The 68273-nt window shown below is 39.7% G+C and overlaps 10 protein-coding genes across 24 annotated transcripts in view; 3 read left to right on the top strand and 7 right to left on the bottom strand.

Moving 5' to 3' along the window:
• Nucleotides 1-723, top strand: part of LOC133713478 (uncharacterized) — a 4050-nt gene extending 3327 nt beyond the window's left edge. Inside the window, exon 8 of the mRNA XM_062139516.1 lies at nt 428-723. The gene's annotated coding sequence lies outside the window, so the exon portion shown is untranslated. The remainder of the gene's footprint in view (nt 1-427) is intronic.
• A 13160-nt stretch (nt 724-13883) lies between these two features.
• On the top strand, nt 13884-15764 carry LOC133716069 (probable mannitol dehydrogenase). Its single transcript, XM_062142806.1, has 5 exons — nt 13884-14076; nt 14199-14312; nt 14432-14945; nt 15040-15193; nt 15281-15764. Exons 1-5 carry the CDS (start codon nt 13997-13999, stop codon nt 15484-15486), a joined length of 1068 nt encoding a protein of 355 aa, XP_061998790.1. The 5' UTR covers nt 13884-13996; the 3' UTR covers nt 15487-15764.
• Nucleotides 15765-25205: 9441 nt separating this feature from the next.
• Nucleotides 25206-27257, bottom strand: LOC133715183 (elongation factor 1-delta 1-like). Of its 2 annotated transcripts, XM_062141576.1 has the most exons (7): nt 27185-27257; nt 26549-26785; nt 26357-26450; nt 26050-26173; nt 25818-25931; nt 25530-25691; nt 25206-25375 (listed from the first exon to the last, which is right to left on the bottom strand). In XM_062141576.1, coding segments are annotated over exons 2-7 (699 nt in total). In that variant the 5' UTR covers nt 26752-26785; nt 27185-27257; the 3' UTR covers nt 25206-25373. The 2 variants fall into 2 exon arrangements, with proteins under 2 accessions (XP_061997560.1, XP_061997559.1); XM_062141575.1 differs by lacking the exon at nt 25206-25375 and having other exon boundaries at nt 25519-25691.
• A 138-nt stretch (nt 27258-27395) lies between these two features.
• On the top strand, nt 27396-29425 carry LOC133715832 (UPF0235 protein At5g63440). Of its 2 annotated transcripts, none has more exons than XM_062142491.1 (7): nt 27396-27579; nt 27670-27784; nt 28015-28168; nt 28443-28539; nt 28855-28943; nt 29040-29108; nt 29186-29425. In XM_062142491.1, the coding sequence occupies exons 1-7, from the start codon at nt 27465-27467 to the stop codon at nt 29243-29245; spliced, it is 699 nt and encodes a 232-aa protein (XP_061998475.1). In that variant the 5' UTR covers nt 27396-27464; the 3' UTR covers nt 29246-29425. The 2 variants fall into 2 exon arrangements, with proteins under 2 accessions (XP_061998475.1, XP_061998476.1); XM_062142492.1 differs by having other exon boundaries at nt 27441-27579; nt 27678-27784.
• A 342-nt stretch (nt 29426-29767) lies between these two features.
• On the bottom strand, nt 29768-32045 carry LOC133715337 (cytochrome P450 705A12-like). The gene is made up of 3 exons (XM_062141807.1): nt 31271-32045; nt 30855-31194; nt 29768-30497 (listed from the first exon to the last, which is right to left on the bottom strand). The coding sequence occupies exons 1-3, from the start codon at nt 31822-31824 to the stop codon at nt 29847-29849; spliced, it is 1545 nt and encodes a 514-aa protein (XP_061997791.1). The 5' UTR covers nt 31825-32045; the 3' UTR covers nt 29768-29846.
• A 333-nt stretch (nt 32046-32378) lies between these two features.
• LOC133718112 (protein LIM1) lies at nt 32379-33684 on the bottom strand. Its single transcript, XM_062144920.1, has one exon. The coding sequence runs from the start codon at nt 33158-33160 to the stop codon at nt 32843-32845; it is 318 nt and encodes a 105-aa protein (XP_062000904.1). The 5' UTR covers nt 33161-33684; the 3' UTR covers nt 32379-32842.
• A 133-nt stretch (nt 33685-33817) lies between these two features.
• On the bottom strand, nt 33818-36454 carry LOC133718111 (uncharacterized). The gene is made up of 7 exons (XM_062144919.1): nt 36095-36454; nt 35845-36018; nt 35650-35742; nt 35501-35569; nt 34771-34977; nt 34399-34524; nt 33818-34248 (listed from the first exon to the last, which is right to left on the bottom strand). Exons 1-7 carry the CDS (start codon nt 36335-36337, stop codon nt 34093-34095), a joined length of 1068 nt encoding a protein of 355 aa, XP_062000903.1. The 5' UTR covers nt 36338-36454; the 3' UTR covers nt 33818-34092.
• Nucleotides 36455-37054: 600 nt separating this feature from the next.
• On the bottom strand, nt 37055-44086 carry LOC133717566 (chaperone protein dnaJ GFA2, mitochondrial). The gene is made up of 18 exons (XM_062144289.1): nt 43854-44086; nt 43654-43765; nt 43376-43441; nt 43078-43163; nt 42477-42560; nt 42362-42400; nt 41648-41731; nt 41071-41115; nt 40897-40984; nt 40717-40781; nt 40550-40624; nt 39717-39789; nt 39112-39203; nt 38952-39023; nt 38629-38685; nt 38443-38491; nt 37671-37737; nt 37055-37562 (listed from the first exon to the last, which is right to left on the bottom strand). The coding sequence occupies exons 1-18, from the start codon at nt 43911-43913 to the stop codon at nt 37469-37471; spliced, it is 1308 nt and encodes a 435-aa protein (XP_062000273.1). The 5' UTR covers nt 43914-44086; the 3' UTR covers nt 37055-37468.
• A 6805-nt stretch (nt 44087-50891) lies between these two features.
• Nucleotides 50892-67143, bottom strand: LOC133715312 (disease resistance protein RPV1-like). 13 transcript variants are annotated; one of them, XR_009849025.1, is made up of 12 exons: nt 67047-67143; nt 65362-65472; nt 64752-65247; nt 63534-64647; nt 63120-63419; nt 61879-63037; nt 53683-53837; nt 52942-53206; nt 52484-52616; nt 52215-52326; nt 51875-52065; nt 50892-51732 (listed from the first exon to the last, which is right to left on the bottom strand). XR_009849025.1 is itself a non-coding variant. In XM_062141761.1 (7 exons), the coding sequence occupies exons 2-6, from the start codon at nt 65237-65239 to the stop codon at nt 53710-53712; spliced, it is 3189 nt and encodes a 1062-aa protein (XP_061997745.1). In that variant the 5' UTR covers nt 65240-65247; nt 65362-65662; the 3' UTR covers nt 53213-53512; nt 53683-53709. The 13 variants fall into 13 exon arrangements, 2 of the variants coding, with proteins under 2 accessions (XP_061997745.1, XP_061997746.1); XR_009849028.1 differs by lacking the exon at nt 67047-67143 and having other exon boundaries at nt 50892-51505; nt 51582-51732; nt 65362-65659; XR_009849024.1 differs by lacking the exon at nt 67047-67143 and having other exon boundaries at nt 50892-51484; nt 51582-51732; nt 65362-65659.
• LOC133714487 (G-type lectin S-receptor-like serine/threonine-protein kinase At4g27290) lies at nt 51276-53107 on the bottom strand. The gene is made up of 4 exons (XM_062140608.1): nt 52942-53107; nt 52558-52616; nt 51875-52065; nt 51276-51732 (listed from the first exon to the last, which is right to left on the bottom strand). The coding sequence occupies exons 1-4, from the start codon at nt 53105-53107 to the stop codon at nt 51276-51278; spliced, it is 873 nt and encodes a 290-aa protein (XP_061996592.1).
• Nucleotides 67144-68273: the final 1130 nt, after the last annotated feature.

Genomic DNA, 68273 nt, shown 5'->3' with positions numbered 1-68273 from the left:
TGCCATTGAGATTGGAAAGCTTCAGTCATCTATATCAGGTTAGGTGCTAGGTCAGTGTCTACTTAATATTCCATGGGAATAAGCGAGCATGTGTATGTTTCTGTCACTATAAATCGTGGGTGGACATTTTGAACTCCGTCAAGCACTAGCATGCTTGGCTTTCAGGTCTAAATCTCAGAGGCAGTACCTGGTTATTATAAAGGATTTTGTGATGTTTAACCTATTCTACCATGTGGTTATTAAGTGGAATGTTTTCCCTCATGTTATTCATACAATAAAAATGTTATTCAAATCAATTAGATATCCCAAAGGCGCGTCTACTGGATTGGATTAGTAGCTTTGATTGGATTTATTCTTCTGTTGAATTTTTCACCTTGGCACTTCTGTTGTTTTCCATGTTTGTATTACAATATACTCTCTTTTGCAGGCTTCTCTGGTGCAAAGTTGGAAGATCTTCAAGAATTTTTAGACAATATGAAAACAATGTCAACCATCCATATGATTTCCTCAGTCTTGCAGCGCACCTAATTCGCACCTTTTTGTGGTAGATGAAGTGACTGCAGTAATTGTGAACAGAACTGCAATAGAAATTGCTAGGCTAGACTTGTAGTAGGTTAATTGGGGTTTTATTTTGCCTATTTTATGTACTGTCAAGGATAATGATTTTGGACAGAATACTCCAATATTCAAATTACTTTTGTCAAATATGGATTGCATTTTATAGCAGCAGCAGCTACATATTTTGTGGACATCTTCCTTATCTAAAGAACATGATGTTTATACATAAAGTTTAAAAAGAAAAAAAGAAATTAAAAAGGAAAAACAAAAAATAAAAAAAAAGAAATTAAAATGGAAAAAGGAAAAAATAAAAATAAAAAAAGGAAAATTGAAATTAAAAAGGCAAAAGAAAAAAAGGAAAAAAATAAATTAAAAAGGAAAAAAAAAGAAAAAAGAAATAACTGAGGGGTATATTGGACATTTCACCCAAGGCCAATTCCTAATTTCCTGCAGAAAGGACCTATTAGACGGAAATTGAGACCTCAGGGACTTTTCAGATTAAATTGGAATGTCAGGGACTGAAACGATGAGAGAGGCATAGTACAGGGACTAAACAGACTTTAGCCCAAGTTTAAATTAGTTATAACCATAAAAACAGATGACTATTACTGCCAATACATCAGTTTCAAAATGAAAATCGATGTCCCATTAACCATAAGAGATCGAATTACTATGTTGGAACCGATGTGCCACAAACTAGTGCACATCGTGTTTTAGATAGAGATCGATGTCCAGTATAAGTATTGTCATCGATGAAGACCAGAAAACCGATGTGTGAAACAATATCAGTCATCGTTTTTAAATGAATAATGATGTTAAAATGCATAGTTGTGCTGTAGGATATATATTTCTTTAAGCATTAAAGGCAGTAAGATGAGGGTTTGACAATATATAAACATACAAGTTTGTTATCATTTAAACGTATTTACATCGATTTATAATGAGAACCGATGTGTATAATGATACTAGACATCGGCTAAAAACCGATGTCTGGATTTTCCGGACCTTTCTCATCACCCACTAAGACATCGGTCAGGATTCTTTTTCTCATCGGTTTTTGGCCGATGTCTGAGGGCATTTTTCTAGTAGTGCAAAATTCAGTTTTTAAATAGAGTGTGATAGCTAGGATGAGAACAATGATTGTTGTGATATCAACATTGATCATGCTTGTGCAAACCAATTTAACCAAAATGGCCAGACCGATAAATCGTCTCCACTCTCTCAATGTTTCTAACATTATTGTTCCCTCTACGTCTTCCAAGTCTAGTACTACTGCGTCTCTTCCCCATCATCCCCCTCCATTTATCAAACCTCCTTTGATGTTGCTATGATGATTGTATGGATCTGTGCGTCTATGATTATGGCTATCAGCTATCTCAACCTACGAGATTGTGATATATATTGTTCAGAAAATTGCACTACTTCTGACCACCAGCACTAGAACCAGTTTCATTCAACCGCCACAGGTTTTTATAAGGGTCTTTGACCCAAAACACCAAAATGAACCAAAATTGTCCCACTTACCCCAACAACAAATTTTAATTCCCTCTAACCCAATTTAAAGTAATAAATTACATTTGCTTCCATCATCATCGATCTATCTCTCCTCTCTCACCGGCGGCTCCTTTCTCTCTCTCTCTCTCTCTCTCTCTCTCTAAACCTAACAGAACCCCAAAGCCTTTCACACTCTGTTGATACCTAAATTTCCACAAGTTCAAATTTAACGAGTGACAAGCAAAGGGGACGAGTCATCAACCTCGTGACCTAATTAGGCCTTCAAGCAAGCCCACTTCATGTCAAAAGGAGGCCCTCTAGTTAGCAAGAGATATGACAAGCCCGAACATTCAAATGACTAACATGCATTTTTAAAGAAGCTGACACACTTATTTACCGTGCGATACATGTAGACCCAAGCTACGTTTTGGGGCTTATACGGAAGGGTGTTGTGTGGAAGGTAACAGATTCTGTGAGGCCTGTTGTTAAGATAAGGCCCATCAACAATTTTGGGTTTGGGGGCCAAAATTCATGCTTGAGGGGTTAAAATCTTAACAAAGGCTAGTAGAGAGATGAAAGCAGGCCCAACAAAACTCAAAGCCCATTACAACAATCTCTAGCCCAAGCCCGTTGAAACCATCTTCTTCCCCAAACCAGAATGTCGTTCTATCAAAATTGCTGCTGGGATTAGTGCTTCACCATTTCTGGCAAGAACCCAGAATCTATGGAGAAGCTTTCTGATTCATATACCCAGCAATCCCGTTTCAATTTCCAATAGCCCTCAAACTTTGTGATCACAATTTACAATAGCAGAAAATAAAGGATTAGAATCCCTCAAAGATCACAGCAGCACATAATTTGGGATCTTCACCGCCCTATGCCTATACCACCGACCTTCACCCTCATAGTCAGAACCAGCTTTCACCCTTTTGGTTTCATGGAGAAAACAAAAGTTGAGAGCTTTAGGATTATACCACCAAAACTAAGAATACCACTTCAAAACCCCCGATTCTTAGCACGAATCTTCCCCGCCTATCTCCACTATAAAAAGCGAGTTCATTGCCATTGGAAACCAGACCACAACAACCCAAAAACATCAAGCAAGAGATCAAGCTTCATCTCTGAATCCCTAACCATCAATTCCCCCAATCTACCCAAAACCCAGAACCATGCCATTGCTGGAACTCTCTCTGCTAAACTCCCAGGCATCTAGCTCCCACACCATATCTAACTATAAGCTCTGTTCCCGTGAAACTAACTCCAATCACTGCTGTTATCATCTAATCCAATCGATGTTGTTATCATCTAATCCAATCGCTGTTGTTATTATCTAATCCAATCACTGCTGTTATTTTCTAGCTGGTCACAACGAAGTTGTTCTCAGGTTCAACCTTTGATCAATTTTGGGCCTAGTCTCGCTTAATCAAGAGGGCTCTGCTGCAAAAGATCCAAAATACAAAATTGCCCTCACACACTCTCCTCTCAAAAATTCAAAACTTCCAAAACCAGATTTTCGTTACAGAATGAAATTCCGATCGAAACGAGCGATGCAAAGCCTCGAAACGGCACCGCCTCACCTGAAGACGAAGAAGCTCTGGTCGAAGCTACCTCGCCTGCGCAAACTCAGATCTCTCCGATTCTCCACTTGTCTTAGAAACCGAAACCGAATGCTCGTTGCAGTGAGGCCTCTAGTTTCTCCGTGAACTCTCTCTCTCTCTCTTCCCTGTGAAGGACTGGGCTCGGCCATTGGAGGGGATTGGTTCTGGTACTGATGCTGGTGTTGGTCCCATGAACTGAGGGTTTCGATGGAGGTGATGCAACACTTGCCAATTGAGGTTGCTGTGGTCGGCCATGACGTCCTCCATCTTCGTTGCCAATTGAGGTCCCCAGTTCTGCACACACACACACACACACACACACACACACACACACACACACACACTCTCTCTCTCTCTCTCTCTCTCTCTCTCTCTCTCTCTCTCTCTCTCTCTCTATCCCCCCGATCTATACAGTTTTATTTGAGATTTGATATCCGGTTACAGCTTACATTCGATACGATGGTTGTGAGAAATGTTGTTAGTTCAGATGCAATAATTACCTGGTATATTGATGTTGGGGAGTACTTGGTGGCATAGAAGCTTTTTATGTACGTAGTTGCTTGTGGACGGGGTTGAGTTTGACACTGTTTCGAACTTGGTTGTGATTCAAGCTAGTGCAAAAATTGGATCTATTGAATTGGCTAGGCAAATTCATCAAAACATCCAGCTCTTCACGTCTCACAGTGAAGGGAGAAGATGTGTGGGTGCCTAGAGCATTTTCTGGGTGCCCAAATTATTATTATTATTATTATTCGGTAAAATATGGGCAGAAGGCCCAGAAAGAAAGAAAAAAAGTTCTATTTGGGGGGGGGGGGGGGCGGGCAATAGATGTTTTGAATATTTGATGTCCTCATATTTTTCCTTAATCAAAGTTTTATTTGTCTAATTTTACGGAGATTAGTTCCTATTCCGGCGACCAAAAGTTCTATTGGGGGGCAATACAGGCTTATTCAGGGGGACAATAAACCTCTCCGGCCTCATATGAGATCTACAACAACCTTTTCTGAGACTTCCGGCGAGGTTTCATAAACCTCTGCTGCCCTCCAATAAACGTCTATTGGGGGTAATAGAGGTTTATTGCCCCTCTATATAGACGTCTATTTGGGAGCAATAAATCTTTCCGACTACCTATGAGATCTCCGACGACCTCTTTGGGGACCTCCGGCGAGGTTTTCAGAGAAGTCCGGTGGGCGGCGACCAGTGATCGGATTCGGGCGAAAGTTTGATGTCCTCATTTTTGAATATTTGATGTCCTCATTTTTTTCCTTAATCAAAGTTTTATTTGTCTAATTTTACGGAGATTAGTTCCTATTCCGGTGACCAAAAGTTCTATTGGGGGGCAATACAAGCTTATTCAGGGGGACAATAAACCTCTCCGGCCTCATATGAGATCTACAACAACCTTTTTTTAGACTTCCGGCGAGGTTTCATAAACCTCTGTTGCCCTCCAATAAACGTCTATTGGGGGTAATAGAGGTTTATTTCCCCTCTATATAGACGTCTATTTGGGAGCAATAAATCTTTCTGACTACCTATGAGATCTCCGACGACCTCCGGCGAGGTTTTCAGAGAAGTCTGGTGGGCGGCGACCGGTGATCGGATTCGGGCGAAAGTTGGTGGGAATCAGGCGAGCGGTGACCGGAATCCGATGGCCTGTGACGGAGCTCCGGCGAAGTCTCCTATGGTTTCTCTCTCTCTCACTCTAAGTACCAAAGGGGTGAGGGTAAAATAGTCTAAAAAATAAACAAAACAAAAAAAATTAATGGGGTATTAGGGAAGACTTCCTTAAAGTGTTTTGAGTAAGGGGGAATTAAAAAAACTTAATGGGGTAAGTGGGAAAAAAATCTCTAGAAATGGGGTAAATGGACAAAATCCCTTTTTATAATTGCAAACAATGAGAAAGAGGAGACAATTTATCGGTCTGGCCAAAACTGTAATATACTAGCGTTTGTGTTAGAAATGAAATACTTTTGTAATAAGCATATATAATATATACCCAAGCCAGTAATATATAACAGTATAAAGTCAGGAAGAAATCAAGGATGTAATTGAAAATGATAAAGTTATAACAAACTGAATTTTAGTTTAATATTTCAAATTGAAATAGATACTAAGATTAAGGAAGACACACAGAGCCAGAAAATATCTCTCTCCCTTTGAGAGAAACCCTAACTCGGCGGCGACCAAAGTGCAAACCTCTCGTCCGGCGGTGGCCCTGGCATCTCAGCTGGCCTTGGCCTCGCCGATGTCACGTGGTTCTGCTACCGAACGGGGACTGAATGAGTATGTTCTGGTAGTCCTTTGTGATTGGGTTGCTCAAGATTTCTGGCAAGTGAAGTTTGGTTTCGAGTTTCTGGCAGGAAATGTCTGAGAGGTGGTCAATCTCATGTTGATGGAGGCTTGGATTGACGGCTCGATTCGAAATCAGTGGCGGCATCGATCGGGGACAGTGAAATCGAGGCGGGTTCGTGGTGATGCGGCTTGTGGCAGCGTGGTTCGTCGGGTATTCGGTCGTGGCGAACTCAGAGCGGCGAGAACATGTCAGAGTAGGCATAGGGGCGGAGCTGCACTGGAAGGTTTGGCGGTCTGGAGGTGGAGGCTGGATTTGGGCCAAGCTAGGCCTGCTGGACCTTGAGTGGGCCTTCTTCTTTGGCTACTTTGGACTGCATAATTTTGGGCTAGGGTTTTTTGCCCTAGGCCCATCTTTATGTTTTTAGTTTTAGTCTAATTACAATAATCTCCTTGTATTAGGAAGCTAAGCATTTGTGCGCTATTTTTCTCTAGTGCCTCTGGAGTAGTACCAAATGAGGATTCCCGCTATGTCTAAGTACATGAATATCTAATGATTAGGTCTATTTCCATGTACCACTATCTTATTGTATGTCTGTCACTCTGTTGATGGCAGCGAAAGGGTATGTAACGGCATTTTCTAGCTTTAATTATATGAATATATTGGCACCCGGATTTGAGTTAAAAAAAAAAATTAAGGAAGATACTTAATTTAACTTTCTACAATCAGAAGGGCATATTAGATATATTAAAAAAAATAAGAAAAACTATTAATTATAGACCTACACTCTGATGAAAAATTTGTTTATGTGGAGTCGGTGTAAACGGAAAGAAAAATATGTATTTTATCCCAATAAAAATTCAAAATTTTGAGTTTATATCTTTTTTTTTTCTTCAATTACATCTAATTTTTTATTCGAGATACAACATTTTATTTTATTTATCAAGAAATAAATATTGTTAATAAAAAAAATAAATAGAAAATTACACACAAGTGATCTTTTGAAACTTTAATTAGTGATAATGCCACTTAATTTTTTTTATACACATAAGGCCACTTGTTTCCACAAATTAATTCATTCCTGACAATTTTACCCTCCCACTTAAGAAACCCAATTAATTCCCATAGGTCTACGCCCTTTACCTCTCTCTCTCTCTCTCTCTCTCTCTCCTCGACCACATAATTTCACGCCTTTGGTCTCCGCCTCCTATTCCGGAGACCACCGGCACGACGCTCCCCCCTCTGATTCCGGCGACCACCGCTTCCGATCTGGTGAGATTCCAATCGATCCAAGCTTGCAAAACCTCGAAACGGCGTCGTCCTACTTGTGTCTGACCTGCGACTCGAAGATTCATGGTGCCAACAAGCTCGCGTCGCTCCACCAGTGTGTGTAGATGTTCAAGGTTTGCGAGCAAGCTTCGGTCGCCGTCACTAACAAGGCCGACATCGCTGTCCTCTGAATTTGGTGTTGGAGTGCTTCCGGATCTCATTCTCGGTGTAGATCCGATCGCTGTCGGCGTTTCTCGGTGTTTCGCCATCGACATTCCTAGCGTTCTCGTGCTCCCATGCCTTACCGTCATTGCTCTCACCTCGATTCAGACACCTGCAATTTCAGCTCGCCTCCGACGGCGGCCACTGAACCGGTCTCAATCCATGGCTGTGATTACGTTTTTTCTTGGAGCTCTGGCAATGGGAGCTGCCGTGGAGGCTAGGGTTTCGGCAGGGAAGGCTCGATTGAGTCGTTGATGTTGCGCATGGAGAGGATGACTGTCGATCAGGCGAAGGCGGGCCCACTCGAAAGGGACATTCACTTGGTAAAGTTTCCTTCTCTCTCAAGCTCAATTTCACTTTTCGAGTTGAAATTAGTGGTGATTGTTGACTGAGAAGCTTCGGATACCATCGTTTTTTACTCTTACTTCGTCTTATAGCTTTGGTAGTTTTCCAGTGCTGCTTAGTTTTGTTTGAGTTTGGACTAGAGTTGTATTGATGAAATAGCAAGGTTTTAAAAATCGCTAGGGCGCCTAGCGCCTACGGGGCCTAGGCGGCGCCTAGGCAGTTTCTATTTTTTAATTTAATTTAATTTTTATTACATATAATTACGTAAATAAAATAATAAGATCTTCAACTATTAATCTATTAGTCTATTAAAGCCTATTGCATCAGTGCCATCTAATCAAATAATCAACATGTTGAATTATATATTTATTGAACTAACATAAGGATGTCTTTGGGTTAATTCATTCAACATAGCCCTCTTTATATTTAATTTCTTTTTTGACAAATAGTATAGAAACAAAGTCTAGTGGGCTAGAAGAAACAACGGGTCAGTGACCAAACCCATGGAACAATTAAGGAAAAAGTGGAAAACATATCAAACCTATCTCAGCCTTCTTTTCTCCTTCTCCTCTCATCATCCACCTCCGACCCCAAGTCCCCAACAGAACAGCTGTCCCCCCACACCCTTATATGATTCCACCATTTCTTCATCTCAATGATTTCAAGCTAGGTTTCCCAGGTATTGATTTTGAAAGTTTTGTGATGGATGTTTGATTATATGATTGAAATTAAATCAAGATGATGTTTGGAGGAAGTGAGGGACAGATTGAAGTCGTTGAGGAGAGAGAGAATGAAGGATCAGAGTTGAGGAGAGAGAGAGTGATGGTGAGAGGACCAATTTTTAGAACACTGTGAAATAGGTGAGTTAGATATGTTAAAATAGCTTATGCTGGCATTAGTGTTCTCAATAAGTTAAAATTATAGTAGATTATTGAACAACGAGCTTCGAATATTATCATTTTTATAGCTTAAGCTGCATTGATGAAATAGGTTACTCAAATTTGCTTCACATGACTTATCTTCATATATAAGCAAGTAATTGCACTCTTAATAGCATTTCCTCGACAAGTTGTATGGTTTCAGTGTGCCTTATTGGATTCTGGTAGTGAATTTTTTGGGAGCCCTCTATACACCTAGGAGATAACTCAGGTGTTTCTGTCTACATTTCTGTATGACATTTATGGCTGCATGGTTCGTTTCTACGCTGCTTCCTTCTGCTATGTGTACATGGTTGTGTGTGTGTGTGAAGAGATAAGGAAAGAAAAAAAGTAAAAGAAAGTTCAATGAATGGAAAAAAAAAATTGATAGCATAAGACTGCAACCACTTTGCAGCCAATGGAGTGATTGACTAATATCTAGTGAACTTGGGTGAAGTTGCTTGATGGCCGGAATAAAATTAAACTCGATGAACAGCTGTGTACATATCCATAAATGGAAAGGCTTCACATATGATCAAATGAAACTTAGTTTTCTTTTGTTTGTGTCTTTGTGATTTCGTATCTCTAGCATTTCTTGGTTGAGATTTTTTTTGCACTATCAACATGGACAAACATGGACAATCAGCATATGATGTTGTGCAATAAATTTCTTTGTCAGCAACTTTTTATTACTGGTCAAGTAGCTTTGTACATGTGTCATAGTAGGTTTATGTACCTATATCAGTAGTGTTTGGACCCAAAATGAACATTTTGGCCTGACAAGGCGTGTCTTGGAGAAATTGAGTCAATGTCAGTGGCTCAAGCTATATATTGTCGACAAGCTCGAAATATATATTTAGAGGCTAAATAAAGCCTACTATGGAAGTATGACAAGTCAACTTTAGCATATTTTCCTACTTCGGCTAGAAAAAACCGAGCTAGACAAGGAAGGAGGGGTGGCAGACTAACCAAATGAAATCGAAATGTGCTGAAACTTTCCAGATCCATTCTAGACAGCCCAAGGATCATTTCTTATGAAGAGTGCAAGAGCTTTTTTTGAGTGGAAGGCCTTCAAACAATCAGCCCAATTTTCTACAGAAGCAAAACTGGAAAACTGGACCTGTAAGAGGTCCAGCAGCATTTTCGGCCCAACCACATGGAAGAAAGCTCTGAAATTTGGTCAGCATGATCTAGATTCATAGTGGAACATTTTTTATGAAGACATCATGGCCAGAATCTGAATTTCTGATGGAGATATACATGAAGGAATAAAGGAGCCGAAAGTGCTTCCTTATCTCCCAAATTCATCATTCCTATTAGTGCTCCACCTCCATCTCCACCTCCCTTATCTCCCAAATTCATCATTCCTATTAGTGCTCCACCTACACCTCCACCTCCCTTATCTCCAATTAGTGCTCCACTTTCATTTGTTTAATGCCAAAGTAGTTGGCATGGTAGCCTATAAATAGAGGTTACATTGAAACACAATTCACACATTCACATTCAACAACAACATCTCTAAGATGATCTAAGTTCTCTCTAGAGCAAACCTCTCTAAGAGCAACTCCTCTCCCTCTCCTTCTCTTTCTCTTAGCGGTGTTCACACTCCTAGTCCTAGTATTCTCAAAAGCCGACTTTCAGTGCCACTAAACCCTCTGTCAACGTACTTCGGTCCTAGTCTCCTCGGGAGCCGACGGTAGTGCCGCGACCACAACGGTTACAGAACCAGCCAAGCAAGGGTAACGCCCTAGCAACCCAGCCAAGCTAAAGTCACGCTTTAGCAAGATCTCAACATTTCCCGGTGATGTCGCTCTGCTCGATCTACAATATTGAGTATCAATTGTGTTAACAAGAAGAAACTTCAACAAAGTCCTCACCACGAGGCAGAAAGAATCCCACGACGAGGTTGGTGCTCTCCTCGTCTACAATCGCTTGAAAAGAAGTCAGGTCAAGGGACATCCCCGACGACCGCACCCGAACGGTGCTGGCACGCCAGCGCAGAAAAGAGACTGTTGACCAGCTGCAACAAAATTGGAGCCAAACAAGTAGCTTTTTAGATTACTTGTTTTTGATGATCTAGTTAATAAAGAGTACCACATTTACAGTGCAGCTGCACGCTGCTGATTTTAGTTTGCATTTCAAATATTAATATTTTGTTGTATCTTTGTTCTTGAATTCTTTCCCTTTGCATTTGTAGTTCCAGATTATGAAAATCATGTCAATTTGGGTAGTGAAGGCTCCATTGACCAAGAGGTCATTCGGTCAACTAAGAAATGTTGCAATGAAGTCTAGTGTTGAAGGTGGCAAAAAAGGCCTAAGGTTAGCGTAGAGTGGTAGAGCTTGACAAGAAGAAACATCAATGGTGGCCATTTGAAATATGACACTAGCATTACCACATTGACAGTAGCTTTCTACAACTATTGTAATAGATTTTCACAACTATGGTTGTGGCATTTTACAACTATGAAAGTAGCTTTTTACATAATTATATCATTATTGGACTCTGCATACTTTTTATATCATTGAATTTGTTTTATTTTTCCGATTGCAGTAGCTTTTTTATTTTAGCTGTATCATTTACATTTCCATAACTTTGTTAGTCTCTAAGAATAGTTTTCTCATTCTCTGGGAGTAGCTTTTTTTTTCTGCTTGTTATTGCTTTTGGCGTTGTTGAGAGTAACTTTTGATGATGGTTAGAGTAGCTTTTGTTACTGGTGTTGGTGACAGTACTGTTTGTTGCTGGTGAGAGTAGGTTTTGGTGTTAGGGATGATAACTTTTGTTTGGTATGGATAGTAGCTTTTGGTTTTGGAGAGCGTAGCTTTTGTTAGTGACAATAATTTTTGCTGCTGGTGACAGTAGTTTTTGTGACATCGTTGGAAATCTCACCAACGTAGCTTTTGTTACAGGTGATAGTAGCTTTTGTGACCTCGTCGGAAATCTCACCATAGTAGCTTTTGTTGCTAGTGACAGTAGCTTTTATTGCTAGTGATAGTAGCTTTTGTGACCTCGCCGGAGGTTGCCGAAAATCTCATCAAAATAGCTTTTGTTGCTAGCCACAGTAGTTTTTTATGTTAGTGATAGTAGCTTTTGTAGTCGCCGGAGTTCGAGAGAAGTTGGCCGGAGGTCGGCCGGAAGTTGACCGGAGACGCGCGCGGAGTTGGCCGGAGGTCCTCGCCGGAGAGAAGAGAGAGAATGTTTGTTGACTTTTTATTCTAGTGGCATTTATGTAAATATGTTGGTTTTTATATCCAAAATATAATACTCTTTTTAATCTAAGGTTGTGTTTGTTTCATAGGACTATGATACCCAACCTTAATTTCTATAGGAGTCCAGGACTACCATAACTTGGCTTAAGCTAGATTAGTACTGACTCACGTTTGGTGTTGCGTGGGACCAAGGAGCAGACCAGCATGGTGTCCCCAAATGATGCCTCCAAGTAGCTGCCGTGTTCTCTCTCTCTCTCTCTCTCTCTCTCTCTCTCTCTCTCAAATGACTTTTACATTGCCAGAAATAGAATTCCACAGAAATCAAACAACTTGAGCAATAGAATTCCCAACACATTTCTCACTGCTCCTCCCTAGCTTCTACTGATCTTAGTAGAAACAACTTGGTTGGCAAAATTCCGAAGCAATCGGAGGCAATTTCTGGTGTATAGCGACAAACACCCAACCGGAGGTCAATTTCTGGTGTTTAGCCACAAACACCCAACCTGAAAACACCTCAAATCAAACAAGGTAACAGGGAAGAAGCCATCCAATTTCTCTCTCAAATTGGGTCCTTTTGATCTAGATTTTAAGGGCATCTTTGTTGGGTTTTAGGCATCTGGTAATCACCTCTAAGTTAAAGTTGGAATCTTTATTGGGATTGCAGTAGCTTTGTTTAGGATTTTGAATTGAAATGGCTTTTGTGATGCAAGAGATTGGCTTTTGTGAGGACCAATCTTCTGGTTTTGATCTCATCTGCTCCTATGATTACCCAAGGTTGCAAGTCTGCTTCTTTGTCTACTCTTGAGAGTTTCCACAGAGAAATAAGGAATCCATGAGAAGAAGAGAAGAAATTGAAAACCCAAACGATCTAGACGGGGCTGATAAAATGCATGTAAGGAGCTGAAAATGACGACGCGAGGCTGAAGCGAAGAATGGGCTTCCACAGTCCGATGCGTTTTGGTGTCACTCTGGAAGAAGGGGTTGAGTGTGTTTTTGGGACTCCAGAGTCTCATTTAATAGTGTCCCGAGTGATGCCAAACACGGGATAAGTCTTGTTATATGAGATAAGCCTGTCCTATCCCATCCAGTCCGGTGTAACAAACATCCCCTAATGGTCTTATGAGGGAAAAAAATTAATTAGTGGCTTTATAACTAAAAAAATATTCAAAGATGCACTTATATATAATTAACCCAACAATAAACTCAAGAACATACATATATATATATATATATATATATATATAAATTCACTAAACTTCTCCCGACTAATCACGTGAGAATGGGTGGGATACCCGATCTCTAGGCATGAGAAAAGTTGAAAAACATGAGTTAAACTCAGCAGCCAAGCTGGACCAGCCTCACAGTGGTGATAAACTGGTCTTTCAACTAATTAATGCAATGAGGAAATCACATTAATTCTTCAATAATTAAAATCCGAAAAGTGAGGCATTTGAAGACTAAGAAGCTTTAATTGCCAACGGAGAGAACCCTCCTTGTACTAGTTTGGACAAATGTCCGACTAAAGCACCATTATGGTCACCAAAACTGATTGCGATATTGGGTGGACTAGGAGGTCGTTGTTCTATCACATCAGTTCAGTGAGCTTGTTCAATACACTTTTCATTAATTATTTAATTATGCATGCATGCATGTATGTGGCCTTGGGAGTTGGGATGGACGATTTGCTCTTGGTCGGGATCATCAGGTGGCTGTGATGCTAGCCTAATTGGGTCTTGTCTCCGGGGTTACTAATAAGAGCAGCAAAAAAAGATAAAGTGACAAAACCGTCCTTTCCGTTCCTTATGAACAGTCAGGAACAGTGCACTCTGTTGACCGCTGACGTCAGTTTAATCTCTTGAATTTTTTATTTGCTCACTCATTACGTCATCATCTCTTCGTTGGACATTCTATTTTCCTCACCCAGTACGTCACCCCAGCCCAAACCTAAAATCTCCTCCCTCTATATGTATCATTTAACTGCATTGAAGTTAGCTCATACTTCCATATCTGTCTGTCTCTCTCACCTTTTACTACGAACTGCATTAAGCTTCAACACCAAAACCATCAATTAAGAATCTGCAACAAAGAAAATAGTGATGTCTAACCCCAGGAAGGCATTTGGATGGGCTGCAAGAGATTCATCTGGTGTTCTCTCTCCCTTCAGTTTCTCCAGAAGGTAGATTATTGCCAACTAGTACAACACTTCTCTGTTCTTCCTCTTCAGATTAATTAAACCATATATAGTACATGTTTAATTGTTTTATAGTACGTTCTAAAGTTCAACCAATTTGATTGCAGGGAATCCGGAGAGAGAGACGTGACATTCAAAGTGTTGTACTGTGGGATTTGCCATTCGGACCTTCACATGGTCAAGAATGAATGGGGCTTATCTACCTATCCTCTGGTTCCCGGGTACGTTCGACCTTTTCCTACACACTCTTTACTAGTATAACTAGTAAAGTTGTTTACCATTTTATTAATGCTTGAAACCCTCTTCAGTAATCTAATATGAACACTATTTGGCAATGCAGGCATGAGATTGTCGGTGAAGTGACGGAAGTAGGGAGCAATGTACAAAAATTCAAAATTGGAGACAAAGTCGGTGCTGGAGGCATAGTGGGAGCTTGCCGATCTTGTGATAGTTGTACCGACCATCTTGAGAACTACTGCCCCAAACTAATACTCACGTACAGTGCCAAGTACTATGACGGAACCACCACCTATGGCGGTTACTCTGACATTATGGTTGCAGATGAACACTTCGTAGTCCGTATCCCGGACAACCTACCCCTTGATTGTGCTGCTCCTCTCCTATGTGCCGGAATCACAACCTACAGCCCGTTGAGATATTTTGGACTTGACAAGCCTGGCATGCATGTGGGCGTGGTTGGCCTAGGTGGTTTAGGCCACGTCGCAGTGAAGTTTGCCAAGGCAATGGGAGTGAAGGTTACAGTGATCAGTACGTCCCCTAATAAGAAGGAGGAAGCAATTAAACACCTAGGAGCTGATTCGTTTTTGGTTAGTCGTGACCAAGACCAAATGCAGGTAATTATTTGAACAAGTTACACCTTTTACGTCTTTTAAGTGGATTATTCAATGAACAAGTTACTTAATGTTTGTTTCATTGATTAATTTGTAGGCTGCCATTGGTACCATGGATGGGATCATTGACACAGTTTCTGCACAACATCCTCTCTTGCCTTTGATTGGTTTGTTGAAGTCTCATGGAAAGCTTGTTATGGTTGGTGCACCAGAAAAGCCTCTTGAGCTTCCGGTTTTTCCTTTACTCATGGGTAAGCATGTAACTACGAGTAGTTGGCTTTACCTGTTATCTTTTGGATTGTAGGGTTATTAACAGAGCTTAATGTTCGATTTAACAGGAAGGAAGACGGTAGCTAGTAGCGGCGGTGGAGGTATGAAGGAGACACAAGAGATGATCGATTTTGCAGCCAAGCACAACATAACAGCAGACATCGAGGTTATCCCAATTGACTACTTGAACACTGCCATGGAGCGCCTTGCCAAAGCAGACGTCAGATACCGTTTTGTTATTGACATTGGAAACACACTGAAGGCTAGCTCTTAAATTCTCCAACCCAGACTGTATCACCGAAGCCCAGACTGATCTGGTGTCATAATCATTGTTGTTCTTTCTCCAGAGCATTTTTAGTTGTTTGCAACATTCATTCGATCTTTTTCTTCTTTTAAAGTCTCTTATCCTCATCACATTATAAGCAGAATGTAATGTGATGATTCAAAATAAGTGATTACATGAATAATGTACTGCATATCAAATTTGAATAATGTTACTGCCTTGTTTTGTAATGTTGTTTTGCTATATAATCACTTCAAAGTGTTTTGCTATATCTCTAATCCCTACTGCTAATGCAAATTCATCAAAAACCAAAATTAAGAACTGAAATTAAAACTAATATCTGGTACAAACAGAAATGAAGTTATCTGCATTAAATTTGTACTGCATTAACAACTCAAAAGGTAGCAGAACTAGTGGCATATCGGTACGTGTACTGACAGAGATGTAACAGAATTAAAGGGCCTCTAAGGATGACTGAATGAATGGGTCGGTAATGTAGTTGCATATTTGCACATTCGTATCAAGTAACCTAGCAGAAATGATAACCTTTGTACTAACGTCATGTACATAAAAGGAAAGACAGCAAACTTGATTCAATCAGTGTTTGATTTGGGTGAAGCAAACTTTTGCACTACCTGTGTGTTAATCTGCGCTACTTTCTGCACATTAAGAAGGCCAACCATGTCCTGGTAACCAGTAAGGAGGGTTGCCAATTCCTCATTTGAATCAATCATTCGCTATAGGTTAGTATTGGCCGAAGAAAAAGAAAAAAGAACAAAAAAAGGGTAAGAATGCAAAGAACAATGTGAGAGCTTATATAAACCTGGAATTGCTTTAACTGACAGCAAGGTGTCTGCCATGTGCTGCCATTGTTGTGAAATTTTAATTAAAACTCGCAAGCGCACGAATCGTCGTTAGTATAATGTGCAAGTACGAGATCGTTCCAACTGAGCATTGATAATCAATTTAAATCATAACCTAATTAATCCAAACACAAAAACACATAAACAATCAAACTAAAGAAGATATGGTTTTAAGGTTTTCGACTAAACAAATAATGTAAAAATTAAAGAAAGAAAGAAAGAAACAAATAATGATAAAACCTAGGGTTTCAGAATCAACCACTAACAATCCTATTTATGTTTCAATGCAATTAACAGATTCTTTTGTTTCTCTAGATGATAATTCATGTATCTAAGTCCTTCTCAGGTACTCTAGACCATAGTTTTCCTTGAGTGTATGATGCTCTCACTCTCGGGTAAAGATCTTATATCCTAACTATGCAGTTTATCCTTCTCAGGTATAAATTTAACATGCAAGACTCATTACGCTTAGAAAACAAGGGAATCAAGCAAACCATTAGTCTTTCTCAAGTAATAATGTAATTTAATTACTACACTTAATCACAAGAAGCTAATCAAATTATATTGCATCTCTGCTTCAAATTTGTCTTCCAATTACTATATGCAAAGCCCTAAGGTGATCAATCAAAGAATTTAAACATAAAGCATCAATTCAAATAGTGATTAAGCATTCATCATAAAGAAACTATAAATCCATCAATAAAACATCAAAGTACATAAACAATCTGTTAGGAATTTGACCTAAAATTCCTCTTGCGGAAGCAGACAAGTGCAAAACAATATAGATAAACGATCGAGAAAACAAACACGAACTTGTTAACGAGGTTCAGCAAAGAACTTTGCCTACGTCCCCGGGCTGCTTGGGTTTCACTATAGAAGAAGAAGAATACAAGAACAAGAATACAAGAATCTCTCACAAGAAGTTCTCACCAACTCTCAAGACCTCACTTGCTCTCTCTGTTTAATGCTTCAAAGACTTGATCTACTACTACAACCTATGCCCCTATTTATAGATATCTAACTAGACCCTATAAGACATTGGAAACCTATTCCCAATAGACATAGAAACCATTACCAAGTAGGATTATGTAAGCAGGTAGGAAACAATCAAAACTCCTCTTTGATCAAGGATTAACAAATCCTTATCCTATGTGGAATCGGATCCACACACCCAACAATCTTCCACTTGGAGCCGATTACGCTAGTAGCTAACATTCTTCAATACTCTTCCATCATAGCCAACACAAAACCCATTATCACAGCCAACATCTCCTTCTTCAAACTTGGAGACCAACTGAAGCTAAGCACAGCTTCAGTTTACTTATTGACACAGACTTAGTCAACATATCAGCAGGATTCTCACTTCCTTGAATCTTCACCAATTGCAGCACTTCATTCTCCACGAGTTCTCGTATGTAGTGATACTTCATAGGAATGTGTTTAGTCCTTGAATGAAAAGCAGGGTTCTTTGCCAAGTGAATTGCACTTTGACTATCACTGTACAATGCACAATTCTCTTGCTTTTTACCCAATTCCTCCAACAGACCCTTTAGCCACACCATCTCCTTACCAGCCTCTGAGACTGCTACATACTCGGACTCCGTTGTAGACAGGGCCACTTGCCCTTGCAAATTTGAGACCCAAGAAACTGCAGCACCACCCACAGTGTACACATAACCAGTAGTACTCCGACAAGTATCATGATCTCCTGCCAAGTCTGCATCAACATATCCTTGTAGTTCAGCACTACCTCTCTTGAAACAAAGAGACATATCAGTAGTACCCCGAAGATACCTCATGATCCACTTCACAGCCTCCCAATGTTGCTTTCCTGGATTACTCGTGTACCTACTCACAACTCCAACTGCATGAGCAATATCGGGTCTAGTACACACCATAGCATACATTAGGCATCCAACTGCCGATGCATAAGGTACATTCTTCATATATTCTTTCTCTTTTTCGCTCTTGGGTGATTGTTCATTGGACAATTTAAAGTGAGCCGCCAACGGTGTTCCTACAGCCTTTGATTCATCCATATTGAATCGCTTAAGCACCTTCTCAACATACTCCGCTTGTGAAAGCTTCAAAGTACCAGCCACTTTATCACGGATAATCTTTATACCTAAGATTTTCTTCGCCTCACCCAAATCCTTCATCGCGAACTGGTTTGACATCTCTTTCTTCAACTTCTCAATCTCATTGAAGTCTTCCCCAGCTATCAACATATCATCAACATATAGTAAAAGAATGATATAAGATTTGTCAAACCTTTTGAAGTAACAACAGTGATCGGATTGACATCTTGTGTAGCCACTCCCACACATGAAAGCATCAAACTTCTTATACCACTGTCTTGGGGCTTGTTTCAAGCCATAAAGGCTCTTTTGCAGTTTGCATACCAAGTCCTCCTTACCAGGTGCTATAAAACCTTGTGGTTGCTTCATGTATATGACCTCCTTCAAATCACCATGAAGAAAAGCAGTCTTGACGTCTAGCTGCTCCAAATACAGACCTTCAGCTTCCACTAAACCAAGCACCACCCGGATTGTGGTATGTTTCATAACCGGCGAAAAGATCTCATCAAAATCAATTCCCTCCCTTTGCTGAAAACCTTTCACAACCAACCTTGCCTTGTAACGTTTGCTCCCATCAACTTCTTGCTTAATTTTGTAAATCGACTTGTTATGCAATGCTTTCTTACCTGTTGGTAACTTAGCTAACTCCCAAGTATTGTTGGACATGAGAGAGTCCATCTCATCTTGCATGGCACCCTTCCACTTAGCAGAATCTTTATGTTGCATTGCCTCATCATAACTCACGGGTTCACCACAGTCAGTTAACAGCAAATAGTTAGCACAAGGCGAGTATTTATCAGCTGGTATTCCTTTAGTACTTCTTGACGATACTCTTGGCACAAAAGGAGGTGTCTCTGGCTCATCACTAGGAACTTGTTCTTCAGGTTGTGCAACCTTAGGAGCTTCTTGTTGTTGTCGTTCCTCCCCATGATTTTCCTTAGACACATCTTCATTGGACAATTCTTCCAACCTTGCAAACTGCCGATCTTTTCTTATAGGACTTTTAGGCTCTGCTGCTTGCCTATTCTTGTACATCACTTCTTCATTAAAGATGACATTCCTGCTCCTTACAACTTTCTTATTCTGCATATCCCAAAACCTATAGCCAAGCTCGTCACCGCCATAGCCTATGAATATGCACTTTTGAGACTTGGGATCCAACTTGCTTCTCGCACCGGACTCAATGTGAACATATGCCACGCAACCAAACACTCTTAAATGCGATAGGCCTATCTCTTTTCCACTCCATATTTCCTCAGGTAGGAGATGATTCAATGGTACTGATGCTCCACGGTTAATTAAATAAGCAGCAGTATTAACCGCATCAGCCCAAAACATGTCTGGCAATCCTACGTGTATCCTCATACTCCTTGCGCGCTCATTCAGAGTCCTATTCATGCGTTCAGCCACTCCATTCTGCTGTGGAGTTCCGGGAATTGTCTTCTCCATCCTAATCCCATTCTTTGCACAATACTCTTTGAAATCATTACCACAGTATTCACCTCCATTATCCGACCTCAGACATTTGATCTTCGACCCGGTCTCATTCTCTACGATCGCCTTCCACTTCTTGAAAGTATCAAATACTTCCCATTTATTTTTCAAGAAATAAACCCATACTTTCCTTGTGGAGTCATCAATATAAGTCACATAGTACTTTGAGCCACCTAACGAAAGCTCCGGTGCAGGTCCCCACACGTCAGTATGAACCAACTCTAGTTTTGTATCTTTTGGTGCCTTGCCACCCTTTGAGAAACTAACAACCTTTTGCTTCCCAAATATGCAGTCTTCACAAAGCCCAATTTTCACTGAGTTAACACCATGTAGTTTACCCTTCGACTGAAGTACACCCATACCTTTCTCACTGATGTGCCCAAGTCTACGATGCCATAAGTATGCATCTTCATTTTTCTCAACGATCGCAGTGCCTTCATTGTTCTCAACAATAGCAACAATATTCAAGGTCGTATAAAGTGTTCCTGTCTTGATTCCACGAGCTAACACCATAGCTCCTTTACACACCTTCCACGTACCTTTCTCAAAGGTAGTGCGACATCCTTCATCATCCAACTGACCCACAGAGATCAAATTCCTCTTCAACCGCGGTATGTGTCTAACATTGGTCAAGGTCCATGTTCCACCATTTGTCAGCAAAATCTTCACATCACCCCTTCCCACAATCTCCAAGGCTCCACCATCAGCAAGAAACACTTTGCCAAAATTACCACGTCGGTAATTCACCATGAGCTCTTGTTGTGAAGTTGAGTGAAATGACGCTCCAGAGTCTACGATCCATGACTCCAATGGTGCTTCAGTAACGCTTAGTACAAGTGCATCTGAATCAAACTCAGTTGTGTTTGCCATCTTCATTGTCTCCTTCCACTGGTTACAGTCTCTCTTGACATGTCCAGATTTCTCACAATGCCAAGACTCATCGGACCACTTTCCTGACTTGGACACGCTTCGGCTTTTTCCAGGTGCCCTAGACTTGGACCTTCCACGATTGTTGTTTGAGTTCTTGTTGAACGTTCTACCTCTATTTTCTATAGAGAGTGCAGAACTTGAAGGATCTTCAAGGTTATTTTGTCTTCGCGTCTCTTCATTCAGAAGAATGTCACGCACATCATTAAACTTCAGCTTCTTCGTAGTCCCAGCTCCACTACAAATCGAGTTCACAGTCACATCCCAATCCGAAGGCATGGAAGTCAACAACACCAAAGCTTTGATGTGTTCGTCGAATTTAACATCCACCGATGCTAGTTGCTCGATAATATCACCAACTATCCCAACTTGCTGGCGAACAGATATACTCTTACCCATCTTCAAAGTGAACAGCCGCCTCATCAAGTACAACTGTTGAACGGCATTTGGCTTCTCATACATGTTGGACAAACTATCCATCATCCCCTTCAACGTAGTCTCCTTGATAACAAATCGCCGTACATCATTTGAAAGCGATAGTCGAACGGCTCCAAGGGCCATCCTATCCATCTCGACAAATTCTTCCTCCTTCATATCTTTTGGGAGCTTGCCCTCTAAAGTCTTAGCAAGCTTCTTCATATTTAAGTAGTCCTCGATTTGTGACCTCCATAGGCTAAAGTCATTACCGTCGAACTTATCAACCCTTTTCTCAACGTCTTCTATGCTCATTGTTTCCACTCTAGAGTCTAAGCTCTGATACCACTTTGTTAGGAATTTGACCTAAAATTCCTCTTGCGGAAGCAGACAAGTGCAAAACAATATAGATAAACGATCGATAAAACAAACACGAACTTGTTAACGAGGTTCAGCAAAGAACTTTGCCTACGTCCCCGGGCTGCTTGGGTTTCACTATAGAAGAAGAAGAATACAAGAATTTCTCACAAGAAGTTCTCACCAACTCTCAAGACCTCACTTGCTCTCTCTGTTTAATGCTTCAAAGACTTGATCTACTACTACAACCTATGCCCCTATTTATAGATATCTAACTAGACCCTATAAGACATTGGAAACCTATTCCCAATAGACATAGAAACCATTACCAAGTAGGATTACGTAAGCAGGTAGGAAACAATCAAAACTCCTTTTTGATCAAGGATTAACAAATCCTTATCCTATGTGGAATCGGATCCACACACCCAACACAATCATGATAGGGCATCATCCTAACCCTAGAAAAGGTTTAACAAAAAATAACTAAGAAAAACATAGGGAAAACATAAAAAGAATGGAAAGGAAAAGAAAGGAAAGATGGATGAGTCGTCTCTGCTCCTTAGGCGTCTACATTGTGCTCTCAAGACTCATCTACATGTAAAATTTGTGTTCCCTTATATAGATAGGGAAGATTTCTGCTCATCTTTGGCTTCATGTTTCCTTGTAAAACTTGGGTTTAGATTCATTTCTTCATTTGGAATGGGGAAACCTTGAAATATCTCTTGTAGAAGTAGGAATAAGTTCATCATTGAATCCTCATCTGAATTAACTTCCTTGAAACATTAGGATTGATGATCTTGTGCCACGGAACTTGAGTTCTCCACGAATGGTTGTAAATTCCAGAGCAGATTTCCTGTCCGACCTATCTTCTCTCAAATAATCGTAACTTTCTTTAGAAGCATTGAAATCAAGATCCGTAAAATTCTACAAAAAGTAGACATCCGTAGCTTTCCAATGATACAAGGCTCATTGTCTGATTCAATCTGAGCATTTCCCAGTAATTTGGCGAAGTTGGATGTTCTGCACAGGTAGATTCCCAGTCTCAGATTGCACATTGTCTTTTCAATCCTAGTTAGCTTATTTTAGCTTCTTTTCTTCTTTCTACGAAACAAACCTACAAAAACACTAAAACATGTAAATAAATCATAAATAAGGAGAACTAAACATAAAAACCAAGATTAAGAGGCATAGAAATATAGGATAATATGAGCACATCAGCCATCTTATAGAGGAGGATGATGAAAGAAGACTAGACGGAAATGTCACAATAGCAACTGCATTTGAAGATCGTAGCATGCTTTTTAGAGATCTAAGGAAGGAAAGCATGTCCCATTCCTGTAATGCAACAGTATCAACTATATTATGCTTGATTCAGTAATACAATATATTGATTTGAGTAAGGAAAAGACATACACAAGTACACAACCCATATGAATCACCAAAACAGCAGAGAAAAGAATAAGAGGCAGCTGCAAAGCAAAGACTCAGAATAACAGTTGAAGACCAACTAACAATTGCTACTCACCAGGCTGAAATATCCACATTGTGGAGCACAGAATGATTGAATGGCAATACGACCAACACAATAAATGTTGCTGTCACTTTTGCAGAATAGTCAGAAGAAGGTTAAAAACATGATAGCATACACAAAAATAAAATTAAAGGATAAACAAAAATAACCCTAACCATTAAAACATTGCCACCTAAAGTTCTTCTTAAGCAAGGATTAATAACATTGCCACCTAATATTTCTGCAGATTAAACATAATCAAATCAAACTGTTATACATTGCACAAAAAATACACATAAAATAACAATATTTCCAATACTTTATTAGTTAGAAGATTACTGTCAAGGTCTGGAATCCCAGATAACACAAACATTGTCCCATTGGGTCCATGCTTGAGTCCTGGGATTTGAGGTGAGCTTGCACCCGAAAAAACTGCGAGAGAAGCTACTCGTCCTGGTCTTGGTCGCAGCCATGGCTGCCAAAACACTCCCCAAACTCTCAATCAATGCTTCCAACCAAAGCCTGGAGCTCTTTCCTGATTAACAAATTCCCTGCAGTTAATTTGCAGTTGACAAAATTTACAATTGCCCTCATCCAATAACACAAGTAATAGCCAAAGAGCAAAAACTTGAAGCTCAAAACCACACACAGAGAGACCATTTTCCAATACAAAAGCCGCAGACTTTAACCTTTAGTAACTCAGAACTTGTAACCTAGAGTCTGTGTCGCTCTATGGGTTCAGTGCTACTTTGGGGTTTTGTTGCGTCGTTCGGCCAGCTCCGGCCGTTTCCCGAAATAAAACAGCCAGAAACACACACACAGTTGAGATTTTGCAACGGAGCCCATGTCATTCAGGCCCAAGTCCATTTGACGTTTTTGTAATTGAACCTGAGGTGCAGGTTGGGTCTGGGTCTGGATTTCAGTCTGGGCCTAATCTTGGGCCTACCATTTGGTTGAATGGTGGGCTTGTGAATCTTGGGCCTAGGTTTGGTTCCTGATATCTATATTCTTGGGCCCCTCCTGCCCCCAAGGAATTGGCCCATATGGAATTGGTTGAGGGTTGCTTTTGGTCCGGTGCTTTTGTTGTTGGGCCTATAATTTTTTTCTTTTATTTAATTACTGCATCTCCTGCTGGAAAACATTCGACCCCTACTAGCAAAAAATCAACAATTAGGGTGTTAAGTGTGGTCCTATGGAAGGCTCTACTAGTTAGTCTGGATGGGAAAACTCATTCAAAACATAATTGTAGTAATCACACAATTAGATGGGCGTATAGGCGTTTGATTTTTATGTTTTTGCTCTCCACTTTGGGTGGCTAGGAGTATGCAAGTTTAGCACTATGTGCAAGATTATTACAAACCACTACGTGTCAGGTCACTTTGTAATGTTACCACATTATCAATAAAGTTAACCTTTCTACAATACTTAAAAAAGAGGAAAAGCATTGTAAAAGGAATACACAAAATGACGTTTTAAGAGCAAATTCACTCGTTGGGTCACCAGATCACCCACTATTTACTACTTTTTAGTGTTAATTTCACTATCTGGATCACTAGCACAGTGTATTTCGTGCCCTGGGTCACGGACACAGTTTATTTCGTGACCCAGAGAATAAAAATATACACTAAAATAGTAAATAAAAGGTGACTCAGTGACCCAACGGGTGCACTTGCTCTAATAACGTTTTAATAACTGTCCTCGTTTTCAAAGTTTGTTTTAGTTGCTTTTTGTGTGGTATTCGGTATTTTCTATAAACATTTGGGGTTTCCTGACCCACGAGTCCACAACAGCCAACTCCTAGCGTCCGTCCACTGTAGAAGGCTACTATAACGAGATGATCAAGAGTGTTTTGATTATTTGATGTTCGATTTCAATGAAGGGTAGCAATTGAGCCTGACATTTGTTCTCTTTTCAACCCGGAACCTACACCGATCAACAAGCCTAAATTGCATTGGCCTTGAAGCTTACCAATATTTTCAATTACTATTAATTACGTTGACCAGCCCGGAAACTATTAAAATGTACTGAAAAAAAAAAACATCATAAAACAAACTCCAGGCACCAAACTAAGTAACAAAACAAAGAGAACATAGATGAAATATAATGAAACCATACAAAACCTGGGTCTGAACAATCCAAATACAAGTCTTGAATCATATCCCAAGAAACAAAATATGAGTACACATTATCATAGCAGAAAGATCTTCAAACCACTCCAACTCAGCAGTGCATCAATCCTGAAATAAGAAACAAGAATTAGCACAACTCAAACTAGTTATCTCCCAATTATGTGCAAACACAATGACTAAATTACATCACCATTCACCGGGCAATGCTGATTGCAGCATCAATTCAATTGATACAAGATCAAAATTAAACTTCAATACTTACATATTTTATTGAAGGCAACAATGTCACAGCTCTGGACATATTCATTAATAGGTTCCACGGTAAGACGTTCTTCAATCAGAGAGTCCACAGAAACAAGGTCATCAACAATTGTAAGCATAATTGTCAACTTCTTTATGCCATACCCAACAGGTACTAGTTTAGCTGCATAATCAACAGAAGAATAACCAAGTCAAGAACAGATAGGGTTGAAATTAGCATAAACTAAGATGGGCTAAGTAGCTTCTCTAGCTAAATTATCCATATATGGGGTGGGGGTAGGAAACTTACATGCTCCCCAAAATAAGCCCTCAACCTCAATGCTCCTTACTGCCTCCTCAAGCTTTTTCATGTCTGTTTCATCATCCCATGGCTTAACATCCAATAGAACTGATGACTTGCCAGCTGGTAACAGAACCAAAGAAGAATAAAGTTTGTTAAATAATTAAAATTAATAATAAGGAAGAAGGATTCTAGTAACACAACCAAACTGCAAGAGCACAAAACAAGATAGTAAACTCACACTCTTTCTTTTTGGTAGATGCCTTGACAGCAGCTGCACGTTCTTCAGCAGCCTTCTTCTCCTCTTCAGTCTCTTCACCAAAGAGATCCACATCACTATCATCATCATCTTCAGCAGCAGAGGCCTGAGTATTGTACCATATTCCAACACATGAGTATAACAATTTTATCCAGATTCTTTAACGAGATGAAAGAAAAGAGTCCAATCAAACCATAGATTTCAAACAACGTAGATAGCAAGTAAAATAGATAACACAAATAAATTTCAAAAAAAAAAAAAGTCAGTAGATGAGAAATTGAATACTCGCCTTTGAATCACAAGCTGGAGGTGTGGCAACTGCTTCTGCTGTGATGGGAGCAGATCCCTCAATTTTGACACCACAACCTTCTCCAGAAACACCTCTACAACACCAGATATCATTCAAACGCAAACTCAGAAGCTTATAGGATATTGATAAAAAGAGAGGTAATAAAAAAAAAATCACAGCCCCAAAACTTACGAAATCCTAAGAAGTGCAGCAATGTGGTTGTACCACCGAGACGCATTCACGTATTCAGCCGATGGAGGCTTGGACAGAGCAGCATGCACAGTGACATCATCCTTTGAAGCCTGATAGCCAGTGATGTAACTGCGAGTGAGCAAGTACTGGTCCAATTTCTTGAGGCCAGCAGCCGAGTTGATGTCATGGAATGCAACTGCCATTTCTAGCTATATATTTTTTTTCTTTCAAATTTACCTGCAAGAAAGTTACGTTTAGTTCAATTTTCATCCACCAATTAGTAACACAATAGAAAATTTGCAATATTAACTAATCACTATGCATAGTAAACATTCAGAACCAGCAAAATTTGTAAACATTCAGAACCAGCAGCTGAAAAAAACAGATCAGGGACTAGTATGGATATTAGAACCATAGCTTTCATCCATATATGAATAGTAAGAATCCCGATTAATTCAGTAAATCAAGAGATAATTAGACTACTGCAGATCTATGCTGATTAATTTTTCAAAACCAGAGCTCACTGCGATTCGAGGAGCAGATAGAACACAGTGGTGAACAAGTCTCAAGCAATCAACCGTCGATAAGAATTAAACTGAACACAGTGAGAATTGAGTTTACAGAGCGAGCTTTTACCTTTGAAACGACGAGAGAGCTGCTCAGTGGAGACGAGAGAGAGGTAGAGAAAAGGTTTTGGGGCCTAGGGTTTCTGAGGTTCTTATACTCGCTGGGGTCGCGGGGGTATATTCGATATTCGAGTGAAATCTAAAATGGGCCGGGTTGACAGTTGGCCCAACATGACTTGACTTGACCCGTGTTGTTCTGGTTATTTGCAGCATACGACGAGTCGTCCATCAAATCCTTTGGGTTGGTCGAGAACGAGAGCAGAGCAGGGTGAGTCGAAGGAGGAGGAGGAATGCCGAAGAGAACAACGCACACGTACTCGAGCGAGGACGCAGCTCCAGATGGACCTGACTCTGATCTCTTCGTCTATTACTGCAAGCACTGTGGATCTCACCTCCTCATAACTGGTTTGTTCTCTTTCTCTCTGATTTTTAATTTTACTTTACTTGGAGACAAGAAATTGAGATTGAGGGAGACTGAAGTTTGTGTGGTATAAGATACCCAGTTGCAGAAAATGCCCAAAAGGAAGACGGACAAAGCTTATGTGTTGGACAAGACCAAACACCTTGCAAGGCTCAACATTAGTGAGGGTGGAAAAGTTATACTCAAAAGGTACTTTTTAATCTTCATTGTCTTATCTCATAATATGCAATTTGTTTGTAGAATCAATGAGAAAAAATGCTTCCTAGATTTTACCTGCTCTCAGTTAAACAACTAAATCTTGAGATTGTCCTGTGAAAACATTATGTTTTTTTTTCGATTGAACTACAACTTGTGCTTTTTCGTTCAATTACTATGGTGATAATCGCATATCTTGAAATCAATGGTTACATTTTGTCCAGGAGTGAAGGGAAATTAGAGAAGCAGTTTCGTATGAACTGTGTTGGTTGCGAACTCTTTGTCTTCTATCGCTCAGAAGAAGATTTGGAAGGTGCTTCTTTGATTTATGTTGTTGACGGTGCTCTTAGCACAGTTGCTGCTGAAACCAATCCACAGGTATAACAAACATTATCAAGCTTCATTCTTAAAAGGGTTCCTCCTATAGGAGCCTTTCTGAAAAATATATGGAAAAATATGGAAAAGCTTTATTATACCCTCCTTGTCATGCTCCTTTTGGGTATAGCTTTTCGGTCAAGTACTTAGCAATCTGTCTCCGTATGAGCGTAGTGATTTTAACTGCCTTCTGCAATGTGATCAATTTTCTTTTCTTTACATTCACGTCTTCATTGCATCCAAATTTCATAATTGTTTATTCTGAAATGTGATTTAGGATGCTCCTGTGCCACCCTGCATATCACAAATAGATGGAGGACTTGTTCAAGTGGCTATTGAAGTGGAAGATCGTGCACAACGCTCAGCAATCACAAGTAAGGGAAACTATTCAATGCTTTTCTGTTATCGTACTTAACATGCGTTGCTTCTTAGTTTAAATGTTGATTATAAGCCATTCCCACATCGACCTCTTTTATCCTGGTTTTCATTCATGGCAAGTACCTAGTACTAGTCCTTTCTGGCTCTTAAAGTCTGATGTATTTTCTATAAACATGATATTGGCCGTCTACTTTGGCGGTTTTAGCATTGTAATACTTGCCATCATTTCCCAGAATGGGGGTGATCTTAGATTTCTTTCAAACATATGGTTTCCTTGATTATAAGTTTCACACTTTGTTCTCATATGTCAGGAGTAAATGCCGATGATGTTAGAGTTACTGTAGCTGCACCTGCAGCTCGAGGAGAAGCAAATAATGAACTCTTGGAATTTATGGGAAAAGTATAATTCTATTTCATCTTGGGCTGTCACATGTAAGACCTATCTTTTTTGTTTGAAGTGTCAGTATAAACCTCAACACATTCCTCTTTTACACAGGTGTTGGGTCTCAGACTAAGCCAGATGACTCTTCAGAGAGGATGGAATAACAAATCGAAACTTCTTGTGGTAAGTCAAACACTAAAGTAAACTCCTTTGAATAATAAGTTGAAACTCTCTCTCCTAACATTTGGGGATTGTTTCAGGTTGAAGATTTGTCTGCTAGACAAGTATATGAGAAACTGCTGGAGGCTGTGCAACCTTGAAGCTGTACGATTCAAATGACAATTGTAATGAATGATAAATGTGTTAGCTGGACCTTCAGGGCTTCATATTATTTTGTGTTAGCTGTGATTGTTGTAGTGCAATGTGAAAATTCAGTGGTACAACCTGAGTCAATTTAATGATAACTCCCATTTATAATCAGGATTTGATCAATTGCATTACAGGAATGGTTATATGCTAATATATTTTTTTTTTTCCCATCACAAATTCAAAATCTTAAAGAGGGTTTTTCCTCTATTAGAGATGTGGTCCATGATGCAGTCGGTGAATGTGTTCAATATAGTTTTATTATTCTCGAGGAGGTATATGCATGCAAACTTGTAACCCGGAAGAAGGGGCAGGGAGAAATTAACCTATTGCACGGTCATCATATCCTTGCAATAGGAATCTATAATTAAAATTCGCTTCATTATACATTATACTTCTGGATATCTTTCACAACATAAAACGGTAAGTTGAAATTATATAAACAGTGCGGTGTGAGTATGCATGATCAAAAGGGATTTGTTCTGAATCTGCTTTTATTTAATTTGTTTTCAGAGTTACATGGTTGCACATGAACAATATGCAGTGTACATGGAATTATATTGAAGAAGCAAATGGGTTGAAGTGATCAACAGGCAAAACTACAAGTGGATGAGCCATGGGCAAAGACATGCCCGCTCCAACCTCCATATTGACCCTACCCTCATTTCCATCTCCAATTTTCCAATCAAAGCATTGAACCATGGCAGCAATTGAAGTATTCAACAAGATGGTTGCCAAATTTGAACCTGGGCACCTTCTCCTTCCCGATCCAAACGGGACATATTGAAAGTTATGTCCTTTACTTTCATTCTGATCAAGTTCTGATTCATATTTCTCTTTAGTGGAAACCGAGAACCTCTCTGGCCTAAACTCATCTGGATTGTCCCATAACTCTGGATCTCTCATTATTGCATACTGGTTGATTGCTACCGAAGTCTTTTCTGGTATATCAAACTCTTTTATTTTACAAGTTTCGCGGCTTTCTCTTGTTGACAAAGGAACTGGTGGGTGTAGTCTCAGTGTTTCTTTTATCACTGCCTGCAAGTAAGGGAGGTTTGCAACATCTGATTCCTCAACTAGTCTGCTACCAACAACTGTTTTCATCTCCTCCCTGACCTTGTTGAATATGTCTGGATGGTTTATGAGCTCAGCTACTCCCCATTGCATGGCCTCTGCTGTGGTAGCAGTGCCTCCAATGAAAAGATCCTAACATCATGGTAAAACATCCCAATTAATTTGACAGTGACAACAATGAGAAAAACTTTTAGTTGCGGTTTTGGTAGAGTGAAAAACTTATGTATGCAGCTGATCTAGCATGCTAACTGAAACTATATGGTCAACTACGCTTTGAAAAAGGCCACCTCTTTAGAGTTGCATGCACATAATTGATTAAATGATAGGTAATTGAGGACTGTGAATTTGAAGCACTAATCTACCTCTTGATCGAAGCATTTTCATTAGAGTACGTTCAAAGTTCATCGTAGATAGGTAATTCCGTAATTGAGTACTTTGAAAGTGTGAATGAATTGCGGTGTAAGAAGGAAAGAGATTGAAATGACTTACAAGCAAGAAAGCCTTGACGTGAGTTCTGGTAATCTGAACCTCAGCTTGATCATCCTGATATGCCTTCAATAGAATATCCATCAAGTCCTTGTCTTCTCTATCCCAGCCCTCTCTCTCTGCTCTCTCTTCATGCTGCTTCAGCATCCCCTCTAAAAGCCTATCATACCCCATGGTCACATCTATGAGCTGCTTTCCATAAACCCAGAATCCCACTCTCTTCAGCGGACCCAACACATCCCCAAAACATACCTTTGCGGCCAGTTCAAATGATTCCTTCACCAATTCCCTGATTTTCTCAGCTTCATCACCATTCTCTGAGCAACTGGTGCTCATGGCCATCCTGCATGCAATTTATTAAATATTTAATATTAGTGTCCTAAAGCATAGCTTATAGTATTTGGGAGTGAAGAGCATGCCTGCATATACTGTTGTTTGTGAGCCTCATAAGCTCAGCACCCACATCAACCCTCTGTTTTCTCTCAGCACACTCCATCATCTTCTTCAAGAACCTTGCAATCTCTCCCTGCCGGATGGAACGTGACCGTTCAATCTGCTTGGGAGAGAGCAGTTCCGTCATGCAGAGCTTCTTCATGAACCTCCAGTAGTCACCATATGGGGTGGCAAAGAAACCCAAGTTTTTGTAGGGCAAGTCGTCGGCAAAAGCAAAAGAGGGTCGAGAAGCAAAAGTGAGGTCATGTGTTTTGAAGATTTCGGCGGCCATGGAGGCAGATGAAACTACGAGCATCCGAGAGGCGCCGAACCGGACGAGGAGGAGAGGGCCGTACTTGGTGGAGAGTTTGTGTAATGATTGGGATAAGGAGGAAGTGAGGAGGTGGAGGTGACCGATGACTGGTAGAGCCGGCGGGCTTGGAGGGTTGTTGGTCGAAGGTTTGGTGAACAAGGATTTGATGAAGATGGTGGAGAGAAAACAGAGGACGGAGCAGAGGAGGTAGTACTGTAAATCAGTCATGGCTAACTAACAAGAATGTGATCAACTTCAGTGCAACATCACACTGCACTTGTATTAATAGTAAAAACAAAGGCTGCTTTTCACTTGCTCACCTATTCAGTTGAAGGAACTTGGAGCAAAGTGTTGGATCTGTCACCATTCAGAATTCATGTCCTATATGTGTGTAATGTTCAAACAGTCTGAATTTTCATGTGATCAGGAGGGACGGTAATGCTAGGAGCTACCTTTATTTTAATATTGAGGTGTTTTGGTCACCGAGTGATCAAGTGAACTGAACCGAATTACAGTCAAATTTTGGTCCCCAAATATCTTACAGATTGATCGTGACACACTGCAGTTCATACAAGACAGACTACTAGCTAGTAAAGTTCAAGTTGTCGGGTGGCTTTAGTCAAGCCCCCCAATATTGCCCAAGATTAAAACAGCACGTCAATTTTCATTGAAAGCAAATTATAAGCTCGATCATGGACTAGAAAGGCCTTGTCTGGAGGAAAAAGGAAAAAGAAAAAAGCCAATACTGTTAAGAATTGAGTACATCCATCAAAATTCTACCTTTCAATTGTAAGAGTCAAATGTGACTGCTGCTACATATTATAACAAGCTAGGAGATGGAAATGTAGTAATGACAGAGAGAAATCAATGTCATTGCAAATACTCCATTATTAAACTAGCAATCCATTACAACACAATCAAACATTCAAACTATAACAGAATACATATCTCAAATCAAAGCTTAAAGTCTCAACAGACAGCTTTTTATTATCTAAATATTACAAAATCAAAAGGATGGATTCCTATAACTCTAAAAGACAGACTTATTCCAGAACTAATACTCCCCAGCTCTATGCCTCAACTTCTATTTCATAATTGAACCTGCAACAAACAAAAAGAAACCAGATTGATCAGTTATACATTAATTTTCGGGACAATAGCATTATGTGCACAATGATATATAATGTCTAAACACTTCTTGGGTCAAATACCGGAGACAAAAGTGGGAGATAGGAGCTAGAAGAGATCAGTTACATGGTTCAAAGTTGGCATTGCACTTCTCCGGGAGCTGAATTGCCAAGTTGCGATCAACGCCAGAGATCGGAGGGCCATTGACAAGCACACAAAGGCAAGACTGGCCTAAAGTTCTAAGTGCAGTGCAGCAAGCCTCACTTGGTGGGATGGGGCTAAAAGGAACCACTGCTGGTCTACAAGGTATTAGCTGAATTAGTGATGAAAAGAAGGTAACAGTACAAGTAGTGCTTTGACCATGCACCACCAAACCTGTCATCACTAACATAAGCACAAAAGTTGCAAGAACCTTAGAGCTTCTAGTGTGCCTCATCTTCGATTTGAACTGTGACTGACTAATTATGCTGAAATGTTACAGAGAATGGGGATCTGAAATCGAATATATAGGAGATGATCAATGAGGTCCATGCACCACGCACTTCCATCCTACCCAGAGGTCACACCTATGATGCCATTATTCCCATCTCTGCTTCAGATCTGATCTGTAAACGGAAACCGGACAAAAATACATTCGGTGTGCTAGTAGAGCAGTTGTTAAACATAACCTTCATGACCCTTTGAACTTTTCAAGTATTAACAAATGAATATGTAAAGAACTAAAGATTGTTCAGCAACCCTCCTATACCTTTCAAAATTGCCCAAAGTGATGGTCTAAAAGACTAAAGAGACTAACATTTGGACCTAACTAAACAAACCATGAATTTAGAACTTTCTCAGCATTTTAACTGATCTAACTCAAACATTGAATCAACCTTACTGAAGGAAAGATGGCCTATCGGCATAGCCAACAATATACGTATAAATCTACAAAATTAGAGCTTAATACTCCACATGGACAAAAAGCATAATTTGAAAAACAAAATTGGCAGCTCGCTATTCTGTAAGCAAAAGTTCATAGAAATATCTGATTTATATCAATTAGGCATCTTTAGTTTTGAATCACAGCAAAATCTATGGCAAAGTACACCAATTTAAGATAAAAAGTCAACATAGAATCAACCAAGAAAGATCCAAACTTAGTTCATTCATAAATATCATTATGACAATTTAAGGATCCGTGAAGATCAATTTCTTCGCTTAAATGTTTCATAGATATAAACACTGACTCAATACAATTTTGTAATCCATGCTTGTTCTAAAATCACAGTTAATCATTTCAACCTCCTTTATTCCAACTCATGTCAATGTCATCCTGAAAGGCCTCCACATGATGCTGTTTGGATAACAAGTCCCTTTTACAAGTTCTCAAAGTTGTCCTTTGTTTCCTTTGAGATTGATTACGGAAAGCTCTTGTTCAACAAACTCCCCTGCATAAATGGGCGGATATTTACTCGCAAGTGGTGAATCGGCAAAGTGGCCTAAGGGCTTCAAGACAGCATCAGATGCTATGTGGCCAAACAACTACATGGCAAAAAAATGTCACACATAAGCACAAGAGGAACTTAGAACCTTTGTTTTTTTTTTTTTTTTGGTATTAATCTGATTAATATACCAACTAAAAATAAAAGAGCAAAAAAGGTAACTATGACAATAATTACTGGATATACTCACAGTAGAAGATACTCTCCATAAGATGCGATTTTGCTCCCTTGCTAGTTTGATTGCATCAGTTGTCCTGTCTGTTACAACAACTTCATGCATTCCAGCTATGCAATCTCCACCAGTTAACCATTCTATCTGCACATTGAGTAATGTGTAAATACATCCAAGCATAATGTGTGTGTGTGTGTAAGCACAAATCTCCATAGCCAACCAGCTTAACAGCTATAAAAAAATAAAAATAAAATTAAAAAAAATCATATCACCTTGCAGTTAGAGAACTCTTAAGCTTCAAAAGTGTGTTCTATTTTATTTTTTACCATAATATGTGCATAACTTTTATTTTGAATCATCATTAAGCACAATTGTCGCAGATATTGTTACCTGCTTTCCGGTCTGAATAAGCAGACATCCGACAGGAACCTTCACTTCAACTTTTTGCCCATTTCTTAGCCAGATATTAAGCCCTGGGAATCTACTTCGGCCATGAATAGTTAAAAAGTTCAGGTCATAGTGATATCCTGCAAAGACAGTACCCTCTAGGCCATAACGCTGAAGGTCACTTCCAGTTGGAGCTAGAAGGTGTGGTCCCTGGGTTCAAAATATAAGGCGCTCAGAATAAAGTGCAAATCAGAATATTGGCAAATGGAGAGGAGAGTCTAATAAAATAAAAATAAAAGTAAAAAAGAAGATGAGGGAAGAGAAATCGAAGTTGAAGCAAGAACAGCTAGAACCATTGAACTAGAAGCATCAGTCCAAGTTGAATGCATGAAGATACCAATGAAACAAAAAAGTTGATGCAGCAAAGCTTAGCCAGATACATGGAACTATGCAGTAGTTGGGTGAACAGAAACCAAAACAAAAGGATATAAACCATTACTGGCTGGCATTACGGAGCAACAGAAAAGTACAGAAAGGGCATTACAATGCAACTTATATTTGGGGACATCACAGTGAGTAAAGATAAGAAAGCGATGAATATACAAGATGAAATGAAAAATGTGATGGATATGACTATTACTGTCAGGCTAGCCACCATGCTGCCTCTCCATTAGTCATCAGTGGCACATGAAAACAAGTTTCAAGTAACAATAACTAAAAAGGTCATGCATACCCGCTGCATAAGGGAAGTGAATGCATCCTTTGGCAAACCAAATCCAATGGCAGCCATTTCAGCAACAGCCTGAGAAGAAAAAAGTTTAAAATTACACGAACCAAATGGAAAGCAAGCATTTTTGAGCAATGTGACCAACCATGGCTCACCTCAATTGCCGAAATCATCTTGTACCCCCATGAGTCCATGGTTTCTTTCCACTCAGGAAAACCCTCAGGTACAACTGGCTCCGCATTAAGCTCCTGTCACAAAAACAGGATCAATCACAATAAGCACAGCAAATGACACACTAGTCGAAAGCGGAATTTCGGAGAAGCAAGCAAAGAACAAAATGGGGGACGGACCTGAAAGCGGGTTTTGGATGGTCTGGGACCGACTCTCCACATGTATCGCCATTTGCAATCAGGGCCCTTGGGAGTGGAAGGCTGCACTTGTTTCGGCATTTGCTTCAATTTCTCCTGCATTTCCTCATCAACCAGGCTTCTGGGCACTTCCACGCCCTCGGGAGTCACGCCGACCTGCGATCACAGTTTGACAATTTCAAATTTTCTTGTACCAAAAATTAAAAATTAAAATGAAAAGAAATTTAGGAACCTGGTAATGCAATTGGGGCCTCTCGTGGAGTCGCTTGAAGTCGGAAGAAGAGGCGAAGTAGTTCTCCATCATATCGAGGAAGCGATCGTTGTCCTGGGCGGTACATCGGGGGTCCTTGACTAAGAGAGCTCCGGTTTCTCTGAGACTCCGACTGACCTCGCCGCACAGCTCCTTCAATTGGCCCGATGATGATTCCGATGATGATTCCAAGTAGGGGCTCAGATCTATCACCGCCAGCTCCATTTTGCCCTTGATATTCCAGACTCCGACTTTTTCAGGGTTTTTGTTAACGTTTTTGGGATGGCGGGAGATTCTTTTTTTTTTTTCTTTTTTGCTTTTATTCCGTTTCGGGTTCTCTCTCTCTCTCTCTCACCTCTCTCGCATTAATGGTGTTTGATTCGCTGTCACGCATATTACATTTTCCTCTTTTTTTTTTGGTTTATATTTTGGGTTTCGTACACACAATATTCAGATCTCTCTCCTCCTGACACGTGGAATCTGGCAACAGCCGCCTACTCTACACTGGGGGGTTTCGTACACACAATACTCGGCTATCTAATCGAGTTTAGTCTGCGGATATCTGCGGGTCCTACGACCTGACCACTTCAGTGTGGTAGTGTGGGCTTTGGGACGTTGCGGGGTATGTCTACTCCTAATTGTAACCGGTTCGGGGCTCAGATGTTAGTTGGGCTCCTGTCAAGGTCTGTCTCGAGTAATCGAGGCAAACGGTCGATCATAAAGTTCCTGAGCCGGGGGGTCCTGTCTTCCCCCCTCCCAAATACTCTTTGCCAAAAAAAAAAAAAAAAAAGTCGAGTTTGGTCTCTCTGTCATTTCCAAATGACCAAATCCTTGTCCAAGATGGATTAGAATGTAGGGTTCTTTTTAAAATTCTATATATATACACGGAAGCCTCGATCTTTAGGGAATACAGATCCAAAACCGATGATGATATACTAAAAATATCAGAAACATGTGAAAACTAATATTAATATTTGTCAAAATCAGAAATATTGAGGAAATCGAGAATATTTTGAGTCCTTGCTTAGGACAATATAGATTATTATTCAATACATTTGGTGCAAACAAAAATAATAGGGACATGATCTAGTCCATTATAGTAGTGAGATTTCAATTCAAATGATATGTACACTGCCGCAAAAATACTGCACCATCATCACAGGTTACCTCGTCTAAATCGGAAGTACCATTTATGACTTGCAGGAGAAGGAAATTACATAACCTTACAAATAGAACTGCTAACTGGAACCTAAAACAACTCATCGACAATTGGTTGGTCTTTTTTCCCCTCTCATTCCTCTGCTCTTCTAACTAAGCATGACAAGACCATGTGTGACACTTTGCACCACCATTATATCAAGATGCTCCTGCAGCCTCTCGTTTACCATATTCCCCTTGTTCCTCTTTGGAAAACTCTTCAATTAATTCACGTTGTCTTTGAGTCAGATTCCTGCATAAAAGTTGAGCATGTTACATTATTCAGATTTACCTAGAACCAAAACAACAGGTCTTATAGTCCTAAACAAGCTGTAAAGGATGAAGCAAAGACAGAACATACGTTGGGATGCTGACATTAAAGTGCACATATTGATCGCCAAAGGAATAAGAGCTCCTCGTCTTGATTCCTGTTACAAATCACCAGGAGAAACAGTGAAGTGATGACTATTGATATATTAGGTATACTTGTGACATTACTAATTGCAAAGAAAATGGAACATGTCATAGACTATGAATACAATAGTATTAGAGCATAACCAGCTATTTTAAACTAAACAATCGATTGCCCGTTAATGTCAGTTATAATCAGACTCAGGTCAGGTTCAGCATATCAGGATGTAACCATGATAACATTGCAAAGAAACAATAATGGCTCCATTAAACCCATCATTCCCCGCTTTAACAAACTACACTCTGCAACAACCTAGTAATAAAATGCTTATACAAATGCAACACCAATAACTGAAGACAGAGAAATAAATGCAACTGTTAATACCAAGGATAATCATAACCTTTGCTGCATAAAACGTCTATACTACAAGACATAGCCAGAGCCCAGAGGTGGCACCAAAGACAAAGACAAGCTTACAACCAAGTAACATAAAAGTTCAGCTCTGCTTTTAGAAAAGAAAAGGTTGACCAAAGCTTAAAACTCCATATCATTAAATTTTATAAAAAAATAATAATAATAAAAAATAAAAAAAATTCGTGCTCAACACTGATCTATTTGAAGGTCAATTAAAACTATTTAAAGTCAAAAATGCAGAATTAATCAATGCAAAAAAAATATCAAGTAAAACAATAAGAAGAAGGCTTTAGTCTGATTCGTTTACCTTTCTTCTTTAAGACTACCTTCTGTCCAGGTTGCGTACCTGCACGGACCTGAAAACGAAATTGCATTTCAAAATATAGCCACCATCATGTATTATAACAAAAAATACCTTTACATGGGACTGATTTTTCAGTCTCTTTCAGTTTAATGACAAGATACTGATCATCAATGAGTTCCAGAAGCAAACCTTTAGTACAACATCCCCTGTAAGAGTTGGGACCTGGATAGTTCCTCCCAAAATTGCCTGCACAAAAGCATTCCACCAAACACCTCAGTATAGAAGATGTAAGTTTGATAAATAACTAAATATCACAATATATATTAGTATATACAAGATAATTTTAGTGTTCCAACACAAAATACTTGAATAAAACTGAACAAAGATCATTTGTTCTTGACATTGTTGGTAACCTCGAGGTGAATAATACTGTCGAGGTTAAAAAAAATAAATATAATTCCCGCTTTCTCTACTCTTCAAGAATTTTACGTATTCAAAATATATAAGCATACCTGAGTGATACTCAGGACAGCATCTACATGAATATCGGCACCATCCCTACGGAAAACTGGGTCTTCCCTAACCTGTAAAACACATTTCATAAGTAAAGTTCATTATCAAAAAATAATAATAAGTAAATAAACAAGGACATCAAAGATTAAGAGCTCACACCTTAATGGTAACATAAAGATCACCAGGCTGATTTCCATCGGGATCAGCTCCACCACTACCAAATACCCGTATAGTTTCATTGTTGTCTACTCCTGTAAATGCAAACCAAGTGTCATCACTTTCACAGTCCCCATTACAGAAACTAACACCACATATGGCACCAATATGTAGGGTGACCTCTTTGTAACAAATGACGTTAATGATTATTTGATAACGAAGTGACAACTTTCTGTATGTCTTAGCCCAAGAAAAATTTTAGTTCCACATTTCTTTCCAGTGGATTTTTTATTTTTTACATGTGAAGCAATCAAATAGAATGACAACATCATAGGTGCTCATAACAAACACATAGCCGATATTTTTGTATACAGTAAACACTCGTAAAATACTGAAACAATGACAATAAACTCATACATAGCATGAGTTAATAACCAAAACATGAATATAAGTTCCCAATGTGACAGAAAGGACACAAAACCAAAAGCATATCAATCATTTGAATACTACAAACAAAAATGATTCAGGAAAAAAGAAATGTCACCAGACTGCAAAATTAAATTGACCATATGGTAGCATTTCCAATGCCTCAAAAATTTAGACAATACCTGGCATGATATCTAACTTGACTGACTTCATTCCAAATTTGACCCGTTTTCCGTTACACGAGTTGCAAAGACTCTGAAATAATAATAAATAATAAGAACAACATTAATTATATCTTACTCGAACTCAAAACTATTAAGATAATTAATAGAAAACATTTATAAACAAATACACAATAGGAAACCAACATTTGAAATTAACCTTTCCACAATTCCACAGTCCACAAGATCAATTAAAGTGAATTTCAGGCTCTCAGCTATGAAAACCAATGTTTGTGTAAATGTAAATGCCTACTTGGATACTTGTAATATAGGAAGATATCAAAATTACATTTGGCATAGAAGTACTTATTCTTGGAGCCAACTATAAGTATTTCTGGACTTGGTTTTAAATTTGAAGTGAACTTTATGTATATGGCACATAGGGACCTAGCAGGTTGATTTTTATCCGATGTTTGTTCCTCTTTTCTCACTTCTTTATTGATAAATATGGGTTCCTAGCCAAAGCATTCCTGCAATCCCCATATACTACTTTCCCTATACGAGTCTCCGTACTCTCCTCAGGGAGTATCAAAACTGGCAAGCAATCTTGCAACTTCCTTTATACATACTTTACCAAAATAGGTTACTTCATAGTATCATCTCTTTGTGTATCAGACAATAGGTCGCTACAAAAGGTGATAACAAAACATGTAGGAAGTAACAAGGTTACAACACTAGGCACAACAAAGCTAGAATTCAAAATTAATGATGTGATATCTGTAGAAATAATATACAGTTAAACTTGCTGAAGAGTACTGACAATCCATTATTTATCGACAACATGTGAGCCATACCGTGTAACTTTTACCAGTCCCACCACATTGAGAACATGTTGTCTGCATCCTAAATGGACCAGTTTGCATGAAAGTCTGGATAAGCAGAAAAACCAATGGTTAACAAGGGTATATGATATCTCTTATCTTAAAGAAGTGATAAGATTTCAGTCCTCAGTAAAACTGACCATGCCAGACCCTTTACAGCGCTTACATGATTCCGGTCTGGTGCCAGGGGGAACACCACTTCCACCTACAAAGGTCCAGATGCACTAGCTATTAGAATCAGAAACAAATGCCACTACAGTGTCGTACATTGCAAAAATAGCAAAAACATTTAGAAGTGAGCAATAGCAAAATCGGCATACCGCATGCTTCACAGGGCACTGCAGCCTGAAAGGTCACAGTTTTAGCACATCCCTGAACAGCTTCCATGAAGGATAGTTCCAAAGCAACCTGTTATCATCAGAAAAGAAATACATGTCATGGAACAGACTCCAAAGCACCTCGATCAACAAAATACATTTAGAGTGGAGAGAAACCTTAATATCTTGGCCACCAAAATTCTGACGGAACATGTTGAAGATCTAATCTCCATCGTATGCAGCGCCCCACCGATAACATGCAAATAACATTCCATTAAAACAAAAGAGCCAATTTAAAACAAAAACAAATGTACAAGATCTAATTATTCAGATAACATATACAAAATATTGTATTGTTGATAAAAACATGTGAACACATTCTATTATCAAGATATTCAAAACTTTGAGTAAGACACTGAATAAATAAGTCTCAGATACTAACTACAAACAAACTGGAAATAGTAACATCTTAATGTTGGAGTGTATCTCTGTAAATGTATCCAGAGCCACATCCATGTCAAGTGGAAAAGGTTTTGTAATCGCGAGGGATTCCTTGCAAACCACTGATAAAATTTACAAGTTTTTGTAAATAATCAATTTATGATTGCATTTGCAACAACATGCAGGCAATACCCGATTCTGGCTAAATGGCCATATTTTCTGTTCAAAGTTTTTATCTAAGATTTAAAATTCTAAGTGATAACAAAATTCTCAACAGGGAAACAAACACTTGAGGTAAGGAAAATGTTATTACATTATCATCAAATATATCTTTAAACGGATTCCTGAAATCATTGGGAAAGCCCGAGCCTTGTTCTTCAAATGCAGCATGGCCAACCTGCAGGAGTAAACTTGTTGGCATCAGCGCAGACATAAAATTACGCAATAGATAAACAAAAGTGAGTCAATCTCAGAATAGGTTGACATGTTATACGAAAAATGAACGGAAACCATTAAAAAATAAGTTCAATTTGAGTTCTTCAGTAAAGAAAAATATGAAGCAGAAAGGTACTATTTTCTTATTGATCCACAAACAACATAGCTATGAATAGTTTGTTATCAACATATTTTTCTGTATGACTGTAAACACAAGAAGTTAAAGGCCAGTACCAATTGAATCAGTAATGTTTAGTGTAAGCCCATAAGAGACCCTAACATGTTCAAGTCAAAAAACAAATATATCAACCTATAGTGGAATGAAAAGATATCCAAAAGAAAAAAAAGAACTAAATGTAACACTACATATATCAACATGAATGCAAAACTATTTGACAAAAGCACGTTTCCATCCCGCTGTAGTTTGTGCCATGTAAAACTCGCAAAAAACATACAATGTCTTACAAGAAAATAGTCAAAATACTAAGGACCCATTCCAAATCCTACTCGGCCACAATAGTCAGGCACTTTAGCAGTCTATTATTTCATAATAGATGGCAGAAGGGGTAAAACTAAAGTTAAGAAGCGATACCTCATCATATTGTTGACGCTTTTCCTCATCTTTCAATACCTACAACAACGTTAACGAAGCTGTCTTTAAGTACATTAACAGGAATTAGTAAACAAACTCTGGATTAGAAAGTGACCTCATACGCCTTCGAAACTTCTTGAAACTTCCTTTCTGCATCGGGATCTTCTTTGTTTGTGTCTGGATGGAGCTTCTTTGCTAGCTGAAATATAAATAAGGGAGATGAAGTACCAAATATAGCATTGTTCTAAGTATAATAAAAAAAAATTTAAAAAAAAGAAAAGATCTTGGAGATAGTATATGCATTATAATGAGCATACATCGACAAACAAAGTAAACTTTTGGCATGCATAAAAAAGACTTCTACATCGCACATCATTAAAAAAAAACGATCTTGGGAGATAGAATATGCATTATAACTCTACAAATTAGCATAGATTGACAAATAAAGTAAACTTTCGGCATGCATAACAAAAGACTACTACATCACACATCATAAACGTAGATTCCTTTTATTCTTCCTACACAAGAACTAAAAAATCACAGATAAGACGTCTGAAAGAAAAAATAATAATCTAAAGTTCTTAACCTGTTTGAAACTAAAATTTCATATAATTATAGTAAAATGTCTCTTAGAAGTGAAATTTCTACATGCTATAATGCTTGACTCTGTGCATGCATATGCAAATTAAGAAAAACAGAAGTGAGACAGAACCTACCCCATAATAAGCTTTCTTTATTTCTGATGCACTTGCATTCCTGCTAACCCCGAGTGTCTCATAGTAATCTCTCGCAGCCATAGATGCTGGCACGCAAAAGAAAGTGCAAGCCACATAAATAAATTCAGACTCTTTTACGTATATCAAAGTAACAACAAATAATGGTGTGGTAATATAAGAAACTGTGTGACACAGTAAACAAAACCTTAAGCTCCAGTATTTTGCATTTGTAGATGGTCTCGATAAACAGAAATGTGAATAACTACATAAACTAAACAAAAAAATTCAAAATGAATACCAGTTCCATGAATTGATCTCACTGTAGTCCAATTGGTACTAAAAGCTCCCGGAAACCTTCTGTAAACTGGCAAAGAAAGAAAAGGGTCCATTGAGAAAGGAATAAGAAAACTTGATGATTCTGCTTATCACTAGATTGAGACCAATTCACCATAAACTCGAATATTTCAACAAGAGCCTCATTTCATCTAAATTTCCTTTTCTAAGACCCAAGTAGGGAACCCATTTCTTAAACTGAAGAAAAAAGAAAACTGAAAAAAAGGTGTGTGCTTGACATACCATTACTGGTAGTAGTAGGAGTAGAAGAAGGGTTTCCTAAAACCCTGGAATTGTTGCAAATCCCAGTGTTAAATGTCCTATAACCACCTCCTCCAAGCACTCTGGCGTATACCTAAAACCAATTCAAATCCAAGAAATTAGAATGAAAATGATAATAATTCGAATTTGGAATTGATTGTATAAAGGAGGAAGAGAAATACGGAGGTAGTGGAGCGGCGAGCGAGCGAGTAAAAGAGCCTGACGCCATTGGAGCCACCCATTTGTGGGGAAGCTCTATCGATCAATCAATCGAACAGAAAGGTTGAGTCTTTAGTGCAATTGGGATTTTGCTTTTTTTTATTTTTTTATTTTTTTGGGTCTGAGGGGGTTTTGGTGTGTGATAAACCCTGGAGAAACCCTAAATTTGGAGAGGGTGGGGGAAGGTTCTAGTAGTGGACGGAGCGAGAAACAGAGCCCAGTCTTGTGGGAGACACGCACAAAAAAAAAAAAAAAAAAAAAGTCTGTTGCTTCAAGCGAGCGCGTGTTAAGGATCTAATTTTGGTGCGTGTGTGGTTCACACTCAACTCAAACTCGTGTGGTTACTAGGTTTCTGCTTCTTCATTTTTTCACTTTTTAATGCCCTACTTCTTTTACTGTTTTACAGTTTTACTTGGTTAACATTTCACACTCACTCAAGTCACGTGTTAGTGGATCCATGACAGTACCCTCAAAACTATGTAGATAGAGTGCTACTGTTCGTTGCAGATTCTTGAAATTAATTAATTAGTTCGTCTTTGGCCTGATTGTCTTTGAGTAGTGTAGACACCAAAATTTAATGAAAATAAAATTCATTAAATAATTCGGTCAACCCTTGAAATTATGACTGACCAAATTTAGTTGGCATGCGGGTCCCATAAAATGTACACGTGGCTCGTGAGTCAGCAAAACCATATAAACTCCGAGAATGACACATGGCGACATATGAAAGGCCCGTCGACAATAAACGAATCCGTTCCGACTAAATCAATTGATATTAAGACGGATCAACCGAATTAAATCAATTGACTCCGGGTAAAATCAAGTATTAAATACTGTCTGCTGATGGTATTCTCAAGTTGAAGTTCTTGATTTTGATGAAACCTTTACCCCGGTTGCAAGGCTTGAATTTGTTCGTCTTCTCTTTGCTATTGCATGTCATTTAAGGCTTACTCTTTATCAAATGGATGTGAAAAGTGCATTTTTAAATGGTATTCTTCAAGAAGAAGTTTATGTTGAACAACCTGCAGGATTCATAGATCCTATCCATCCTAATCATATGAATAGACTTATGAAAGCTCTCTATGGGCTGAAACAAGCCCCTAGAGCTTGGTATGAGAGACTTTCCTCTTGTCTTTTAGATAAAGGCTATGCTAGAGGTTCAATTGATAAAACTTTGTTTGTAAAAAGAACTTCTCATCATTTAATTCTTGCTCAAGTCTATGTGGATGACATTGTTTTTGGCTCAACTTCAGATTCATTGATTAAAGAATTCACTGATATCATGAAGAATGAATTTGAAATGAGTTTGTGTGGAAAATTGAATTATTTTCTCGGTCTGCAAGTCCAACAAAGGAGTGATGGTCTCTACATCCCTAAAACCAAATATGCTAATGACCTTGTGAAATAGTTTGGTTTGGATACTGCTACTACTGTCCGAAATCCCATGGAAACTAGTTCAAAACTTGATGTGGATTTGACTGGAACTAGTGTTGATCAAACCTTGTATAGAAGTATGATAGGAAGCTTGTTATATCTCACTGCTAGCAGACCGGATATCTCTTTTAGTGTTGTGTTTGTGCTAGATATCAAGCAAATCCTAAAGAATCACATCTAAAGGCTGTCAAACGCATCATTAAATATGTTTCTGGAACTTCTAACTATGGGGTGGTGTACACATTTGATTCAAATGTTGATATTGCAGGTTATGCTGACTCAGATTGGGCAGGAAATGTGGATGATCGAAGAAGCACCTCGGGTGGATGTTTCTTTGTGGAAACAATCTGGTCTCATGGCATAGCAAGAAGCAAAACTGTGTGTCTCTCTCAATTGCTGAAGCCGAGTACATTGCAGCTGGTAGTTTTTGCACTCAAATGCTTTGGATGAAACAAATGTTGAATGACTATGGCTTCCCTCAAGGTAAGTTGTCTATCTTTTGTGACAACACTAGTGCCATTAACATCTCTAAGAATCCTGTTCAGCACTCACACACAAAACATATTGATATTCGATATCATTTCATTCGGATCTTGTTGATGCAAATGTGCTTGAATTGGAATTCATACCCACTGAAAATCAATTAGCTGACTTGTTTACAAAACCTTTAAACAACCTTCATTTTGAGTCTCTTAGGAAGTCTATTGGAGTGTGCTCTACTGTTTGAATATTCTCTCTCATATATTCAGGTTGTATGTTGTTTATATGTGTGCTGCATTTAGTGTAGAATGTGAAAATAAGTCTTTTATTTCTTTAGGATTTAATGCATATATGGTTTCAATCCTGGAAAGTACTGACCAAGTCTTGATCTAAAATCAAAGGACAGTTTGTTCAAAATTTCTTATTCCTTGGTCACTCAAGGTTCTCAAGACTCTTTGCATCAGCTTTCTATTGTTCACTGCTCACTTTTGTTTTGAAAAGTCTATTATCTTAAAAAACTTGCACCTAAATCTCTTGTGGGAGTTCATATTGTGCTCAATTTTTATGATGGTTTAAGATGAGTAGTTTTTGCTTCTTTGTGAAAATATTTAGAGAAGCTTGGCCATGCTATTCCCAAAGTAAACGGGCCTCGGTCGTGGTAAATGATATGAGGATTGGGAAGAAAAAGGAATGGTTTGGTCACCCCGGTGGTATTTTCTTGTTTGATGTCCTCTTTTTGACTCGAGTTGATGTGTCTCTTGGAGTGTCCTTGTTACACTTAGTGCCTTAAAACAAACTAGTTTGAGAGCCACTGACATAAGACTTGTTACATGGGTAAAAAAATGTGGTTTTATTTCCTAAAGCTCAAGCTTAACAAAGCCAATGATTATGAGCTAAATAAATAAATAAAAAATGGAGTGATAAGGATAAATAAAAAATAAAAAATAAAAAGGACTTCATCTCATTCCATTATAATCTTTTGTGCATCAATTCTTATCCCTTGGATGATTTAGCTCAAGTTTCTCAAAAAACTCAAGAATCATGAAATGCTAGAATTCATCTTTGAGCTGTGCTTACAAAAAGAAACTGTCAAATTGTCTTGAGTTTCTTTGTGGGATCTGGAGGAATTTAAATGTGGTCTGCTATCCTCTGGGGCTTTTTGCCAGACTTGACAAGATCATTTTAGGATTGACTATGTCTCTCATTCTTGCTTGCTTGCATTTTTGAATTCTCAATAATCAGCTATATATATTGAGGGGGAGTGCTCCATGACATTTTTGGTTCTCCTTGTGTACTTCAAACTTGAAGGTTGTTAGTTCAAAAATCTTATCCAAGTTGGCCAGTTATATTTTTCTGCTGACTTGTGTTCTTGAATGGATGTTATCTGTTTTTGTTGATAGCGTTTTCCCCTTGTCATTCCTAGACAAATAGGGGGAGTAATGTTAGGGGCTTTTTGGTGGTTCCTTATTGCAAATGGTATTCATGTGAACTCAAATGCTTGGTTGAATTGGTTATCTTGTGCCCTTAAAATTGCCCATGCTTCACTTGGTATTTTTTGTGCAATTGTTTCAGGCTTGTTTTGCAGCTGTTGTCCAAGTGTTAGACTAGTTTTAGGTTGCAAAGTAGTGTTTTGTTTAGGAATGTCAAAGGGGGAGATTGTTAGTATAACATGTATTGGCATTCCTTGTTTTAACAAAACATCTCTACTCATTAAGCCCAAGAGTTAGAAGCCCAGTATGAAGCCCAAGACCATGATTCTTTAATTCCAACTTTCTTCTCTTTTGTGGTGGTCTTGCTGTCGAAGACCAAGTCTGAAGATAAGCTTTATTGCAGCTTGCTTCATCTTAGCTTGCAGTCTTGTCCAAGATCAAGCTTGAAGATCAGAAGAAGTCTTCTTCCTCATGGCTAAACCATTGACATTTACTACAAAAATATATGGCAATTGCCCATTACATCTCTTGGAAAAATAAAGACTTAAACAGAATTGGCGATCTATTGATCCCAGCCAGATTTGTAGTCTTCAACCCTTCACTCTAGATCATCTTCTTGATCTTCTTGTTCCACATAGTGAGCTTCTCTTGCTTCACAATATGTTTTGTAGGCGGTGACAATTTCTTCACGAGCTCTACAAATGTGTGCCCAATGACCAGATACTCCACATCGAGAACATACATCTCTTTGCTCAGACTCCATTGATTGAGGCGCTTTGAAAGCGTTATTTAGATGGCTCTTAGTGTTGGTGGCGCCACCAACATGGCCAGAGGCGTTGCCTCCCTCTTTCTTTTCACGTTGACCTCTTCGGTTTCGTGTTCGCCTATTTTGGCGGTTACCTTCCCAAGTAGAGCGATTATATGGACCAGAACGTCCAAAAGTATCCCTAAGATTAGGATTTCGCTCTTGGTGCCCTCTCTTAGGGGCGTGACTATAATTGGATTCCAGAATATGCTCTATTTCCACGGATCTCAAATTATAGTTCTTCACAAGGATGTTGTTATGCTTTTCAGTGACATTCATGGCTACAAAGAGCTCATGAACCTTGTGATCCGTCTTGCAGTAACATCGATTCGATAGTTCTTAGGAACTATCAATGCAGAGACGGGGAAGGTAGAGAGAGTCTTCTCAATCAACATCGCATCTGTGATATCTTTTCCACAGAATTCCATTAAGGATTTAATGCGAAGTGCTTCTGAGTTGTAGTCAATAACTGACTTGAAATCACAGAAGCGGAGGCTATGCCATCTCACTTCTAGGTCAGGAAGCAGGGAGTCACGGACGTTGCCAAATCTTTCTTCGAGTGAGACCCATAACCTTCTGGGGTCTTCTTCATTCATATACTCTTACTGGAGCGAATCATCCATATGACAAGTCATTAGGATGATGGCTTTCGCCTTATTGGCCTCTAAAGCTGCTCTATTTGCTTCCAAAGCTTGAGCTTGCTCAGCAGTTAGCACGTCCTGCCTAGGCTCGAGAATCGTATCCAGGATTCCATCGGCCTTGAGATGCTGGTGAACATCACGAACCCACTTGTGATATCCAGAGCTAGTTGTTCCCAATGGAGCGAAGTCCAGTTTGTTCAGGTTACTCATCCTGAAAGAGAACAAGAAATTAGGGTTAGTTTCGGAGCGAAAAAGGCTACTATGAAAACAATAGAAATTTCTGAGCGTAGTCGCTTCCAATAAATCCGATTCTAAGAGGAATTGGATTAGATCGCAACAATGATGTGTTTGTGGTCGATCAGAACATCTCAACAAACTCTAAGTTTGGAGGACTCTACAAGCTCCAAGCTTAGAGTGAGCACGAACCCCCACAGTTGTGCTATTGGTCTCCCCTATGAAGAAGAAAGAGGGGGGGGAAGCAAAAGGGAGGCTGCAAGTCCCCGAGAAAAAGAGGAAAAACTCAAAATCGGGAACTTTTAGTAAAACATACCTCTTAGGATTGCGGGACGTATTTGGTCATTGTCGTAGGATTGGAGACGAGCTTCAGTCCTAGTGCAAGCAAGCAGACTTATAGGAATTGCAACGTGGTCGCGGAGTAGCGGGGGTCGCGGAATCTCAGAGTCGTGGGGTCGCGGAATCACAGATTCGCATGGTCGGGAGGTCGCGGGGTCACGAGCGAGTTGCGGTGACACTGGGGTCGCAGTGTAGCTGGCGAGTCGCGGGGGTTGCAGGGGTCGCGGTGTCGCTGGCGAGCGCGAGGGCAGAAGGCAAGCAGGGCTTGAGGGTGCTGCAGGGGCAGCGATGCTAACTAGTAGGGTTAGCGTTAAGTTGCGACGCGTGGGGCTGCGGGGGCAGTAGTGGCGCAAGCAAGGCTAATCCGGTGGAGCTCGATCAATTTCTGGGGTTTTGGTTTCTAAGGCTAGGGTTAGGGCTCGTGCTGACAACGTGTTTTAGAGAAACGGTAATTGAGAGGAATTTGATATGTATTCTCATTGATAATAGGGGCCTCTTTATATAGAGGATTACAATGCATAGAATCCAAATCATACAAGGAAAGTAATCATACATTGAATAGGAAATCTAGGTCCTTCTAATGTAACTCTATTACCACTAGGTCAAGTAACTTAGAGTTTGGGCTAGATATATATTCTGGATTTACTTGAACAAGATGGAAATTTTGGATTTTGAAGTGAAAGAGAAAGAGTTGGCAAATGCCTTCTCAGCAACTGGCGGTGGCTATTTGGTAAAACTGTGAAAGTGTCACAACTACATCACACTGGGCGTATTCGAAAATACTTGCAGTGCTTTTTAACCCAAAAATTTAACGTGCAGAATGAACACAAAAATTTACCCAAAATATATTGTTATTTTATTTTATTATTTTTTCCCCTACCAATCACAACTAAGAGTAATAATAATAATTATACCAAAATCATCACTCTCTTTGATGCAAAAACTCGAAAGTAACTTCGGCTCGTTTAATTTAACACATAAAGAGACTTGGATAGACGATCAGCCGAACCTAATGTTTCGACCGTCCCACTAGAGACCGTTTGATTCTCCAATCATATCTCATCTCAATATGACAATATTTATGAGTTTATGACCACCATTGAAAACTATTTTGCCAAGGTTAAAAGCACCGGGACAAAAATTATGAGATGTTATCAAGCTAAAGACATCTAAAAGAAAGTATAATGATTTTATTGACATTGAAGATGACAAGGATGAGGGCGACCATATTGAGAGTGTTCAAAGAGAAAGTAGACAAAAGCGTCGGAAGGTTGCAGCATTCCCCGTTTGCAAGCTTGGAAGAATATGTCAATATGAGAATTTCTTAACAAGGAAGCTTTGATGACATAAAACAAGGAGGTGACTTGGACTTACCATTTTACATGTAACAAAAGTCTGATGGAGTAAGACGGAAAACACATTAGTAAAAGTTGAAGGATTACAATACCGAATTGAAAGACTAAAGTAGTGGAGTAGGATAAAAGTAATTGAATACCACCGCTACTACTATAGTATTATATCATCAAAAAATTTCACTATATGTTTAATGTTACTTCGCTTTCCAATTACCTATTGATCGTGAGATATCTCCTTCCAATGTTAAATGAGGTTCAACGTTCAACTATCCACATAAATAAGTTGTAGAAAATGCATTGTAGTAAGTGTAGCTTTTGGGATATAAGAGTAGCAGTCGAAGTTTCAATTGAAATGGCTGGTAAGGCATCCATATACAGTTTTACAGAGTCATTTACTAAGAGTTAGCTGGTTCAACCCAGTGGTTAATTCAGACTCAAATTGGTGCCAATGAGAAGTTGATAATTAACTAGGCCTAAAGTGTTAACAAAAGTTTGTGCTTGTAACTCATCTTTCAAATGAGCCCCAACTCATATCAGAGGAAAGCAAGGGGATGAAGGGCAGAGAATACTCAACATGATATCAACATTCATTGAGCCCTCACTAGCGTAACAGTGAGTTCATTAGCTGAACATTCTGTAGCGTCATCTGTAGAATCTTCAAGTTCTGTCAAATTCCAGGCTTCTGAGGTTGAGGCAATGCACCTTCACCACTCAATATTAGAACAGCAGCTGGCATACTCGGCCTATCTTGTGGTTTTTGTTGCACACATAAAAGACCTACATGAATCGGTCGCACAACTTCATGTAGAGTGATAGAGTCCTCTACCGATGGATCAAGAAGTTCGATGGACATGCCTTCTATGAACAGCTTCCATGCTTGAAAGAAGAAAACATTCACTTTTACTGAATATATAGAAGAAGAAGAAGAATCAAGCAGCAATACATTTCTTTCAAGTTGACAGTTGTAGCTCACATGTCCAAAAAGGTTGCGATTGTGGCCTGGATGTGAGAATCCTCGGTTTCTCTTCCCACTCTCTATCTCTAACACCAAAACTCCATAGCTGTAGACATTGGATTTTATCGAGTAGAACCCATCAATTGTGTATTCTGGGGACACGTAACCACTGTAAACCAATGAATCAAGGATTAGTTTTGTAACAAAAGAAAGTAGACTAAGACTAGTTATTCTTTGGGGTATGTACTTACTATGGACCAATAAAACCAAATATAAAGTTGTCAGTGATACCGAAAATAAAGAAGTCCAACCTTTTGTTGGGAATGCATTTGTAGATCAGTATCATTTCATCTTGTTGAAAGCAGCACCTTAGAAGCTTCGCTAGATTCCTGTGCTGAAGTTTGGCAATATGTACAACCTCATTTTTGAACTCATTAATTCCTTGCATAGAGTGTCTTGCGAGCCTTTTCACTGCTATTTCTCGTCCATCTTCCATCATACCCTGAAATTCATCAGTTCATGTATATTGTGACTAAAATTTATGCTCGTGTAGTCTTCACAATTTACTTGCACTATGTAGTACAATTATCCATCAGTCCAGGTTAAAACCAAAACTACATGTATCAAGTGGATATGATTGTCAGCTTTTACCTTAAAGACAGATCCGAAGCCACCTTCTCCTAGTTTATTACATTAACAACAGTTGCCAAGTCAAACAATGGTAATTCCAGATTTTCCTTGTGGCTGCGGCTCAGTTTTCCTGCTAAAATGAAGTAAAGGTTTTTTCAATAAACTTCTACATTAGAAAAATGGTACAGCTCCTTTTTCATTATAAAATCAAATTTATAATCAATAACTCACTACAAAACTCAACTACTTCACTGGAAAATGGATGGATCAGAAGAGTACAAACAACTTACCATCTTTCTTCCAAACATAAAAGAGCAGAGCTACGCCCAGTAGATAAAACAAGAGTGCTAGCTATCATTCTCACTTTCTTCACATTGGATTTAGCAGGTTTAGCATTGATTCTGGTACTAGTCTCTTCATTATCTATGAATGAAATTTGAAAGAAGAAATTAATTTGAATTAAAGACTAACCAAAAAAGAAATCTGTAATGTCTATCGTCCAAAGAATTTAAAAGAAGATTTTCTTAGTTATATCACAGTCAGTTAAATGACAGAGCTTCAGCTAATTTGTTAAAACATTTGTTCTGTTTTGACATCATTTTGTGCATATATGATCATTAAATGCATAAATCACCATCTATCTAGTGAATACTTTTAACCATATTCTTATTGGAAGTATAGAGTTCTGTTTTCCTATTCTAAGTTGGTATAAAGTACCAAGTCTTGAGGAATCAAGATGATTACATACCTTGCTCTGATGCAGCTAATCTTATATGGATATCTTGCCCATTCTCTTTCTTAGTTAAATTTCTTACGTCAATCAGATCACCTAACCACAGCAAGCACCCACTTCTTCCTTCCCTGATATTGGAATTTGCATAAGCTGTACAGGAGCAGTTCTTCATACACAACATCTCACATTCCTTGAGGTTCAGACTTGTGTTAAACCAGGATTGTTTGGTGCTTGGCAATTTGATCCCAGTGTACTTCTGGAATGGGATTAAGTTGGCACCCTGTCATTTTCTTATAATTAGCTTGCATAATTCAGATTTTGACTTGTCTTTGTCACACTTTTATTAGAAGATAGACAATTGTAGCATTATTTTGGTCAAACTCTGTCTACAGCTAAACATCTCTATCACATCACCATTCTAACTACAGTAGCAGTATTGGCAACTTAACTAGAAACCATGCAGGCTTTACATGGATACATCACTCAATTTCTAATTTAGTTGAGTACTGGTGTGAGGGTAGTTGGATAGACCAGTGTTGAATGTCTCATTCGCCAGCAGGTTTTTATTAACACAAAATGTGCATATCTGAGAAAATTATGTATGAATGTCAATTTATCAACCAGCAGAAAACATGAAAGGCCCAGGATCGAAGGAAAAAGATCAAACACAGGTAGTTTTAAGAGCATATCTTTCCCTAGTCAGGAGTCTGTGCAGATATTGTGATTATAATGATAGGCATAGGTGAACATTTTTACCTTGTCAAAGTCGCAGCAGAGCCAGAGTCAGACTTTACAGCTGGCCTCCTCACTCTTATTTCTCCTTAACTCCGTTATCTCAGGTGTTACGTCAAACACCTTTCCGGTGAGTCGGCTTTGATTCCTTCCAACGATCTCAAGCCTGTCGCTTGTGACTGTAGTAAAAGTATTTGTCATTCTTAAAATTATGCAATCAAACCATACACGTTCTTTATGAACCCGTAGTAAATCTACAGCATGAACCATCACAACTGAAAAATGCATTGCCAGATTCTTCTAGTACTCTTGCTATATGCATTTCTTCCTCGTCGTTAACTAAGAATTTATCACATTACAAAGCTTAATTCACAAAAGAGCTAGAAAAAGAAACAAATCAAGTTGGGGTACGAAATTGAAATTCCACATGCTTTAGCCACAACAAAAGCCAAGTCGTTCTGAGGATAAGCTAAACAGAGCCATAAAATGTAAAACAAAGCTATGAATGTGAGCGTGAGAGTACATACCACATAAAATGGCATATGAACGTGAATATTTCACATGATGTTGATTTTCCTGTTACTACTCTGGGGAGGTAGTTGGTCGCTTTATTCTTCTTTGAAGCTTGCAGTTCCACTTCCACTGAGTTCAGACTCGTCCCGTCGTCTCTTAGTTTTGATGATGATATCTTCTTCTTCTACTGCTTGTTTTGGTTCCATAACTTCATCTTCATCAATGCCTCCAAGTAATTTTTCAATCTCTTGGGCATACAACAAGGAGACTCCACACCTTTTCACCCTCACAGTGGAGGGGTCAAAGAGATTTCTTTCTTTTGGAATCTGAATAATATTTTGGTAAAACTTGAAGTCAAAAGAGGCCTCGGATGCTTTTACCCAATCCTCACGATTGATTGCACTTTCTAATCGAACAAATTCATGGCAGAAATACCACACGAACACATGATCTGAATTGATGAGAATAGCTGGTAGGCTTATACGGAGGGCTTCCCAACAAACTTCGTGACTATTAGTTTTGTGATGGGTTTTACAACTAAAGTAGGAATAATTGTTAATATCGGGTGGCGTATAGTTGTTGAATGCAACCACAATGCATAGAGCGTAACCGAGGAAGCCTTGACGAAACCAATGAGGAAGCTTGATATTTATCGAACATCCCTCACTTTGATACCTCATCCACTTTGGAATTTCATTTCCCGGACAAACAATTTTAATCGTACGGGGTTTATTGAGGAGACGTGATGCAGTTGCAATTCGCATTGCATCAGCCATTATGTTGCTCCGAGCACTCTGATCTGTTGAAGGATATTGACACTTAGTGTGCCTAGTCAAACTAGGATAAGTTCTATAGTTGTAATAGGAGAGGTTTCCTACTCCAAGTTAGATAAGAATCCTTTGTACTCTTAGATTATGCACTTTGTAATCCCTATATATAGGGCTCCTATTCTCTATAATGAAATACACTTCTCTCATCAATCTCTCTCAATACCAATATACTTAAACACGTTATCAGCACGACTCATAGCCACAAAGCAAAAACCCGAAATCTTCTTCATCAAAACTGCCGAAGCCTCCTAGCCCGTGCTAGCCGAAGACCGCAGCCCCTGCTGCCCTGCGCGTTGCTCCTGCAGCCACACGCCCTGCGTCACTGCCTGCTGCCCCCGCAGCTCCTGCACATCGCTGCAGCCCGCGCGCCCGTGCGCCTGCAACCTCGCACAGCAGCCCCTGCTGCCCTGCGCGTCTCTGCCGGTCCCCGCGCCCCTGCGCACGCTGCTGCTTGCCCACACGTCCGCGCGTCTGCAGCCCTGCATCGCTGCCCCTGCAGCTCTGCCGTGCCCCTGCAGCGCACCTACCTTAGCAGCTCCTTTTCTCACCTTCTACAACTCGCTGCAGCTGCAATATCACTGCAGCACCTACTGCCCCTGCTGCGAGCCTTCGCCCCATCACGCCTGCATCGACACGCGCGTGATCCAAAACCAACAAGTAAGTATCCAAAAGAGTAAGTTTTAAAGTTCCTAATTTGAAATTCTTTCTTTTTCTCGGGGACTTAAAAACCTCCCTTCTTCTTCATCCCACCTTTCATAGAACGTGGGTTCGATTCAAAGCCGAATCGTGGGGATTCGCGCTATTAACGAACTAAGAGTGTTCGTAAAAGACTTCGGACTAAGGGCGTCCGCAAGCATCGATTTATGACCTTATAAACATCATTGTTTCGGTCTAATCCAATTTTCTTGGAAATCGATTTCTTGGTAGCATAGCTCGGAAATCTTAATATTTAGTTGTCGTGGAAGTTTTAAACTCCGAAACTAATATATTCCTTCTTCTTATTTCAGGATGTCGAAACTTGACTTTCCTGCACTTACCTCAACTGGCTCGGAATATCATAGTTGGGCCACGGATGTTGAGCACCATCTCACTTCAAAAGGGATCCTACCCTTAATTCAAGCTCCTAATCCTACTCTCATATTTGAGCGTACGGCTACGAACAATGCCACCGCCCTCATCTTGATGAGGCGCCACATGGATAAATCACTCCGATTGGAGTACATGGCAATCAAGGATGCTAGAGAATTATGGGTCGCGCTAGAAGAGCGATTTGGAAATATCAAGGATACCCTCCTCCCTGACTTGAAAGTTCAATGGGGCAATCTACGATTCGCCGACTTCAAGTCTGTAGCTGAATATAATTCAGAAGTTCTACGCCTCAAAACCATGTTGGGGTTCTGTGGACAACCCGTCACAGAGCAAGAACTAATTGAGAAAACTCTCTCCACCTTCCCCGTCTCAGCAATTTTGCTCTCAAAGCAATATCGAACGGAATTCGATACTAGACGGCTCACGAGATTTCATCAGCTCATTACTGTAATGTCTGTAGCTGAAAAACATGATAATATCCTCGTGAGAAATTATAATTCAAGGCCTATAGGAACTAAGAGCGTTCAAGAGGCGAATTATAATGATGCACCCAAAGGAGGGCGCAAGGAGCGGAACCCTAAGAATAAGGGACACAACGGACGTTCTGGTCCATATAACCGCCCTACAAAGGAAGGTACTCGTCAGAATGAAGGACGATCACGTGGCAATACATGGCAACGTGGGAGAGGAGGCCGTGGGGCTCCAGGACATGGAGGAACCACCCAAGGCCGTGGGAATGGCGCCAACTCCTATAGGGGACGCCACCCAAGTGCAAACAATGCACCTCAATTAAAGGGAGGAAATCACAATGACATGTGTCATCGATGTGGATCTAGTGAGCACTGGTTCAAACAATGCAAAGCAAGCAAACAATTAGCTGCGCATTACAAGGCATTTAGAGACTTCAGAGAACATGAAGCCAATTTTGCCAAAAATATAGAAGAAGATGGTGATGATGCCAACGTCAATCTCACCATAGCGGACTTCAAATCTGACAAAGAATTGCACAAAGATGCTGCAGATTTTGATTAGTATAGTCCTTTACTTTTCCAAGAATTATGTAATGGCAATTATGCCTTAAATCAATAAAATGACTTATTGTATTAACTTTTTCCCTCTAGGCGTACTCAAGAGTACTTGTGATGTCTAGGCAAGGTTTGATCTGAGAGAACGGTTTTAAAAGTGAGCAACGCTCCACCAAAATCTCGCCTTACCTTACCTGGTCACAACTAAATTGAAATTACCGAACGGATTGAGTGACTACGATTTGTCTACGGTTTGATTTTTATATTGGATTAGATTTTGGTCAAGAAACTTTGATGTAATCATTGGCTATTTTAATAAAGTTTTCGATTTGTTCTATACAATGTCTTGGACATATTTTTAATTCGAACTTTATTATTTTTCAGTATGTTTCCTGGAGAGCTAGAATGCCTCGTGGATAGTGCAACTACACATACTATCCTTCGAAATAGACAGCTATTTCTATGGATGACACCATCTCGATCTTCCGTGACTACGATGGCTGGATCATCTCGATTGATCCATGGTCGAGGACCAGCCCAATTTATGTTGCCAAATGGCACGACTTTAAATGTCACCGAAGCTCTTTACGCTCCTAGGGCAGGAAGAACCCTATTGAGCTTCAAAGATATAAGAGCCAATGGTTTTCATGTGGAAACACATTGTGAGAATGGACAAGAGTTCCTTTGCATCACCTCTAATGACTACGGACATAAACGAGTCTTAGAGAAACTTATGTGTCGCTCTAGTGGGTTGTACGCAACCACTATTCGAGTCATTGAATCCAACCATGTCATGAGAGATGATTTATGGGATTCCGACACATATAGGCTTTGGCACGACCGTTTGGGACACCCAGGTCGTGACATGATGATCCGTATATTAAAGACTTCACACGGACATCCCTTTTTCAGAACGAAAGGAAGTAAAACTCGAAATTTGGATCAAGGAGGAGCACCTGCGCCTCACGGCGCCTTTCCCCCTCAAGTCCGGCCATCACCGGTCGGCGCCGCCATCCCCCTGCGGCCCAAGGGTGGCTTTGACGCCACCCCTGCTCCCTTGCCTCCAATTTTTACTTCTAAGGTCCATTGTGACTTCATGGCTCAACCAAAATCCTCATTGGTTGTTTCCAAAGCCCATCATTCGTTCTGCAAAGCCTGCTCTTTAGCAAAATTAGGATCGAGACCATCCTATGCAAAGGACACTAAAGAAAATATACCATTCTTGCAAAGAATCCAAGGTGATATTTGTGGACCTATTCAACCATCATGCGGACCATTTCGATATTTTATGGTATTGGTTGATGCATCGACACGCTGGTCACATGTCATGCTATTGTCCACAAGGAACGCTGCATTCGCTAAACTCCTAGCACAAATCATTAAGTTAAGGGCTCACCACCCTGATCATCCTATTAAATCTATAAGATTAGACAATGCTGGAGAGTTTACAACAAAGACTTTTGATGATTATTGCATGTCCATTGGGATTGATGTTGAACATCCTGTTCCTCATGTTCACACCCAAAATGGTCTCGCAGAAGCCGCCATTAAACGACTACAAATGGTCGCTAGGGCATTGGTAATGCGCACCAATCTCCCTATTTCTGCTTGGGGCTATGCAATATTGCATGCAGCTGTGCTTATTCGTCTGAGGCCCACTGCCACTCAACCCTTTTCTGCGTCCCAGATGGTGACTGGGTATGAGCCTAATGTCTCACACTTACGCATATTTGGGTGCGCAGTTTATGTGCCAATTGCGCCTCCACAGCGCACCAAAATGGGTCCTCAACGACGATTAGGCGTTTACGTTGGTTATGATTCTCCAACGATTATCCGCTACATAGAACCCTTGACAGGCGATCTCTTTACCGCTAGATTTGCGGATTGTCACTTCGATGAGACAGTCTTCCCGTCGTTAGGGGGAGATAAGAACATCAATGTTCAACAGGAACGACAGGAATTGTCGTGGTCTGTCCCCACTCTGTCTCATCTTGATCCCCGAACCGCACAGTCCGAAATTGAAGTGCGGAGAATTCTCGATCTTCAGAACGTAGCAGAATCGATGCATGATGCGTTTTCTGATATCGCAAAAGTGACGAGATCACATATACCTGCTGCAAACGTGCCTGCAAGGATTGATGTCCCTAAAAGTAGAGGACATGACGCCAACTCAAGAATGCATGAGCATGGCGCCAACGTCCCATCTCTCAATGATGGTGACGTTATGGCTAGGCCCACGGCTCCCGCCAGGAAGCGCGGGAGGCCCATAGGTTCAATGGATTCTCGCCCAAGAAAGAAAGTGAGTTTGGCACAAAATAATCCATTAATCATCGATGTGAATAATCCATCTCATGAGAATGTTCCGGATTATGGTTATGTCCAAGAGACATCATTGGGGGACGCTCCAATGTCAGAACCAACTCCAGAGAATAGAGAGATCTCCATAAATTACACTAGTGTACATGAGATGATGGATAGAAATTCTATGGCGATTGATGATGCATTCGCATATCATATTGCAAAAGGAATTATAGAATATGATGATATCGAACCTCGCTCTGTTGAAGAATGTCAACGAAGAGCAGATTGGCCTAAATGGAAAGATGCGATCCAGGTTGAATTGGATTCACTAACAAAGAGACAGGTATTTGGGCCTGTAACGCAGACACCCCCAAGTGTAAAGCCGGTTGGCCATAAATGGGTCTTTGTTAGAAAGCGTAATGAGAAAAATGAGGTGGTAAGATATAAAGCCCGCCTTGTGGCGCAAGGTTTCTCACAACGCCCTGGAATCGACTACGAGGAGACATATTCTCCCGTAATGGACGTTATAACGTTCCGCTACCTTGTCAGTTTGGTAGTTTCCGAAAAACTTGACATGCAGCTTATGGATGTGGTTACAGCATATCTCTATGGGGATCTAGATTCAGAGATATATATGAAGGTTCCAGATGGACTTCAATTACCCAAATCAAGTGGCTCTAAACCACGGAGCGCGTTTTCAATAAGATTAAAACGCTCACTATATGGATTAAAACAATTTGGACGGATGTGGTATAACCGTCTAAGTGACTACTTGATTGGGAAGGGATATATTAACAATGAAATATGCCCATGCGTGTTCATTAAAAGAACAAGTTCCGGATTTGCAATAGTAGCAGTTTATGTCGATGACATGAACCTAATTGGAACTCTAGATGAGTTGAAGGAAACTGCTAAATACTTGAAATCCGAATTTGAGATGAAAGATCTTGGGAAAACACGGTTTTGTCTCGGTTTAGAACTCGAGCACCGTAGTGATGGGATTTTGATCCATCAGTCTGCATATACTCAGAAAATTCTAAGGCGCTTTAATGAAGATAAAGCGAAGCCTGCGAGTACTCCCATGATCGGCCGTAGTCTTGAGCCCGGAAAAGATCCGTTTCGTCCAAGGGATGAGGACGAAGAACCCTTAGAGGCCGAAGTGCCCTATTTAAGTGCAATAGGCGCATTATTGTACTTAGCTCAATGCACAAGACCGGATATCTCATTCGCAGTGAATTTGTTAGCTCGACACAGCTCTGCGCCAACACGCCGCCATTGGATTGGTGTAAAGACCATCTTTCGATACCTAAGAGGTACGATTGATATGGGCCTATTCTATCCCTACAGAGAGAAAAGGAATGACGGAAAATTGGGATCAGACCCCAAAAGGCAAAACGCCCCCGTCCATGGAATGGCCGCCGGCCATGTTGCCGCCGCCGCCGCTCATGGTGGCCGGCGTCCTCCTATCTCCCTCCATCAAAACGACAATGATGTCTTGATGGGTTTTGCTGATGCAGGGTACCTCTCTGACCCTCACAAAGGTCGCTTCCAAACAGGTTATGTCTTTACCATGGGAAGCACTGCGATATCTTGGAGGTCTACGAAACAGACCCTTGTTGCTACTTCCTCAAATCATGCAGAGATTATTGCTCTACATGAAGCTGTACGTGAATGTGTATGGCTAAGGTCTGTAATTCGACACATTCAAGGAAGTTGTGGTTTGAAGTCTACCACAGATGAACCTACATGCATTTATGAGGATAATGCAGCTTGTATTGAACAAATGAAGTTAGGTTTCATCAAGGGCGACAACACCAAGCATATATCGCCTAAGTTCTTTTATAATCAGCAACAACAATCACTTCTAAAGATTGAAGTGAATCAAATCCGATCAGAGGATAATGTAGCAGACTTATTCACTAAGTCGTTACCTAAATCCACCTTCGAGAAACATGTGAAGAGTATCGGATTAAGAAGGTTATCCGAACTCCCATGATTGTAGCAATCAGGGGGAGATTTCGACATCAGGGGGAGTTACTCAGTCTCGAAGGATCAAGGACGTGTTGCACTCTTTTCTCCTCCTCGAGTTCATTTTTATCCCACAGGGTTTTTTTACTTGAGCAAGGTTTTTAACGAGGCAACGGATGAAGCGTCACCACCAAGTTTGAGCGGCACAAGGGGGAGTGTTGAAGGATATTGACACTTAGTGTGCCTAGTCAAACTAGGATAAGTTCTATAGTTGTAATAGGAGAGGTTTCCTACTCCAAGTTAGATAAGGAATCCTTGTACTCTTAGATTATGCACTTTGTAATCCCTATATATAGGGCTCCTATTCTCTATAATGAAATACACTTCTCTCATCAATCTCTCTCAATACCAATATACTTAAACATGATCCAATTTCACGCAATTCATAAATAATAGTTGATGGAGACTGTATGGGTTGATATATTGATCCCTACCTTGTATGGGTGCAGTCCTCATCGGACTTGAGACTGTCTCTAGTGACGTGCAGCCATGTGCATTAACCAGTTCTAGAAGCCAGGGCAGCTTCGGTAAAGACCCAAGACTCTTGCAATTTCTCAACTTCAGTTCCTTCAGCCCAGAAGGTAGCTCGACAGGCAAAGACCCAAGACTCTTGCAATAGCTCAAGTCCAGGTACTTCAGCCCAGAAGGTAGCTCGACAGGCAAAGACCCAAGACTCTTGCAATTTCTCAACTTCAGTTCCTTCAGCCCAGAAGGTAGCTCGACAGGCAAAGACCCAAGACTCTCACAATCGCTCAAGTCCAGGTACTCCAGCCCAGAAGGTAGCTCGACAGGCAAAGACCCAAGACTCTCACAATCGCTCAAGTCCAGGTACTCCAGCCCAGAAGGTAGCTCGACAGGCAAAGACCCAAGACTCTTGCAAGAGACCAACTCCAGTGTCTTCAGCCCAGAAGGTAGCTCGACAGGCAAAGACCCAAGACTCTCACAATCGCTCAAGTCCAGGTACTCCAGCCCAGAAGGTAGCTCGACAGGCAAAGACCCAAGACTCTTGCAATTTCTCAAGTCCAATTCCTTCAGCCCAGAAGGTAGCTGGGCAGGCAAAGACCCAAGACTCTCACAATCGCTCAACTCCAGGTACTCCAGCCCAGAAGGTAGCTCGACAGGCAAAGACCCAAGACTCTTGCAATTTGTCAACTGCAGTCTCTTCAGCCCAGAAGGTAGCTCGACAGGCAAAGACTCAAGAGAGCGGCAGCCAGCTAGATGAAGATTTGGGAGCGAATTCAACCTACAAGTGCTGCTTGGAAGATTCTTAAGCTCTTTACATATATGAAGATCCAAAAGATGAAGCTTCTCGAGAGACCAAATTGATGAAGGCAATTCTTCTATTGCAGTCCCATTCAACCATAAGACTTCCAGATTGCCTGGCATCTCTGGGAGAATTTTGAGATTGGAGCAACCATCCAGACTAAGAGAAGTAAGCTTGGCAAGATTCTGAAACGATGAAGGAAGTTGAACCAAACTTTTACAACCCCAAAGGTCAATGCTCTCGAGATTTGGACTCTCAATCAGAGCTGAAACATCAGCCAGGTGCTCGGAGCGACTAAGATCGATACGTTTTATGCTCCCAAGATTGATCTGTAACAAATCAAAGGCAATTAATGGCAAGAGTTATATTTTCCACACCATTATTCAAACACAAGAACTAAATTAAGCAAACCTGCACGCCTTTATTCCAAAGTTGCTCAAGTCGGCTGTTGGGCATATGAAGCTCGACAAGGTTTTCTGGAGAAAACCTCGATGGCAGAGATGTCAAGGGATAGAAATGCCACCTCAGATATATAAGGGCCTCAGGGAGAAACTCGAAACCTGGAGGAAGGTGCAATTTGTTGACACCCCTGGTGTACGAGCATAGATCTAGTAATCTTAGCTTATGCATCTTTTCGAAGGATGCAACATTCACATAAAAATCTTTAATGAGATCCATATTCATGGCCATGCACTCAATGTCTTCAGTACCCTGAAACCAATGGCAAAATATATATGAGCACACAGTCACTAAATTTACTTAGCTTTTATAGAAAATGAGATTTTGCTTGGTCTTTTCTTTTTCAATAGTGTATTCGGCTCTTACCGTGTTATTTGTCAGTACATGACAAACATCATTTGCATGCCACAATCTACTGCGTTTTTCAGGATTTTTAACACATTGATCACGAACAATTTCCCGACCCATTTCTTGTATCAAATCATGCATCTCAACAAGTCTTGAACGAAGATCCACGGATATGAGAGACATATCAATGAGAAGTCTCACTCCCGCATTGGCAGAAAAACCACAGGCATTTAAAATTCTTTTTGCCTCATCAATATGCTTTCCTTTGTGACAACAAGCGATATCGAGAAATATCTCCTTCTCATTTTCTCCTAAGCCATCATAACTTAACCTCAATACCTTATGGATTCCTTTGTCGGGAAATTTTTTCAATTTATCTAATTCACCTTCCCAGTCTTCTTTGCTCTTGCAATGACAGAATACGGAGCCCAAGATTGTAAGAGCCAATGGATTGCCTCCAGCATAATCTACCACCTCTTTTGCAAAAGTTGTATAATCACCCGGGGGAGACTTATTTCTAAAAGCTCTCGAATAAAAGAGCTCAAGAGCTTCATCGACGTCTAATTCCTCAACCTCATATATCTCATCACCGTTCCGAAATATGCGTTTATTTCTGGTTGTTACAAGGATTCTACTTCCAGGGCCAAACAGATTGAAATCGCCTCCAGCAAAAAATTCTAATTGGGAAAACTCACTCACATCATCAAGAACAATGAGAGCCTTTGTACTGCCAAGCCTGTCTCTCATAAAAGTTGATCCGATAGAGGGGGTGTCTGCGCGTATTTTTTCATCCTTTAGTAGAGTACGAAAAAGATCATTTCGCAAATCATATGGTAGTCCATGTTTCGTCTCTGATGCTTTTTCCCTAACATCTTTAATAAAGCAGCAAGCTTCGAATTCAAAAGAGAGACGGTGATATACAGCATCAGCAATGGTGGTCTTACCGATACCACCCATACCCCAAATGCCTACAATGTGGACATCCCGTGAGTTGAGGCATAATAACTCAACAAGTTGAATTATGTGTTTGTCCATTCCAACCCAGCGCTCCAAACCACCTGCGTTTTGCGATTTGCCATCCAATTTCGCCAAAATGTCATTGACCACCCTCTTAACTAATTCAGACTCGGGCCTGCCATATACAAATGAAAGACAAAGTAGTTAGTAAGTGATGCAGTAACACTCACAGCCATAATAGAAGTCACAAATGGACGCATGATTTAATGAATGAGTTACCTAATTGTTTGGGAATCAAACCCAGATATATTGGCTGCTGTTGTCAAAGCATTTCTCCACCTGAGCACCTTGTTCATTGGGTCCTTGAAACGTTTCTCATGTTCAACAAATGCATCTGCATAACTCCCACATTGTTTGCGTACATCTGATGGATCTACGCCGTAGAAGATGGGTATAACAAACTGTTTATAGAGATCTCTACATTCGAGTATGTGCACAAGTTCATCCAAGCACCATGCAGAAGAAGCATAGTTTTTGGAGAAAATGATAACCGAAAGCTTCGATTCACTGATTTCTTTGAGAAGGGCAGGTGCGATTTCATCTCCTCTCTCCAATTTGTTATCTATGTAAGTTTGGATTTTGGCCCGAAGTAAAGCCTCATAAAGATGGCTGGTAAAAGCATACCGGGTGTCCTCGCCTCTGAAACTAAGAAATACATCATATTTCTTCCGAGGGATGATAGCAGAGCAAGAAGAAGCAGCAGCCATATTATAGCCTGAAGATCAACAAGTCAAAATAAGCAAACTTTTCCGATGAATACAAAGATTCAGAATGCAAAACAGATGAGTAATCGCACAGCAAGACTAGTGTTCTTAGCAGTTGTACTAACCTGGTTAGAACTTGGACGAGTAAATATATCAATAGACACTTCCCAATCAGTTTTTCAGCTCTCTTTCTGCCCTCAGCAACTTAGCTCATCTATTTTGAATAAACTTATATTCTTCACCAGAATGAAAGAACACCAAGTAAAAAACTATGCATACATTTTCCAGGAAAGTAGTCAAAAGTAAAAAGCTAGCACAGAGGAAATTTCTCAGCACTTTCGGTGAACTGTCTTTCAATCATTCAAAAAGTAGACGATTCAGAGGCCACCATTATTGCTTTCACCGACTGTTCAAAATGAAGCATTCCGTTGAAGTGACTTATCAAACATAGCAAGGCATCTTACACACTAATCCACGATGGTGCAAGTTTGGTCCACTCCACTGGCTATCATGCATAGTACAGCTTTCAAGTGTCTACCACCTAACTTGAGACATCTGTAACTTGGTCTCGGACCTCTTAGCCATTGACTCAGACTTTGAAATACTGTAGCTATAGAACATTTTGTTGAGACTTCATTACAATTAGAACCTCACTCAAACCCCAAGTGTTTAGAAAACATTCTCGACTGGAATTTCAATTAAGTTGAATACTGGTCGCTGCTTTTCCAACACTCAAACAAGCCGAATGTGTTTTCAGCTAGCTTATATTTTGATCTTCCCTCAGCAACTTTCTTCATCTAGTCTAATAAACTTTGATTCTTCATCAGAATCAAACTAGACTAATAAGAAACCATACTGTGCACATATATTCCAGGAAAGTATGCAGAGGTAAAAAGCAGAGATGAAAATTTCCCAGCACTTTCGGCCAAATATCTTTCAATCATGCAAGTCGGCATTATTGACTATAGTACTGTGGCTTGCAACCATGGGTCCCTAATTTCCTCCTTCCAGTTAGCTTTCACCAACTTCAAAAAATGGAACGTACTGGTGTGTGTTTTAACAGGACTGTAGGGATGATATGATGGACCACAATGTGTTTTCTCTTGTTCTATCCCATTACAGAATCGATCATCTCAATGTGTAGGTAATATACCATAATGTTGATAGAGCTAATTGCTTCAGTGTCTGTAACTCTGTATTGTATAAACTATTTCTAATTCTCTAACCGCGGTCGATATTTGGTAGCTGTTTCTATCTAGCTAATGATATAAATGCATTCATACTTGATGATTGTATTCTAGCCAAAGCTAGGTAGCAATATATGACACCAAAACTTCCTTCCTTACTAGTCCATGTACAGTTTCTTACTGCTGAAGAAATTGCTTAACCCAATCCACAAGTCACTAATTCATTTTACACATTAAGTTTATTTGAGAACTAGGCATTCTATATTTGCTTGTTTCCAATAATCAAATAAGTAATGAAAAAGCAAAAATAAACAACTTTATCCTAATATTTGTATACTTAATAGTTTCATAGTGCTCCATAATAAAGGTAGAGCAACCTTGCACACTGAATAATAGTGAGAGAATCAAGACAATTTGCTAGTTTGGTGACTTGGTCTACTTCACTAATCTTTGAGGATCTTCTATGCTTTGTGCTCATATTATGCTTATATGCAAAGCAGCAAGATCAACATAATCCCTCCACAAACAACAAACATTCCTGTTTCTAAATTTTTTTTTTTTCCCAAAAAATTACTACCTCTAAATGCATTTGTAATAGATAAAGATGGAAATAACATCCTTACCTTGTCTGCCTTCACATTGCCAAGAAAATTCCAGCACAACCCGGCAGATCCCACTTTCTTGTCAACTCCTACATTACCCTTCTTAATTTCAAAGCTATCCCATTCTCTTTACCTCGAAATTTGAGTTGAAAAAAAAGCTCAATTCTTGACTGAGGCATTATGTCGAACAACCTCCATGCATTCACACGTAATGATTGTATTCTAGCAAAAGCTAGGTAGCAATATGACACTCCGAAACTTCCTTAGTTACTGATGACTACTTGGTCTTGGCCAGGAATTACTTAGCCTTCGACTCTGCCATCACATTTCCAAGTAGATTCCAGCACAACCTACACTGCTCTCTTCAATTTCTTAGTTGCTTCCTCTCTCAGGCGTTACGTCAAACACCTTCCGGTCGACTCGGGTTCGAGGCCTTCGAATATTTCGAGTCTGCAGCTTGTTTTCTGCGTAATGTCCGTCACCCATCTCCAGGGACTGTTTGGTTTTTGAATCTCTGTTTATCATCTTTTACCAGGACAAACGACATTTAATCCAGCTTGTAATTTCATTTTTGTTTTAACCTGTTACTTTCCCCAGAAAGCACATACGGTTAAATATTATCTTTCACAACGAGTTCTAATTTCCTCTTTCCAGGACACCGAAACTTCATTACTGATCCATCATCTATGTGCAGTGTTTTCACTGCTTAACAAATTTCGTTATCCGACAATCCACAAGACGTTCAGTTCACTTTATTGATTAGATTTATTTGAGAACTCAGCCATTTATATTTGCTTGGGTTCAATAATCAAATAAGCAATTAAAAGCAAATTGAACAAATTTATCGTGACATTTGTACAATCGAAAGTTTTATAGTGTTCCGGAATTTAGACAGACAAGACAGTTTCTTAATTTGACATTTACAAATCTCTTCAAACTCAAGTTTTTAATACCACATCATCATAATTTTAAATTTGACATTGGCGGTTTTTCACAATACATAAATAAGTTGAATGCAAAAAAAAAACCTAATTCTTGGGCATCGTTTATGCTCTGTGCTCATATTATGCTTCTATCAAATATCAACATAATCCCTCTAGAAATTACCAACTTTAAAAAACTTTATAAAAACAAATACAATGAAATACTACCTGTGTTCAAATAATTACCACCTCTTAGTCAAACGGATAGAGATAAAGGAACGTTTTTACGTTGTTTGCCTTCACATTCCCAAGAAAAGTCCAGCAC

This window comes from Rosa rugosa, chromosome 6, assembly GCF_958449725.1.
Source record: "Rosa rugosa chromosome 6, drRosRugo1.1, whole genome shotgun sequence".
Lineage (NCBI taxonomy): Eukaryota > Viridiplantae > Streptophyta > Magnoliopsida > Rosales > Rosaceae > Rosa > Rosa rugosa.
This window is presented reverse-complemented; position numbering and strand designations above follow the sequence as displayed.

Coding starts and splice junctions, on each gene's coding strand:
- LOC133716069 (XM_062142806.1), top strand. CDS start 13,997: ATGTCTAACCCCAGGAAGGCATTTGGATGGGCTGCAAGAGATTCATCT. Junction 14,077..14,198: donor CCCTTCAGTTTCTCCAGAAG/GTAGATTATTGC, acceptor ATTTGATTGCAG/GGAATCCGGAGAGAGAGACG. Junction 14,946..15,039: donor GTGACCAAGACCAAATGCAG/GTAATTATTTGA, acceptor ATTAATTTGTAG/GCTGCCATTGGTACCATGGA.
- LOC133715183 (XM_062141575.1), bottom strand. CDS start 26,751: ATGGCAGTTGCATTCCATGACATCAACTCGGCTGCTGGCCTCAAGAAA. Junction 26,174..26,356: donor CTCCAGCTTGTGATTCAAAG/GCGAGTATTCAA, acceptor TACAATACTCAG/GCCTCTGCTGCTGAAGATGA. Junction 25,932..26,049: donor ATCTACCAAAAAGAAAGAGT/GTGAGTTTACTA, acceptor TTCTGTTACCAG/CTGGCAAGTCATCAGTTCTA.
- LOC133715832 (XM_062142491.1), top strand. CDS start 27,465: ATGCCGAAGAGAACAACGCACACGTACTCGAGCGAGGACGCAGCTCCA. Junction 27,580..27,669: donor ATCTCACCTCCTCATAACTG/GTTTGTTCTCTT, acceptor GTGTGGTATAAG/ATACCCAGTTGCAGAAAATG. Junction 29,109..29,185: donor ACAAATCGAAACTTCTTGTG/GTAAGTCAAACA, acceptor GGATTGTTTCAG/GTTGAAGATTTGTCTGCTAG.
- LOC133715337 (XM_062141807.1), bottom strand. CDS start 31,824: ATGACTGATTTACAGTACTACCTCCTCTGCTCCGTCCTCTGTTTTCTC. Junction 31,195..31,270: donor ACAAACAACAGTATATGCAG/GCATGCTCTTCA, acceptor AATTGCATGCAG/GATGGCCATGAGCACCAGTT. Junction 30,498..30,854: donor ACGTCAAGGCTTTCTTGCTT/GTAAGTCATTTC, acceptor CCATGATGTTAG/GATCTTTTCATTGGAGGCAC.
- LOC133718112 (XM_062144920.1), bottom strand. CDS start 33,160: ATGAGGCACACTAGAAGCTCTAAGGTTCTTGCAACTTTTGTGCTTATG.
- LOC133718111 (XM_062144919.1), bottom strand. CDS start 36,337: ATGGAGCTGGCGGTGATAGATCTGAGCCCCTACTTGGAATCATCATCG. Junction 35,743..35,844: donor CATCCAAAACCCGCTTTCAG/GTCCGTCCCCCA, acceptor TTTTTGTGACAG/GAGCTTAATGCGGAGCCAGT. Junction 35,570..35,649: donor AGATGATTTCGGCAATTGAG/GTGAGCCATGGT, acceptor TTTTCTTCTCAG/GCTGTTGCTGAAATGGCTGC.
- LOC133717566 (XM_062144289.1), bottom strand. CDS start 43,913: ATGGGTGGCTCCAATGGCGTCAGGCTCTTTTACTCGCTCGCTCGCCGC. Junction 43,766..43,853: donor CTCGCCGCTCCACTACCTCC/GTATTTCTCTTC, acceptor AATTGGTTTTAG/GTATACGCCAGAGTGCTTGG. Junction 39,790..40,549: donor GGACTGGTAAAAGTTACACG/GTATGGCTCACA, acceptor TTATTATTTCAG/AGTCTTTGCAACTCGTGTAA.
- LOC133714487 (XM_062140608.1), bottom strand. CDS start 53,107: ATGTTGTGTATGAAGAACTGCTCCTGTACAGCTTATGCAAATTCCAAT. Junction 52,066..52,557: donor CTAAATCCAATGTGAAGAAA/GTGAGAATGATA, acceptor GATGAATTTCAG/GGTATGATGGAAGATGGACG. Junction 51,733..51,874: donor AAATGCATTCCCAACAAAAG/GTTGGACTTCTT, acceptor ATTGGTTTACAG/TGGTTACGTGTCCCCAGAAT.
- LOC133715312 (XM_062141761.1), bottom strand. CDS start 65,239: ATGGCTGCTGCTTCTTCTTGCTCTGCTATCATCCCTCGGAAGAAATAT. Junction 63,420..63,533: donor ATGTACTGACAAATAACACG/GTAAGAGCCGAA, acceptor CATTGGTTTCAG/GGTACTGAAGACATTGAGTG. Junction 63,038..63,119: donor TTTGGAATAAAGGCGTGCAG/GTTTGCTTAATT, acceptor GATTTGTTACAG/ATCAATCTTGGGAGCATAAA.